General features: G+C 38.4%; 3 protein-coding genes and 2 non-coding genes across 5 annotated transcripts; 2 read left to right on the top strand and 3 right to left on the bottom strand.

The window, feature by feature from the left end:
• Nucleotides 1-16,102: 16,102 nt before the first annotated feature.
• On the bottom strand, nucleotides 16,103-16,210 carry LOC148553664 (small nucleolar RNA R71). Its single transcript, XR_015892903.1, has one exon. It is a non-coding gene; the product is annotated as a small nucleolar RNA R71 (small nucleolar RNA).
• Nucleotides 16,211-22,192: 5,982 nt separating this feature from the next.
• On the bottom strand, nucleotides 22,193-22,924 carry LOC148553663 (uncharacterized). The gene is made up of 2 exons (XM_088494851.1): nucleotides 22,776-22,924; nucleotides 22,193-22,637 (listed from the first exon to the last, which is right to left on the bottom strand). The coding sequence occupies exons 1-2, from the start codon at nucleotides 22,922-22,924 to the stop codon at nucleotides 22,193-22,195; spliced, it is 594 nt and encodes a 197-aa protein (XP_088350977.1).
• An 8,117-nt stretch (nucleotides 22,925-31,041) lies between these two features.
• On the top strand, nucleotides 31,042-33,322 carry LOC107609536 (polyol transporter 5-like). Its single transcript, XM_016311538.3, has 2 exons — nucleotides 31,042-31,251; nucleotides 31,434-33,322. Exons 1-2 carry the CDS (start codon nucleotides 31,116-31,118, stop codon nucleotides 32,825-32,827), a joined length of 1,530 nt encoding a protein of 509 aa, XP_016167024.1. The 5' UTR covers nucleotides 31,042-31,115; the 3' UTR covers nucleotides 32,828-33,322.
• Nucleotides 33,323-33,742: 420 nt separating this feature from the next.
• LOC107609535 (Phosphatidylinositol 3- and 4-kinase family protein) lies at nucleotides 33,743-47,453 on the bottom strand. The gene is made up of 26 exons (XM_016311537.2): nucleotides 46,242-47,453; nucleotides 45,733-46,074; nucleotides 45,441-45,602; nucleotides 44,925-45,095; nucleotides 44,633-44,791; nucleotides 44,407-44,534; nucleotides 43,831-44,137; nucleotides 43,552-43,720; nucleotides 43,068-43,285; nucleotides 42,330-42,488; nucleotides 42,050-42,232; nucleotides 40,938-41,480; nucleotides 40,470-40,829; nucleotides 39,481-39,695; nucleotides 38,553-38,718; nucleotides 38,247-38,383; nucleotides 37,994-38,144; nucleotides 37,388-37,654; nucleotides 36,941-37,018; nucleotides 36,689-36,733; nucleotides 36,269-36,441; nucleotides 35,986-36,181; nucleotides 35,462-35,602; nucleotides 34,782-34,990; nucleotides 34,373-34,534; nucleotides 33,743-34,277 (listed from the first exon to the last, which is right to left on the bottom strand). Exons 1-26 carry the CDS (start codon nucleotides 47,139-47,141, stop codon nucleotides 34,019-34,021), a joined length of 6,000 nt encoding a protein of 1,999 aa, XP_016167023.1. The 5' UTR covers nucleotides 47,142-47,453; the 3' UTR covers nucleotides 33,743-34,018.
• A 14,793-nt stretch (nucleotides 47,454-62,246) lies between these two features.
• LOC148553662 (small nucleolar RNA R71) lies at nucleotides 62,247-62,350 on the top strand. The gene has a single exon (XR_015892872.1). It is a non-coding gene; the product is annotated as a small nucleolar RNA R71 (small nucleolar RNA).
• Nucleotides 62,351-72,089: the final 9,739 nt, after the last annotated feature.

Here is a 72,089-nt window from a genome sequence, read left to right as displayed (position 1 = left end):
CGGCAGTGAAGACGGGGCGGCGGCGGAGGGCTTGGTCACGGCGCGGTTGAGAGGGGTGAGAGGGAGAGAGAGAGAACGGGTAGTGGTGAGAAGGGAAGAGGGGTTGAGGGTGAGTGAGGGCGAGTCGCCGGCGGTGAAGGTGGCGCGGCGGCGGAGGCGGTGCTGCTGCTGCGATGGTAGATGGGGCGAGGGGAAGAAGATGGAGGTTGAGAGGGATGGGTTGCGCGACTGCGCAGTGGGCTTCGCGAGGTAGGGTTATCCCGATTTTTGAATTGGCGCGTGCGCGCACCTTGCGCGTCCGCGCCCATTGAGAAAAATGGGCTCTTACGCGTGCGCGTACAACGCGCTTAGGCGAGGGTGAGCGAAATAGGGAAGGGCGCGTGCGCGTACCGTGCGCGCACGCGTGCATGGAGTTGGGCTAGGGGCTTAGAGTTGGCCCAACCCAGGCCTAACTCTCTGGAGAATGGCCTGGAGGTTGCGCTACTAGACCTGCGCGCACGCGGCAAGTACGCGTCCGCGGGCATTGAGGGGAATGGAGAACTACGCGTGAGCGTACAGTGCGCGCACGCGTACATGAGATTGGGCCTTAGGCTTAGAATGGGCTTGAGGCATGCCCAACTCTCTGGTCCATGGCCTAGTTTGGTGGCACCGCGCAAGGACGCGCGCGCGGCAAATGCGCGTCCGCGTGCATTGACGAATTCGTGAAATGGCGCGCTGGCGCGATGCGCGCGCTCGCGCAGATGGGGTTGGACCTGGGGCCTAGAGCCAGCCCAGAAATGGCTTAACTCTCTGGAATTTGGCCCAAGCAGTTGCAGCAGCAGATCGGCGCGGACGCGGCAGATGCGCGTCCGCGCGAACTTCCAGGATCTAATAGTTGGCGCGCCCGCATGTAGTGCGCGTCTGCGCCCCTTTTTTTTTTTTCTGGGTGTTCCCCTTAGTGTTCACAACTCCTATTCACTCAACCATCATAGAATTCACAAAAAAATGCAATTTTTGGTATTATTCATCTACTACTAAACACAACATGCATGTGACTAAGCTAACAATTAAATTGTACAAACAAATTTGTGTGAAACATCTACCTACAATGGTAACTCAAATCACTTATTAGGCAAATTTAAAAAGGAATGGAAAGAGTTTACCATGGTGGGGTGTCTCCCACCTAGCACTTTTAGTTTAAGTCCTTAAGTTGGACATTCTTAAGATGCTTATTGTCATGGTGGCTTATGTTTGTACTCATCCTTGAATCTCCAAGGATCCTTGCTTCTCAATTGGTTGACAGAATTTCCAACCATTTTCGTCAAGCTTGGGCAAAGTTCTACCCAAGATATGAGTCCCCATAGTTGATCTTCATATAGCGAACCGGGATCCCATATCTTGTCTTCACACCCATCCGTTAGTTGAGTTTCATGGTTTTGTCGGATGAGCGGTTGACATAAAGGTGATTGGCACATAGAATTCTCTTTACTCCACCAATGCTTTCTCCTAGATCCGTATAAAGTGATTCTTGTCCCAACATCATCCCTATACCTTGAAGATTTGACCTCAATGAGCCTAATTCCTAACTTGCAACCACTACACAACTCATTCTTGCTTTTAATTCCACAAAGAGCTCTAAGTTGTCCATCCGTTTCAATCAAACCATATTCAAGCGAGAAAGTGAAGCTTATGGATAAGAATGTTACCCACTTGAAAGTTGTGTTGGATGGTAATTTGGGAAGAGGGGCTTCCCCACACTTAGACCATGCAAAGTCTAATTCCTTGTGCTCTTCTTTGTGTATTTCCACCTCTTTACGGGCTTCCTTGATTTCAACCCTTCCCTTTTTGTTACGCGGCTTGGTGTTATCTTCAAAAACTTTATCTTGTTTAATGAGAGGCGATTCAATTTTGGATAGAAATTCATTGATGAACGAGGTCATCTCTTGATCAACCTCTTCATATTCTTCAATTTCAATATACACCATGCCCTTCTCATCTTCCTTGGGAGGTTGTGCATACTCTTCTCTAATTTCAACTCCATGTCCAACGGGTGAGGATTCCATTGTAGAGAGCAATTCATCTATGATTGAATCCATTTCTCGATAAACTTCTTCCAAGTCTCCAATGATGCTACATTCCCTTGGACTTTCAACATCTCCTAAATCTTCAACCACTTCTTCCTTTTCTTCAATGATTATAGGGTTCTCTAGTTGCTCCAATACAAAATTTGACTCCTCTTTTTCCACCGAATTTTCCAATTTCTCCTTCATGCTTTGCTCTTCTTTTGACTTTTCACATGTGGTCACAGAAGTACCTTGAGTATTCAAGCATTGGTGGGCTAAAGTGTGCACCACCTTGGTCAAATTGGTCACAAACTCAAGTGTATCCCGCTTCATGGCTTCTTGTCCTTGGAGTAACAAAGTGAGAGGATCGTCTATTGGGGCTTGGGGTGAGTAGGAAGGTTCATTATTTTGGAGAGAGGGTTCATAGTAGGAAGGTGGTTCTTCTTGGTAAGGGTATGGAAATGATGAGTATTGAGGTGGTTCTTGGGAGTAATCTTGATATGGTTGTGGTGATTCTAGAGGTTCTTGCTCATAATGACCATAAAAATATGGTATGGATGATTGGTTATACGATGGATATGGATCATAGGGTGGTGCTTGGTGATGAAAGGCTTGTGAGAATGGTTGAGGTTCATGTTGAGGATGAGATTCATAGGCATATGGTGGTGGTGCTTGGAAGTCACAAGGTGATTCACCATAGCCATTGAATTGACATGCATTAGGATGAGGGTTATACCTATAAGTGTCCGGAGGTTGATGCCAATAGGAGTGATCAATTTCTTGAGGCTCCTCCCATCTTGGAGTGTTCCATCCTTGGTGCATGTTGCCATTAAAGTCCACATTTCCTACAACACACTTAGAACCAAACTCAAAGCCAAAGTGAGAATTCATTATGGAAAAACAAAATAAAACTAACAAAATCTAGTAAACAAGCAAAAGACAAACTATTTACACTATTCACATATGTACAATAACCAATAACATAACACCATTGCAAGTCCCCGGCAACGGCGCCATTTTTGACGAATGGATTTTTGACGGTTTAGAATTTCACTAATGAAATCTCGTTGTAAAGTATAGTTTCTAAACCAATCACCAATCCTTTCATACAAAAAGTTGTTTGTCACAACTACAAACCCCTAAAATTTATAAACCGAAGTATTTAAACCTCGGGTCGTTCTCCCTAGGACTTACAATGAAGTGTCTTGTTATCGGTTATGAGTTATTTTGGGGTTTCGGATAAGAAGCATGAAAAGTAAATGGCAATGAAAATAAACTAACAACTATAAAAGGCTCTTGGCAAGGTATGAAAATTAGAAGTCCTATCCTAGTTATCCTTTTCAATTGTGATGAGACTTGTTCATTGCTACCACTTAGTCAACCCTCACTAATTAAAGGAAAGTCAAGTGGATGAATCGATTTGATTTCTCAAGTCCTAATCAACTCCTAAAGGAATGACTAGCTTTAGAGGTTTTCAAATCAATTAGCAATCTATCCAATTATCAATCAACAAGGGAATTAGATAACTCAAGTGTCACTAATTACTCTACCTAAGCCAAGAGGAACAAAATCTACACTAAAATCCAACCAAGCATTTCATCAAACACTTGGAAGGCACAAAAGAAAAACATAGTAAATCAACAACAAGAATGAAATCTAACAACAATTATTGAAAGGAATTAACAACAACAATCAAAAGGAACACAATTATCATGAATTACCTCAAATTGCATTATTGAAAGAAAACCAAGGAACAACAATATATCCAAAACAAAATGAAGAATTACAATTATTAAAGCACACATCTAGAAAGAGGAAGAGGAGAAGATTAAGAATTGGTAAATGAAAAGTGAATCAAAGCATGAGTTAAACCTAGATCTAAGAAGGGAGATTAACCTAAACCTAATCCTAATCCTAGAGAGAAGAGAGAGCTTCTCTCTCTAAAAACTAACTACAAAGCTCAAAACTAAACTCATTGGTAACTAACTTCTAAAGTGATCAATGATCCTAAGTGATGAATGATGCCTTCTCCTTAATCCTTCATCCTTTTATTCCTTTCCCTTAGCAATTTGGCGCCAAAATGGGTTCAGAAAACCTCTCAAATCGTCAGGCACGTGTTGCATTAATGAGGTCATGTGCCATCATCGGCGCGTGCGCGCATGGTACGCGTGCGCGTCCCTGGTCGATTCTGCAATGTGCGCGCGAGCGCCTTGTGCGCGCGAGCGCCTTGTGCGCGTGCGCGTGCATGACTGACTTTGCTTCTTTGACTTTTTATGCTTCTCTCCACTTGTATGCTTCCTTCCTTGCTTCCTTTGATCCATGCCTAGTTTCAACCTGAGGTTACTAGCAAACACATCAAGGCATCGTATGGAATCAAACAGAAACTAGAATTCACCAAGATAAGGCTTAAAAAGCATGTTTTTACACTTTAGCACAATCATGGGAGAGATAACAAAACCATGCTAACTCTTAGGCTAAATGTGACAAAAGGTTATCAAAATGTTCTAAATTCAAGGCAAAACAAACCGTCAAATTGGGGTTTGTCAACCTCCCCACACTTAAGCCTTAGGAGATAAGAGGGTTAGAGAGGAGTGGGAGGCGAGAGGGTTAGAGTGAAAGAGAGACAAATTCAAATGAGGGGAAGAGGGTTCGTACTTCTTTTCTACGTCACAGTTACGTCGGATTTACCATCAGAAACATCTGATAGTAAGCCATTGCAAATCACCAAAACGCAACGTTTTACTAAGTAGATTTACCATCGGATTTATAACCCTAAAGGACGTGCCAATTTTTTTTTGTTTCTCTCAAATTATTACCGGTGAATTTACTGTTACGTAAATCCCCTAGTAATTATTTAACCTTACGAATTCGACGCGTTTGCCGCTGGTAAATCCGCCACTATTCGATGCTAAATTCAACGGTACTCAATATTTTTCTTGTAATATTCTCGCATACTATACAAAATGTTTAAATATGTGATATCAATTCCTACGAAATATCTTTTATTAAAAAAAACAAATCTCTCGTTCACTATGAGATGAGTTTTTAAAATAAAAAAATTGAAAAATCTCTTTTTCCCGTAAGTGAGATGCTTTTTTAAAGTTAAAAAAAAAAAAAAAACTATTCTCACCATATAAACAAGATGCTTTTAGAGTAATTAAAAAAAAAAAGTATCTCACCCACTGCAAGAAGGGTGAGCCCGCCAAAATTCAACACTTCACATTCTCATCCGCATTCTCATCCTCGAGAATAACACACAAAAAATTTAGATCCAAAAAAAAAAACAATTATTTAATTATTAATTAGATTATATTATTATAAAAATACCAATATTTAGACATATTCAGGAATATACCAAAGTTTATTTTAATAATGTTAGCAAATTAACTTTTGAGAAAAATTAAAGAATTAGTATTTTTATTTTATATTGGCTGATATATTTTGTCAGAATTCAATATCTTTAATCTAATTGTTTAATAATATATTTTTAATCATGTTTTTAAATATTAATAATAAAAAATTAAATTTTGATAATTCTTTATTATTATTTTTAATTTTTTTGTCAAAATTAATTATTTTATTTATTTTAAATTTTAAATCTTAAATTATAAATTCTTAATTTTATGTCGTAAATTACAAATCTATATGCTAAAGTTAATTAATATTAGTTAATTAAAAATTAGTTCCTTGTATTTTTTTTTATTTTTATTGTCTCCATACTTTGTTTCCTAACCAATTTATTCCAAATGGAACCACACGAGTCATGGCCATTAGTTTCTCCTTTTATCTAAACTGGTGAAGAAAAGAAGTGCCGGAAAAAACAACTGGTGATAAAAGCTTCCTATGAGTTTGTTTTGTCGATTTTTAGCAAATCGATGGTGGTTCGATATCTAGTGATTTGGGAGCGAAACTTATTCTTTTGTGCGAGTACCAGTTTTCTATAAGTGCATCAAAGTGTCTTTGATTAGACTAAACTTAAAAGATTAAAATAAAGTAAATTTATGAATTGATAAATAAAGTTCAGAAATTAAAGTTTTGCAAACTGTTCATACCCTAGGTCGAGCTGTCTGACCCAGAATGTTTAGCAGCAAAGCAACCGACCTCTTCAGGTCGTACTATCCGACCTCTTCTCAAAGAGCTCGACTAAATTGCCAGGAAAGCCCAATAAAAGGCCCAAATAGAGGAATACGACCCCAATCCAAAGGCAGCCCAAGCCTGTAGAGATAAGGACGGTACCCTTGAAGATAAGATGACCTCACTCAAAAATAAGATAAGATAAGATAACTAACTTATCTTATCTAAAAAGGTCACTCCACATCATTATAAATACACTGGAGCACCCAGGTATAACTCATACTCTGATTCTTCCAAAAACCTGCTTAATACCCTTGCTAACTTAAGCATCGGAGTCCCTTGCAGGTACCACCACCCTCTGGTGACAAAGAATCGGCAGCACTGTCAGCCCAACACGCCGGATACGTCATCTCCGACCAACACAAAAGATCTCGTCCGAGATCGACCTACAGTTTAAGGTAATCCTCGGAACACAAACTAAATCAACAATTTTTTAAAGAACTTAAAGGAAAACAATAAATTGTCTTTTGTTTTGAAACAAAGGACGTCTATATGTAAAATGATAGAATGCTGAAAGATAAATTTAACAAAGAATAATAAAAAATGTGAATAACACTTAATGAATAAGATTAAATAAAATATGAAGTATACAAACATAATTGAAATTAAAAAGAAGAAGAAGGTGGAAGGAACCCTACAGAAAAAGGAAACTCGATCGCAAACTCAGGGATACGCTGGGATGTGAGAGTGCTTAGAGTGTTTTTCTGAGTAAAAGTTCCAACCCCTTTCCACTGAAATTTCCTAGTATTTATAAGCTAACCTTACATAACGGTAAATTAAAATTACATTAATTACAATTAATTAAAAATAAATTACAATTTTGAAACACAACCGCCCTTGGTAACTGTTCCCACTATACGATTGTAGATATTCCCCATGTGATTAATTATCCGCTAACCTTTTCACTTCTTTGACCACTCAACTAAATCTTCGAAAATCCTCCTTTAAATCGAATCTCCCTCTCGACTTAGCTTCTTCGATTTCGACAAAGTAATCGAAAACAATTCCCACATCAGCAACTCCCAAACTTAGCCTCCTAAACACATTTCCTCGAAAACCAATACTTGATATTTTTTCGATTTGACTCTTTCCGATCGAAAATAATTTTTCGATCAACAAATTGTCCCCTTGGATTAATGTGGTTTCTTTTGATATCATTATCGAAAAGCAAAGCACTTAATCCAAAAACATCAGTTTTCAAATTAATAATAATTGTCATTTAAACCTTACATTATCACCAGTCCACTCGACACGTTTCCCAAGAGTCATGCCCTCTCTCTCCACCATTTCATCTTCCAAAAGAAGTTACCTCTTTTTGCATTTTCTCTACAGTAACGGTTACAATAACACTTTAAATCCACTGTTCTCACCTTCAGTCAATTTTCCTGAATTCTATCATTCTCTAAGCTTTCTTTACAACTTTGAATTTCTTTGCAAAACCTTCCAATCTGAGAATGGCTGGCTCTTCCTCACAAATTACTTCTTCTGACAAGGGCAAAGGCCATACATCAACACCACCACCTCCACCAGCTCTTTGCATTCTCAATCAAATCGATGATGAAATCATTGATGACCCTCACATTCAGTCTAGTGATAACAGGATTTTAATTCCTTTCACAATCGAAACTGACACACATTGCTTCCTCGGACCAATTGAATCCCTGGAAAAGGTGAACAAGAAGTCTCTTTCTTTTCCCAGTGCTGAAGGGGAAGACTTGCTAATCAACCAATCTTTTAACATTTCCCATTTTATCAATCAAAAGACGTTCAGGAACAATCCAAAAATTAACCCACGAGGGTATGACTTTACAGCCTGGTACCGATGTCTCGAACCTACCAAAAGTGCCAGTTGGGGAGCTCTAGGGATTCATGAACTACTGAGACTCTCTCATTTTTCTTTAACTACACATCCTTGGATGATCGAGGCTGTTACATGCTTCTGGAATAGAACCACCAATAATTTCCACCTTCCTTGTGGAATGATTGGAATGTCTCTTCTCGACGTAGCCGCAATCACTGGACTTCCCATCAATTTACCAGATTATACTTCTGAAATACAACCTGAACGTCAATACAACATCATTCTGAGCAGCTCTTACAGTGAGTTCATCGCCCACAACATGGGTAGAGAAGGTACTAGAATCACCAATAATGAACACGTAGCTTTCCTGTTCTATTGGTTAAATGCGATTCTGTTTTGTTTTCGTAGCGTCCAAATGTCAAAATTTTACCTCTGTTTGGCCATACTTCTCCACGAAGGTAAAATTTTCAACCTGGCTAAGCTTCTCTTGGGGAACATCTTCGAGGAACTTGGCCAATTTGTTTGTGACCTACGAGATAACAAATTAATAAGTGCAGGAGGCCCTTTATGGCTTCTTCAGTTATAGCTCAATACCATCTTTGAGAACTTCATGACCAAACATGAGAGTGGTCATACTAATAAGCAATATATTGAAGGGTTTCGATTATCTACATACATACCCAATTTCCCAAATACACAATCAGATGAAGATAGGTTTTGGGCTGTTTTCGCCCTTTTTCATTCTTGTAAAAATTTTGAGAATGAACAACTGAATTTCACTTCTTTTTTACGCCGCAACCGAGGCCCTGCCTGGTTAGACCATTTGCTCTTTCTAAACTCATATGAAGGAGGTGAACTTTCCAAACGAAGTTGGGCACACCTACTGGCTGTTCAAGTAATCCCCACAGGATTATCTTTACAGAAAAAAGAAAAATTCAAAATAACTTTGTATGCTCCTCACCTATCCGCCAAACAATTAGGATTTTCACAAGCCATTCCAAAACTTCAACCTCGAAACGATGACCCTTTCTGTCACTTCCTTCTGACTACCCAAGAAGATTTCGATTCTTGCCTTGCCATGAATCAACAGCGCAGGGATCATTTCAGTTTCATGGAGTATGAACGCAGTTCTTATATTACCAAATCATGTGTTGAATGGTGGGCCGCATATTATGCTAGGTACATTCGTACCTTAGAAGACATTCAACAAACTTCAATTCAAACTGCTCCTATTGCTGAGAGCTCTCCAAAAAGAACTCAGAAAAGGAAAGCCGAAACTGCTCGACCACCACCAACAAAAAGCAGGAAAACTCCCACCAAAACTTCTCGAAAGGTAACTTTATAATTCCTTTCTTTATTTAAAACATATTCCAACTTTTGTCTTTTACATCATACTCAATTCTGAATTTCTTATCAGTTGATACTGCTGTCATCAACTGAGAGTTCTGAGGAAACTAAACCGGCCAACAAAGATACTCCTGCTATTTCTTCCCAATCAGAAGCCGATTCTGATTCTAGCCCCCAATTAATCCGCAGGACCACAACTTCTCATGTAATACGATTGTCACTACAAAATTTGCTTATTTTAATGTAAACTTCAAATTCACAAATGTGTACCTTTTTTTTAGCCTGCCCATGTCACTCATTCAGTCACTTCTGCTGAAGAACTTAACCCATTAATTTTGCCACAGTAACACAGTCCAGCAGAGTAATTCCAACGACTTTTCCACCTTCTTCTCACACAACCCAAATAGTGGATCCAACAACCAATCCTTTGCAACATTCTCCAGCAGAAACTCAAAGGATTGAATCGACTTCATCTGACCATCAGGTTATTCTTTCCAAAAAGAATCTAACAGTTCCTGATTCTAATTCTGCTTCCAAAGCTGCTGATACTACCAATTCAGACTCTTCCAAATCCAAGGTTTTAGAAACTCCACCAGATTTGCAACCAACACCTTCAGACTTGGCACAACTTCAGACTCCTCCAGGAATAAAACCAAACACGTCAATTGTCCCAACAACTCCATCTATTGCTACCTTGGATGACTTGACTTCTATTTTGAACAAAATCATCCAGAAAACCAAAGTGCCAATACCTGTTCCAATTACCTCAAGTCCAGTTTCTACAAGACTTCCAATCGAATTGGATCCTGATACTCGGGAACAACTTCGATCACTCATAAAACTCTTGGATCATCCTCCTGCCACATGGGTTAATGACCCACTCCTTAATCAACTTTTGACTTCTCTTTTAAGCTCCTCTTTTGAAATCCCAAACAATATTCCTAATTCTGATTTAATTCAAGGATTTAAACAAATCATCGAAGAGAGTGTCGCATTCCATTTTCAATTTCAAGAAATTGAAAATCGAGAAGTCACAGCCGTATCCAAAATTGAAAATTACCAAGCAGCGGCTCAACCAATCAAAGCTGCCCGTGACGAGTTTGATTTAAAGATTGCCTGTGCTATTTCTGTCCAAGCCTTTCATGACCAAGAAGAAGCAAGGCTTGAAGCGGAATTGGCTCTAATTCAAGAACAACTCACTACTCTATGCCAAAATCGATCCACCTTGGCTAGACCTTTAGTTGCAGCTCAACAAGAACAACATCTCCTCATCCAACAACTTGTCTCGATTGACACTGAGCGAGAGAAAGTCGAACAACAACTTGAGGAGATCCAAATTGATAAATCCAAACAAACTGGGATTCTCACAACTCTGGAAAACAAAAGGACAAAACTGCGCTCTGTTCTAGCTAAATTATTGGCGCCTTAAACTTTTTCTTTATTTTATAATGACTTTTGTCTCTTTTGAACTTTATGCATGCTGAATTTTCTATGTTTGCCAACAATAGAAAAGTTTTAAATATTTTCTATTAATCAAGCTAATCACCTTTCCAGACTCGATGTCTTTAATTCGATAAGCATTTCCATAATATGTCCCTATTACTTGAAAGGGACCTTCCCAACTATGAGACCACTTACCAAGAAATCTCGATTTCTTTTCCATTGGTAAAATAACTTTCAAAACCAATTCGCCTGTTTGAAAAGATTTTCTAGAAATTCGACAATTATAACTTCGAGCAATACTCTCCTTCTGTCGAATTATATTCTCTAGTGCTAAAATTCGCTCTGAATCTAACTCATTTAACTCGTCAAACATCGCATTCCAATAATCATCAATTGGCAAATCGTTTTGTTTCGATACCCTCAAGGTATTCAAATTAATTTTTAATGGTAATACTGCATCATGGTCATACACCAATTTATAAGGTGAAGTTCCTGTCGAACCTCTTGGTGAATTTCGATAAGCCCATAATACATGACTTAAAGTCTCATGCCATGTTCGAGGCCTATTCCTAATATGATTTTTAATCAAACCTATCAATATCTTGTTTGTTGCTTCAACTTGGCCGTTAGCTTGTGCATAATAAGGAGTCGAAGTGACCATATTAATATTTCTCGAAGCTGCAAAGTTTTTAATTCTTTGACCAGTAAACATAGTTCCTTGGTCAGTACTTAATGTCTGAGGAATTCCAAATCGATGGATAATATTTTCCTCGACAAAATCAATTATCTCACTTTGACCAACCTCTACCAACGGAATAGCCTCAACCCATTTTGGGAAATAATCAATAGCCACTAAAATAAATTTATGTCGTTTCGAAGAAGGAGGATGAATCAACCCAATTAAATCCAAAGCCCAACCTCTGAACGGCCATGGCTTTATTATCGAATGTAATTCGGCCGCTGGAATTTGTTGTATCGAACCATGCTTCTGACATTCTTGACACCCCTTTGCATAATCAATATAATCTTTTATCATAGATGGCCAAAACACCTGATTACGATATAACACCCATCTCATTTTTTTCCTGCTTGATGAGCACCTGATGAGCGGATAATTTATACGCTTTTTGACATTGTTTTTAGTATGTTTTTAGTAGGATCTAGTTACTTTTAGGGATGTTTTTAATAGATTTTGTGTTAAATTCACATTTCTGGACTTTACTATGAGTTTGTGTGTTTTTCTGTGATTTCAGGTATTTTCTGGCTGAAATTGAGGGACTTGAGCAAAAATCAGATTCAGAGGTTGAAAAAGGACTGCTGATGTTGTTGGATTCTGACCTCCCTGCACTCAAAGTAGATTTTCTGGAGCTACAGAACTCGAAATGGCACGCTTCCAATTGCGTTGGAAAGTAGACATCCAGGGCTTTCCAGAAATATATAATAGTCCATACTTTGGCCAAGAATAAACGACGTAAACTGGCGTTCAACGCCAGCTTTCTACCCAAATCTGGCGTCCAGCGCCAGAAAAGGATCCAAAACCAGAGTTGAACGCCCAAACTGGCACAAAAACTGGCGTTCAACTCCACAAATGGCCTCTGCACGTGCAACACTTAAGCTCAGCCCAAACACACACCAAGTGGGCCCCGGAAGTGGATTTATACATCAAATACTTACTCATGTAAACCCTAGTAGCTAGTTTATTATAAATAGGACCTCTTACTATTGTATTAGGCATCTTTGGTCTCAGTTTTAATCCATTGTTCATCTTAGGAGACTATTGATCACGCTTTAGGGGGCTGGCCATCTCGGCCATGCCTGGACCTTCACTTATGTATTTTCAACGGTAGAGTTTCTACACTCCATAGATTAAGGTGTGGAGCTCTGCTGTTCCTCAAAGATTAATGAAAGTACTACTGTTTTCTATTCAATTCATCTTATTTCACTTCTAAGATATCCATTCGCACCCAAGAACGTGATGAAGGTGATGATTATGTGTGACGCTCATCACCATCTCCCCTACGAACACGTGCCTGACAAACACCTCCGTTCTACATGAAATAAAGCTAGAATGAATATCTCTTAGATCTCCTAACCAGAATCTTCGTGGCGTAAGCTACAATGATGGCGGCATTCAAGAGAATCCGGAAGGTCTAAACCTTGTCTGTGGTATTCTGAGTAGGATTCAATGATTGAATGACTGTGACGAGCTTCAAACTCGCGAGTGCTGGGCGTTAGTGACAGACGCAAAAGGAGGGTGAATCCTATTCCAGCATGATCGGGAACCGACAGATGAATAGCCGTGCCGTGACAGGGTGCGTGAGCATATTATTCACTGAGAGGAGGGGATGTAGCCACTGACAACGGTGATGCCCTTGCATAAAGCCAGCCATGGAAAGGAGTAAGAGTGATTGGATGAAGATAGCAGGAAAGCAGAGGTTCAAAGGAACGAAAAGCATCTCCATTCGCTTATCTGAAATTCCTACCAATGATTTACATAAGTATCTCTATCCCTATTTTATTATTCATTATTCGAAAACCACATAACTATTTTATATCTGCCTGACTGAGATCTACAAGGTGACCATAGCTTGCTTCATACCAACAATCTCCGTGGGATTCGACCCTTACTCACGTAAGGTATTACTTGGACGACCCAGTGCACTTGCTGGTTAGTTGTATTGAAGTTGTGACAATTATGAATTAAGATCAAAGCACCAAGCTTTGGAGCCATTACCAGGGATTGTTCGAGCCTGGACATCACAATTTCGTGCACCAAGTTTTTGGCGCCGTTGCCGGGGATTGTTTCAGTCTTCGGCAAGCTTTTGGTCCGGTAACATCAGTGCCAGATTCCCTTTTGATCCGGCAACAGCACCAAGTTTTTGGCGCCGTTGCCGGGGATTGTTCGAGTTTGGACAACTAACGGTTCATCTTGTTGCTCAGATTAGGTAATTTTCTTTTTGTTTTCTTTTCAAAAAAAAATTTTTCAAAAACCTTTCAAAAATTCCTCACTTGTTTTCGAAAAAAAAAATTTTACTAAAAATAATGTTTTCAAAAATAAATTATTCTATGGCTTCAAAATTTTTAAGAATGAATTCTAGTGTTTCATGAAGCATGTTGAAGCCTATCTGGCTGTAAAGCCATACCCAAACTGCTTTGGGATTGGCTAATCACTTCAGTGGAGTCATGCCCAATCCTTCTGGATAGGGTATGTCAGGCTTGTCATGTCTGAATTACACTCATATTTTTATTAAAGCTTGGCTGGCTATTAAGCCATGCCTGACCCTTTGATTGGAGCTTTAAGACTAACATGGCAAGATTCCTGGAATTCATATTAAAAATTTTGAAATCCTTATTTTTATTTTTCACAATAATTTTCGAAAAAAAAAATAATAAATAAAAATACAAAAAAATTAGAAAATCATAAAAATCGAAAATATTTTTGTGTTTCTTGTTTGAGTCTTGAGTCATGTTATAAGTTTGATGTCAATTGCATATGCATCTTGCATTTTTTCGAAAATATCATGCATTCATAGTGTTCTTCATGATCTTCAAGTTGTTCTTGGTAAGTCTTCTTGTTTGATCTTGATGATTTTTTGTTTTGTGTCTTTTCATGTTTATCATATGCATTCTTGAATTCTTAGTGCGTAAGCATTAAAGAATTCTAAGTTTGGTGTCTTGCATGTTTTCTTTGCATTAAAAATTTTTCAAAATTGTGTCTATGATGTTCATCTTGACATTCAAAGTGTTCTTGGTGTTCATCTTGACATTCATAGCATTCTTGCATGCATCACATGTTTTGATCTAAAAATTTCATGCATTGCATAATTTTCACGTTTTCATAAAAATTAAAAAAAAAATCAAAAAAATATCTTCCCCTTTTTTCTCTCATCAAATTTGAAAATTTGAGTTGACTTTTTCAAAAATTTTTAAAATCAAGTTGTTTCTTATGAGTCAAATCAAATTTTCAATTTGAAAATCTTATCTTTTTCAAAATCTTTTTCAAAATTCAAAATCTTTTTCAAAATTCATGATTATTTTCGAAAATTCCAAAAAAATAATTTTCAAAAACCTTTTTCTTATTTTATATCATAATTTTCGAAAATAACATAATCAATTAAAGCTTTGAATCAAAAATTTGAAGTTTGTTACTTGCTTGTTAAGAAAGATTCAAACTTTAAGTTCTAGAATCATATCTTGTGATTTCTTATGAATCAAGTCATTAATTGTGATTTTAAAAATCAAATCTTTTTCAAAAACTAATTTCTATCATATCTTTTCAAAAAAAATATCTTCTTATCTTATCTTTTTCAAAATTTGATTTCAAAATATCTTCTCTAACTTCCTAACTTCTTATCTTTTCAAAATTTGTTTCAACTAACTAACTAACTTTTTGTTTGTTTCTTAACTTTTTCAAAACTACCTAACTACTCTCTCTCTCTAATTTTCGAAAATATCTTCCTCTTTTTCAAAAATTTCTTTTTAATTAACTAATTATTTTTATTTTTATTTTTGATTTCAAAAATTTTCGAAAAAAAAATACTAAACATTTTTCAAAAACTATTTTCAAAAATCACTAACTCTTTTTCAAAATAATTTTCGAAAATTTTCCCTCCCCCATCTTATTCTATTTATTTATTCATCTACTAACATCTCTCCCTCACATCATCACCAAATTCGAACCCCCTCTTCTATCTGTGTTCGAATTTCCTCCTCTTTTCTTCTACTCACATAAGGGAACCTCTATACTGTGGTAAAGAGAATCTCTATTATTATTATTTTTCTGTGCCTTCTTCTTTGTCATATGAGCAGGAGCAAGGATAAGAACATTCTTGTGGAAGCAGATCCAGAACCTGAAAGGACTCTGAAGAGAAAATTAAGAGAAGCTAAAATACAACAATCCAGAAATAACCTTTCAGAAATTTTCGAACAGGAAGAGGAGATGGCAGCCGAAAATAATAATAATGTAAGGAAGATGCTTGGTGACTTTACTGCACCTAATTCCAATTTACATGGAAGAAGCATCTCCATTCCTGCCATTGGAGCAAACAACTTTGAGTTGAAACCTCAATTAGTTTCTCTGATGCAGCAGAACTGCAAGTTTCATGGACTTCCATCTGAAGATCCTTTTCAGTTCTTAACTGAATTCATGCAGATATGTGATACTGTTAAGACTAATGGAGTAGATCCTGAAGTCTACAGGCTCATGCTTTTCCCTTTTGCTGTAAGAGACAGAGCTAGATTATGGTTGGATTCTCAACCCAAAGACAGCCTGAACTCTTGGGATAAGCTGGTCACGGCTTTCTTAGCCAAGTACTTTCCTCCTCAAAAGCTGAGCAAGCTTAGAGCTGATGTTCAAACCTTCAGACAGAAAGAAGGTGAATCCTTCTATGAAGCTTGGGAAAGATACAAACAGTTGACCAAAAAGTGTCCTTCTGACATGCTTTCAGAATGGACCATCCTGGATATATTCTATGATGGTCTGTCTGAGTTATCTAAGATGTCATTGGATACTTCTGCAGGTGGATCCATTCACCTAAAGAAAACGCCTGTAGGAGCTCAAGAACTCATTGACATGGTTGCTAATAACCAGTTCATGTACACTTCTGAAAGGAATCCTGTGAGTAATGGGACGCCTATGAAGAAGGGAGTTCTTGAGGTTGATACTCTGAATGCCATATTGGCTCAGAATAAAATATTGACTCAGCAAGTCAATATGATTTCTCAGAGTCTGCATGGAATGCAAGCTGCATCCAACAGTACTCAAGAGGCATCTTCTGAAGAAGAAGCTTATGATCCTGAGAACCCTGCAATAGCAGCGGTAAATTACTTAGGTGAACCTTATGGAAACACCTATAACTCAACATGGAGAAATCATCCAAATTTCTCATGGAAGGATCAAAAGCCCCAACAAGGCTTTAATAATGGTGGAAGAAACAGGTTTAGCAATAGCAAGCCTTTTCCATCATCCACTCAGCAACAGACAGAGAACTCTGAACAAAATGCGTCTAATTTAGCAAATCTAGTCTCTGATCTATCTAAGGCCACTGTAAGTTTCATGAATGAAACAAGGTCTTCCATTAGAAATTTGGAAGCACAAGTGGGCCAGCTGAGTAAAAGGATCACTGAAATCCCTCCTAGTACTCTCCCAAGCAATACAGAAGAGAACCCAAAAGGAGAGTGCAAGGCCATTGACATAAGCACCATGGCCGAACCTGTAAGGGAAGGAGAGGACGTGAATCCCAAGGAGGAAGACCTCCTAGGACGTCCAGTGATCAATAAGGAGCTTCCCTCTGAGGAACCAAAGGACTCTGAGGCTCATCTAGAGACCATAGAGATTCCATTGAACCTCCTTATGCCCTTCATGAGCTCTGATGAATATTCCTCTTCTGAAGAGAATGAGAATGTTACTGAAGAGCAAACTACCAAGTTTCTTGGTGCAATCATGAAGCTAAATGCCAAATTATTTGGCATTGATACTTGGGAAGTTGAACCTCCCTTGTTCATCAATGAACTAAGTGATCTGGATCAACTGACATTGCCTCAGAAGAGACAGGATCCTGGAAAGTTCATAATACCCTGTACCATAGGCACCATGATCTTTAAGGCTCTGTGTGACCTTGGTTCAGGAATAAACCTCATGCCCCTCTCTGTAATAGAAAAACTGGGAATCTATGGGGTGCAAGCTGCTAAAATCTTATTAGAGATGGCAGACAGCTCTAGAAAACAGGCTTATGGACAAGTAGAGGACGCGTTAGTAAAGGTTGAAGGCCTTTACATCCCTGCTGATTTCATAATCCTGGATACTGGAAAGGAAGAGGATGAATCCATCATCCTAGGAAGACCTTTCCTGGCCACAGCAAGAGCTGTGATTGATGTTGACAGAGGTGAAATATTCCTTCAATGGAATGAGAACTCCCTTGTGTTTAAAACTCAAGGATCTCCCTCTGCAACCATGGGGAGGAAGCAGAAAAAGCTTCTCTCCAAGCAGAGTCAACCAGAGCCCCCACAGTCAAACTCTAAGTTTGGTGTTGAACTCCCATATCCAAACTCTAAGTTTGGTGTTGGAGAGTCTCAACAAAGCTCTGCACATCTGTGAGGCTCCATGAGAGCCCACTGTCAAGCTATTGACATTAAAGAAGTGCTTGTTGGGAGGCAACCCAATGTTTATCTAATTCTTATTTTTATTGTTTTTCATGTTTTCTTAGGTTCATGATCATGTGGAGTCACAAAATAAACAAAAAATTCAAAAACGGAATCAAAAACAGCAGAAGAAAAATCACACCCTGGAGGAGCATCTGTCTGGCGTTCAAACGCCAGAATAGAGCATAGTTCTGGCGCTGAACGCCCAGAATGGGAGCATCCTGGCGCTGAACGCCCAGAACAAGCATGGTTCTGGCGTTCAACGCCAGAAATGGCAGCAAATGGGCGTTGAACGCCCAAAATGGGCACCAACCTGGCGCTGAACGCCCAGAGTTGTGTGCAAGGGCATTTTGCATGCCTAAATTGGTGCAGGGATGTAAATGCCTTGACACCTCAAGATCTGTGGACCTCACAGGATCACCTCAGGATCTGTGGACCCCACAGGATCCCCACCCACCTCCACTCACTCTCTTCTCTCTTCTCAATCATCCTCTATTCCCAATAAACACTCTTCCCTTCTGTTTTCCATTTACCACTCACATCCATACACCCACTACCTTCAAAATTCAACATCTCTCTCCCACCCAATCCCACCTATATGGCCGAATACACACTCCCATCCATCTCCTCCATATCTTCTTCTTATTCTTCTATTCTTTCTTCTTTTGCTCGAGGGCGAGCAACATTCTAAGTTTGGTGTGATAAAATCATAGCTTTTTTTGTTTTTTCCATAACCATTGATGGCACCTAAGGCCAGAGAAACCTCTAGAAAAGAGGAAAGGGAAGACAAAAGCTTCCATCAAGGGTCTCTAGCTCAGTGGTAGAACATTTGACTGCAAATCAAGAGATCCCTGAGATACCTCAGGGGATACATTTTCTTCCACACAATTATTGGAAGGAACTAAGGGTGGAACATCAAGAGCACTCCATCATCCTTCATGAAATCAGATAAGATCTAAAAGCAATGAAGGAGGAGCAACAAAGACAAGGAAGAGACATAGAAGAGCTCAAGGACATCATTGGTTCCTCAAGAAGGAAACGCCACCATCACTAAGGTGGATTCATTCCTTGTTCTTATTTCTTCTGTTTTTCGTTTTCTATGTTATGTGCTTATCTATGTTTGTGTCTTCATTACATGATCATTAGTAGTTAGTAACTTTGTCTTAAAGTTATAAATGTCCTATGAATCCATCACCTCTCTTAAATGAAAAATGTTTTAATTCAAAAGAACAAGAAGTACATGAGTTTCGAATTTATCCTTGAACTTAGTATAATTATATTGATGTGGTGACAATACTTCTTGTTTTCTGAATGTATGCTTGAACAGTGCTTATGTCTTTTGAAGTTGTTGTTTAAGAATGTTAAATATGTTGGCTCTTGAAAGAATGATGACTAGGAGACATGTTATTTGATAATCTGAAAAATCATAAAAATGATTCTTGAAGCAAGAAAAAGCAGCAAAGAACAAAGCTTGCAGAAAAAAAAATAGAAAAAAAAAATAGGCGAAAAAAAAAATAGAAAGAAAAAGAAAAAGCAAGCAGAAAAAGCAAAAAGCTCTTAAAACCAAGAGGCAAGAGCAAAAAGCCAATAACCCTTAAAACCAAAAGGCAAGGGCAAATAAAAAGGATCCCAAGGCTTTGAGCATCAGTGGATAGGAGGGCCTAAAGGAATAAAATCCTGGTCTAAGCGGCTAAACCAAGTTGTCCCTAACCATGTGCTTGTGGCGTGTAGGTGTCAAGTGAAAACTTGAGACTGAGCGGTTAAAGTCAAGGTCCAAAGCAAAAAAAGAGTGTGCTTAAGAACCCTGGACACCTCTAATTGGGGACTTTAGCAAAGCTGAGTCACAATCTGAAAAGGTTCACCCAATTATGTGTCTGTGGCATTTATGTATCCGGTGGTAATACTGGAAAACAAAGTGCTTAGGGCCACGGCCAAGACTCATAAAATAGTTGTGTTCAAGAATCATCATACTGAACTAGGAGAATCAATAACACTATCTGAAATCTGAGTTCCTATAGATACCAATCATTCTGAACCTCAATGGATAAAGTGAGATGCCAAAACTATTCAAGAGGCAAAAAGCTATAAGTCCCGCTCATATGATTGAAGCTCTGTTTCATTGATAGTTTGGAATTTATAGTATATTCTATTCTTTTTATCCTATTTTGATTTTCAGTTGCTTGGGGACAAGCAATAATTTAAGTTTGGTGTTGTGATGAGCGGATAATTTATACGCTTTTTGACATTATTTTTAGTATGTTTTTAGTAGGATCTAGTTACTTTTAGGGATGTTTTTAATAGATTTTGTGTTAAATTCACATTTCTGGACTTTACTATGAGTTTGTGTGTTTTTTTGTGATTTCAGGTATTTTCTGGCTGAAATTGAGGGACTTGAGCAAAAATCAGATTCAGAGGTTGAAAAAGGACTGCTGATGCTGTTGGATTCTGACCTCCCTGCACTCAAAGTGGATTTTCTGGAGCTACAGAACTCGAAATGGCGCGCTTCCAATTGGGTTGGATAGTAGACATCCAGGGCTTTCCAGCAATATATAATAGTCCATACTTTGGCCAAGAATAGACGACGTAAACTGGCGTTCAACGCCAGCTTTCTACCCAAATCTGGCGTCCAGCGCCAGAAAAGGATCCAAAACCAGAGTTGAACGCCCAAACTGGCACAAAAACTGGCGTTCAACTCCACAAATGGCCTCTTCACGTGCAACACTTAAGCTCAGCCTAAACACACACCAAGTGGGCCCCGGAAGTGGATTTATACATCAAATACTTACTCATGTAAACCCTAGTAGCTAGTTTATTATAAATAGGACCACTTACTATTGTATTAGGCATCTTTGGTCTCAGTTTTAATCCATTGTTCATCTTAGGAGACTATTGATCACGCTTTAGGGGGCTGGCCATCTCGGCCATGCCTGGACCTTCACTTATGTATTTTCAACGGTAGAGTTTCTACACTCCATAGATTAAGGTGTGGAGCTCTGCTGTTCCTCAAAGATTAATGAAAGTACTACTGTTTTCTATTCAATTCATCTTATTTCGCTTCTAAGATATCCATTCGCACCCAAGAACGTGATGAAGGTGATGATTATGTGTGACGCTCATCACCATCTCCCCTACGAACACGTGCCTGACAAACACCTCCGTTCTACATGAAATAAAGCTAGAATGAATATCTCTTAGATCTCCTAACCAGAATCTTCGTGGCGTAAGCTAGAATGATGGCGGCATTCAAGAGAATCCGGAAGGTCTAAACCTTGTCTGTGGTATTCTGAGTAGGATTCAATGATTGAATGACTGTGACGAGCTTCAAACTCGCGAGTGCTGGGCGTTAGTGACAGACGCAAAAGGAGGGTGAATCCTATTCCAGCATGATCGGGAACCGACAGATGAATAGCCGTGCCGTGACAGGGTGCGTGAGCATATTATTCACTGAGAGGAGGGGATGTAGCCACTGACAACGGTGATGCCCTTGCATAAAGCCAGCCATGGAAAGGAGTAAGACTGATTGGATGAAGATAGCAGGAAAGCAGAGGTTCAGAGGAACGAAAAGCATCTCCATTCGCTTATCTGAAATTCCTACCAATGATTTACATAAGTATCTCTATCCCTATTTTATTATTCATTATTCGAAAACCACATAACTATTTTATATCTGCCTGACTGAGATCTACAAGGTGACCATAGCTTGCTTCATACCAACAATCTCCGTGGGATTCCACCCTTACTCACGTAAGGTATTACTTGGACGACCCAGTGCACTTGCTGGTTAGTTGTATTGAAGTTGGGACAATTATGAATTAAGATCAAAGCACCAAGCTTTGGAGCCATTACCAGGGATTGTTCGAGCCTGGACATCACAATTTCGTGCACCAGCACCACAAATTCCATTATGAACTTCACCCAAAGCAATTTTCTGATCTTCTCGTCCCAAACACCTCAGTAAACTTCCATCGACCCCTTTTTTATACAACTCATCAGCCAATAAAACAAAGTTCATTGCCTGTAACTTTATTTTTCTATCAACTACAGTATTGGGATCTTTCAAATACTGAGCAATAAGTTTTCTCCAATCAGAATCCTCCTATTCATCCATACACAACACTTCTCTTTCACTTGCTAGCACTAAAATTTGATGGATACTAGAAAATTTTCTAATAGTTTCTGGGCTAACCCGATATCTTGAAGAAATTTGAGCCAATTTATTAGCAATTTCATTATGAATTCTAGGGATATGTACCAAAGAAACCTTCTGAAAAGAAGTCAACATCTCTCAAGCAGTTACTAAATATTTCTGTAACGTTTCGTTGTTACATTTAAACTCCTTTGACAACTGCTTTAAAACCAATTGTGAGTCTCCAAGAATTTGAACTTCTAAAGCCCCTTTGTCGATTAAAATTTCGAGACCTAAAATTAAAGCCTCATATTCAGCGACATTATTAGAGCAAGGATACTTCAATTCAAACAAAAATTCTGATGGAACACCCTCAGGTGAAATAATAAGGATTCCAACCCCTGCACCATCTTTGTGCTTAGATCCATCAAAATACAATTTCCAATAGTTGACCTCTATATCTATAATATTTGTCCCCTGGTCATTCAGACCTTTTGAATTATCAACAAGAAAGTCTACAATGACCTGTCCTTTAACAGCTTTCGCTGGGACATATTGCAAGTCGAACTCTGTTAATGCTAACATCCATTTTCCCAAACGCCCCCTAAACATAGGGAAAATAAGCATATACTTAATAACATCAGTCTGTGCTATCACCTTCACCGATTTAGCCATCATATAACACTTTAATTTTATACAAGCATGATATAATGACAAACATAATTTTTCGGTCGGCGAGTACCTTGTTTTGATATCAGTTAAGACTCGACTAAGGTAATAAACTGCGCGTTCATGCCTATTTTCATCATTTTGGGCTAACATACATCCAATCGAATTCTCAGATGCTGCAATATATAATTTTAAAGGCTCAAATGGACGAACATTCGCCATAATCGTAGCTTTGGCCAAATAAGTTTTGATCGAGTCGAATGCTGACTGATGCTCTGTAGTCCATTCAAATTTCGAACCATTCTTTAATTTTACTAGGGGTGCAAACACCCTAGTTCGATCTGAAAGATTCGAAATGAACCTTCGAAGATAATTAATTTTTCCCAAAAACGATTGTACTTTTTCTTTTATTTGGGCGCAAACAAAGCTAATATTTTATCTGCTTTATTCTTATCAATAGCAATCCCCTTCTTATGAACGAAAAAGCCTAAGAAATTTCCTGTTGATACACCAAAAGCACACTTCAAAGGATTCATTTTCAATCATTTTTTCCTCATAGTCAAAAATGCTTTTCTTAAGTGGTCTATATGTTGATTTACAGAAATGGATTTAACCATTACATCATCAATATACACTTCCATAAATTTTCCAATAAACTCATAGAAAATGGCATTCATTGCTCGTTGATATGTCGCTCCAGCATTTTTTAAACCAAAAGGCATAACTACCCATTCATATGTACGTAATGCCCCAGGACAACGGAAAGCAGTTTTGGCCACATCATCCTCCGCAATAAAAATTTAGTTATATCCAGAATAACCATCCATGAAGCTTAGGATTTCATTTCCTGCTGCAGAATCGATCAACATATCTGCAATTGGCATGAAATACTCATCCTTTGGAGTAGCATTGTTCAAATCTCGAAAACCGATACACACCCTCAATTTTCCATTTTTCTTCATTACTGGAAATATATTCGACACCCACTCTACATAACGAGCGGTTCGAATAAATTTGGCTTTAATCAAGCGTTCTATCTCTTCCTTAATTTTCACATTAATTTCAGGAGCAAAACGCCTAGGGATTTGTTTCACAGGTCGAGCATTGGGTTTTAATGCTATTTTAATGCTAATCGATGTTCTACTAACGATCGATCAAGACCAGGCATTTCATGGTAGTCCCACGCAAAACAATCCTTAAACTCATGTAACAAATCGATAAGATTAGTTCGAAAAGGATCAACAATATCTTTACAAATATATGTAATTCGAACATCATCATGAGTACCCAAATTAACTTCTTCTAAAGGATCTTGAGATTTAAATCCCTTATAATGATCATCCTCAGTTGTACATTTTTCAAATCCCAAAGGTTCCAAATCATAAATACAATCGAAAGTAAAATCAATAACATCACGAGAAAGAGTAAAAACTTAATCTTTGATTGAATCATAACTTTTATTTTCTAAATAATGAGCCTCTGCTATTCAATCGGCAGTCCGACTCATGTTATTAACATCATTACAAGTAATAGGAAAATCATTACTACATTCGACTAGAGGTGTCAAATCAAACATATTACTACTAACAAATCTATCATCCCTATCTGATTCAACTTTATCAGAAGAATCATCTTTATTTTCTAAAGCTTGGAAATTATTTAAATAATTATGCAAAGTTACCAGGTAATCGGAAACTTCCTCAACCTGGTCCATGGTTCAATCTTCGAGGCCTTCAAGAATCACAATCCCAACCTGTTGGTTCGAAAGGTATGTCTAGGTAGCGCAACTTCACCGACAATCCCTCGAAGTCAAATAACAACATTCACAATTGTAAGGATTCAAAGATCGATCAACATTTAAAGGCTTCAATTTTCGATTATATATCCTAAAATCGACATGCATTTGTTCGACATATAAACTCGAATCTGCCTTGACAATTTCAGGTTTGCCCTCTTTAGTCCATAGAAGTACGCTCTGATGCACTGTAGATGGCACAACACCCACTCCATGGATCCAATCCCTTCCAAGTAAGGCATTATAACTAGCCTTCAACGGGACCACCACAAATACAGAGTGTCTTTCTGAAGACCCCACCTTCACTGTCAAAGTAACTAACCCTTTTGTTGGTGTGGAATTTCCACTAAAGTCAGTTACAGCGATATTTGTAGGGACCAACTCTTTAAAATGTTTCCCTACTTTTTCCAGCATCCTTTCAGGTAAGAGACTTATCGCTGCCCCACCATCAATCATCACCTTATTTGTTTTAAAACCATTCACAACTGCAACAATGTGAAGGGGACGCAAATGTGACATCTGCCTCTCAGTGGGACGAGCAAAGAAACCTGGCTCGTCTTCTATACGGATGAAAGAAAAAGCTTCTTCATCCTCTTGATCATAATCCTCATCCAGATTACCTTCACATTCCCCAAGATACTCGGTAGGGATTATCGAAATCGTCCCCACCATGTCATCATCTCCTTCGTCGAAGTATTCCTTATCGACATCAACATCTTTATGTTTATCTACTCCAGAAGACTGAGCGACTGCCTTTCCTTTGTCCATCTTAACTGGCGATAGAATCTCCTTGGGATAACTCTCTCCATCAGAAGGAAAGACAATTCGGGAATGTATCGAAGGAGTTGCCCCCTTGCTTGCTTCTTTCCTTGTATCAATCTGAAGTTTTTTATTTTGATTGAAACTTCTCCTTCCTCCTCTTCCTCTTGGGTATCCTCTGGCTCGCCCTCGAAAAGCTGCATGTTGATTTCGAGACGGCGCTATATGTCCCCATTGAGGATTGCGTCGATATAAGGGATCACGCCTTTGAAACTCTTGATAGTTTCTGATCCATTGAACACCAATAGCCTGAGATCGGCTCAAAGACGTATTCACATCATGTAGAGGAATTTTCGAACCAGAACCTTCTACACGTCGAATTGGTTGTCTCTGACGTGCTTGTTCCTCCCTGTGTGCTAATTCTTTCTTCATTCTTTCCTTTTCAAAGATTGTTGCTGCTTCAGCATCAAAGACAACGTTACACCGTGGACACAGCGATACGTCCCGGTCTTTGATTTTTTGTTGAACCAAGAAGTCCAACAAACCATCCACCATTCTGGGGTACACAGATCTTACTTGTGACTCGAAATCATCAAGAGCCACATCAAAATCATAAGACATCCCCACCATATTCACTTCAAAGCAGGGTTCCACATAACTGGCATCAGTTTCAAAAGGATCTACATCAACCTTCATTTCCTTTTTGCCATCATCAAATTTCAAACGTCCTTCGATTATTGCCTCCTGAATCAGATCCCTGAAACGAACACAACTGTTAGTTGAATGACTTGTTGCTTGATGGAATTTACAATAAGGCTTTCCTTTCAAATCCTTCAAGGAAAGTAAAGTTCTACCCTCAGGCAAAACCAATTGTTTATCTTTGAGCAACACATCAAAAATCTAATCAGATTTTGAGATATCGAAACTATATTTCTTTCCACTTTTAAATTTTGAATCATTCAACTTTTCACTACCAGGGAGTTTTTTCAACAAGGAACAAACATATGGAGGGCCCTTCTTAAGTTCAACCAAATCGACTTCTGTTTCAAAATCAATTTCCTCCTCTGAAGACTCCATGGTTACATAAGCAACCTTCTCCTTTTGAATAAACGGTTTACTTTTCGACCTCTGTTCGGTTCTATGCTTTTCTTTCTCCTTTTTCATTAACTCAATTTGCCGAACCTTTTCAGCCAAATGAGCCAAATCAGGAATATGCACAATAAGCAATTTTTTGCGCATATAGAATCCTAACCCCATAGTTGCTATTTTCACTATCTCATTCTCAGGTAATGTGACATAGCACCTACTTCTATCATTTTTGAAACGTATTAAATAATCATCAATAGTTTCACCATCTTCACATTTCAAAACTACTAAATCGGTAACTGCTACATTCATTTCCCTCGATAAAACTGAGCGTGAAAAGCAGTTTCCAACTGATTCCATGTTGTAATCAAATTTGGTCTAAGATTCAAAAACCATGTAAATGCATTCTTCGTCAATGACGACAGAAAAAATTTTATTTTCAAATTTTCATCATTTGCTAAATTTCCAATCTCGACCAAATATCGAGCAACATGTTCAATTGTTGATTCTCCAACTTCTCTAGCAAATTTTGTAGTTATCATCGGATTCTTTACTCCTCTTGGCACTTCAACCATTTGAACTACTTGGGAAAAAGCCGAAACAAAATGTGGCTGATTCATAAAATCAACATTCAATTCGACCCGATTTAACACTTCTTCTACAATTCGGGTGACCTGATAACGATCACTATGCAATCCATGTAAAACATTATCAGCATTCTCATGTCAATGAACTATGCGAGGATTTTCTTGATTTTGAACATGATTTTCATTTTGAAAAATATTCTCTATCCCCTCATTAGTTCCTCGAGCATTATGCCTTTCACCTTCATCATAATCGACAATTCGAGTAATCCTCTCGACTTGTCTAGCAAGACGCTCGAATCTCGATTCATGATCGGCCATTATAGGATTCAGAATTGTAGTCATTTGCTGAGTTAATAAATTAACCAAGTCATGATTACTTTCCTCCACTTGTTGTCGATATGCTGCCATTGAACTCGCACAATTTGAAGTGGAGCCCACATGATACTCACGAGAATACTCAGAGTGTTGTTGTGGGTTTTTCATAATGTTTACTCCATTTGTATTCCCAAATCGGATAGGTGGGACAAACCCACCCACCGGTGGGGTATAACCAGCAGGCAGGCCATAAGGGGGCCAACCAGCGGTTAATAGAGGTTGAAACGGTGGCGCAGGGCCACGTGGACGAATATTACGTCCAACATTTCCAGTTTGAATAGTCGTGACGACTATACTTTCAGTTCCGATTGCACCTTCCGTACGTGAAGACACGTCGGCCTGTTGTACGGATACTGGTATACTATCATTGGTGGAGGAACCACGATTCACATTTGACAATTTATCAGCCATGTGAATGATCTTCCCACTTCGTAATCGCATACACTGGAAAGTAATAACTTTTGACACACTTCGATTTAAAACTGTCCCACCGGGCGTGCCAATTTGTTTTGTCGATTTTTAGCAAATCGATGGTGGTTCGATATCTAGTGATCTGGGAGCGAAACCTACTCCTCAGTACGAGTACCAGTTTTCTATAAGTGCATCAAAGTGTCCTCGATTAGACTAAATTTAAAAGATTAAAATAAACTAAATTCATGAATTGATAAATAAAGTTCAGAAATTAAAGTTTTGCAAACTAAATCAACAATTTTTTAAAAAACTTAAAGGAAAACAATAAATTGTCTTTTGTTTTGAAACAAAGGACTTCTACATGTAAAATGATAGAATGCTGAAAGATAAATTTAACAAAGAATAATAGAAAATGTGAATAACACTTAATGAATAAGATTAAATAAAATATGATGTATACAAATATAATTGAAATTAAAAAGAAGAAGAAGGTGGAAGGAACCCTATAGAAAAAGGAAACTCGATCACAAACTCAGGGATATGCTGGGACGTGAGAGTTTAGAGTGTTTTTCTGAGTAAAAGTTCCAACCCCTTTCCACTGAAATTTCCTAGCATTTATAAGCTAACCTTGCATAACGGTAAATTAAAATTACATTAATTACAATTAATTAAAAATAAATTACAATTTTAAAACACAACCGCCCTTAGTAACTATTCCCGCTACACGATTGTAGATATTCCCTATGTGATTAATTATCCACCAACATTTTCACTTCTTTGACCACTCAACTAAATCTTCGAAAATCCTCCTTTAAATAGAATCTCCCTGTCGACTTAGCTTCTTCGATTTCGATAAAACAATCGAAAACAATTCCCACATCAGCAACTCCCAAACTTAACCTCCTAAATACATTTCTTCAAAAATCAATACTTGATATTTTATTGATTTGGCTCTTTCCAATCGAAAATAATTTTTCGATCAACAGAGTTATTATTCAATTATGTATGACTACTGATTACTGTTGAGAATGAGAATGCATAATGAACCAATTATTCTCTGATATTCGAGAGAGGGGACGGAGAAAACTAACGGTGAGAGTATCTTAATCAGGAGTACATAATTTTGAGGAACCGTAATAGGATTTTAACACGCACTTGTTAAGAGTTTTAGGAGCAAATATCATAAAGAAGGAAAAGTACGTGACGAAAATAAATTAATGGCATGTTAGTTATTAGAAATTAGGCTATTATTAGTGGTGTGGTTGATTGACTGAATCGACATTGAACCGGCCATGCTAAGAGCTCATGCATTTGAGAGGGTAATAGTCAATTCCATGACCACTAATCCATATCGACGATAGGGACAGCACTTGTATCTGTCATTTTAGGGCAATGGGAGCCACCACATGGCATGGATCCGATCATGAATAGGTGAATACCATAATTAACTGTATCAATGAGAGTTAAAATAAGGTAAAGTAATGGTTACCATAAAGATATCTCTACTTAAAGAAAGCATTGTAAATTTGTAGATATTTAATTAAATTCTAAATATATTAAATTATTTAATGATTTATAATATTTTTTATAAAGATATTTTATAATATTTTTATAAAAGTAAAAAAAAAAGAAAATTATAAAAAAAATATATATAATGAACATAAAAAATAATTTAAAAAAATAAATTTAAAATTTAAATTTAAATAATTATTCTCAAATTTTAAAATTTAAAAAAATTCGAATTAGCATGTAAATCACTATGTACGGTTATACATTCACATATTATACGTTTTGCATCTCACCACCTCCGCCAACAGCGTCGATCTCTCTCGCAACCGTCACCGCAAAGATCTTGACACCTCTGCATCAGGTTCTCCTCCAACTCTGTTAGTGACGCTGTTTTGCACCCTTTACTAGTGTTGATCTCTCCCGCAACGATCATTATCGTTGCCGCAAAGCTCTTGATGTCGTCGCCCCCTCACTGCCGCACCAGGTTCTCTTCCAACTCTATTAATGGCGCCGTTTTTGCACCACCCCGCCCCCCGCCCCTTATCCATGTCAACATGGTTCTTGTTAAATGGCTGCCGTTATGAGCTTGTTGCACTCAGGTTCTATCCACATCGTCACAAACGACGCTAGATTCAGTCTAGGATTTTCGTCTAGCATGAGTTCGTCGTTTATTATCTGGTACGCTGTCTCCTTGGGTTATTTTAGTAGATATGCGGATGATTATTTTAATTTTTAGTAGGATGGTTATTTTAGTAGGAATAAAGTATCGTTTTTGTCCCCAACGTTTGGGGTTAGTCTCAAAGTTGTCCCTTAACGTTTCAATCGTCCTATTTAAGTTCCCTAACGTTTCAAAATTACCTCAATGTTGTCCTGCCATTATGGATCCGTTAATAGAATTGACGACGGGACAAAATTGAGACGATTTTGAAACGTTAGAGACTTAAATAGGGCGAAAACGTTAGGGACAAAAAAGATACATAGAAATAAATTTTAATTTTATACTTTAATAATATCAATTTTTTACTGTACATAATATTCAATTATTTTTTAATCACATCTAAGCTTTCATTCTAAATAAATTTATTTTTTTATAGTTTTACACTTAAAGTTATAAGTTAATATAATAATATAAAAAAATTTATGTAGAATGAAAGTAATGTGATTAAGTGTAATTTACTTAGATGTGATTAAAAAATAATTGAATATTATGTACAGTTAAAAATTGATATTATTAAAGGATAAAACTAAAATTTATTTTTATGTATCGTTTTTGTCCCAACGTTTTCGTCCCATTTAAATTCCTAACGTTTTTGTCTCAATTTTGTCCCGCTGTCAATTCTATTAACGGATCTCTAACGGCAGGACAACATTGAGTCAATTTTGAAACGTTAGGAACTTAAATAAGACTATTGAAACGTTAGGAACAACTTTAGAACTTACCCTAAACGTTAAGGACAAAAATAATTCTTTACTCTTTGATTATTTTAATTCTTATATAGATGATTATTTGATTGAAATGTGTTTAGCTAGATACAATTAAAATATATTAAATATTCAATTTACTAGATATACGGAATAATTAAACTTTTGAATTACTGAATGGAATTTTTTAATTGAATAATTTAGACAGTATTTTTTTTAATTTCATTTGACCAAATTTTCAGCTCTTGTTTACGTTATTCAGACTCTCTGTCGTCTACCTAACGGGCCGACAAATAAAACATAATGAAAGAGATCACATATGATACGCGTACGTAGGGACGACGGTGATGTAATCTAAGACTTTAACTTGGTCTATATAAGGCATGCATGGATGCTTTAGCTTATTATAAGCTCATACTCACTCAAACTCACACCGCTATTAGCTTCTCTAATCTAATTGAAGATATATATGGAGGCAAAGGGCATAGCAGAAACGCAGAAAGCGGTGGAGGATTTCGATCCTGTGAAGAAGCCAATAAAGAGGAACAAGTATGCTTTCGCCTGTGCAATATTGGCTTCCATGACTTCCATCTTACTTGGTTATGGTAAGTGATGACTGATGAGTGCAGGTGTACTCATGAATCTCCTAGTATTTGACATCTGATGATAGTTAAAAACCGTCAGTAAATTAATATCTAACGGTCTTCATTTATCAAAATCAATTTCGTGCCAGTAATCCAATCTTTAAGACTAAACTAATATCTGATCGTGTATGTGATGGTTGCAGACGTAGGGGTGATGAGTGGAGCAGTGATATACATAAAGAGAGACCTCAAAATCTCAGACGTGCAAATAGAGATACTGATGGGAATAATAAACCTCTACTCTCTAGTAGGATCATGCCTTGCTGGCAGAACCTCTGACTGGCTCGGAAGGCGATACACCATTGTGCTAGCCGGAGCCATCTTCTTCACTGGAGCCCTACTCATGGGATTCTCCCCCAACTATCCCTTTCTCATGTTCAGCCGCTTTGTCGCCGGAATCGGCATCGGCTACGCCCTCATGATTGCTCCTGTCTACGCTGCCGAAGTTGCCCCCGCGTCCTCTCGTGGCTTCCTCACCTCCTTCCCTGAGGTGTTCATCAACGGAGGGATATTACTAGGCTACATTTCAAACTATGCATTTTCCAAGCTGCCACTGCACTTGGGATGGCGACTCATGTTGGGAATCGGTTCTATTCCATCCGTGATCCTGGCCGTCGGAGTCTTAGCCATGCCGGAATCACCTCGGTGGCTCATCATCAGAGGCCGAATCGCCGACGCACGCAACGTTCTCAACAGAACCTCCGACTCCCCTGAAGAGGCTCAGCTCAGGTTAGCCGAGATCAAAGCCGCAGCCGGAATACCCGAATCATGCGACGACGACGTCGTTCACGTCACCAAGAAAAGCGACGGTGGAGGCGTCTGGAAAGAGCTATTCCTATATCCTACGCCGGCGGTGCGCCACATCCTCATCGCGGCGCTCGGGATTCACTTCTTTCAACAAGCTTCGGGAATAGACGCAGTCGTTTTGTACGGACCAACCATTTTTCAGAAGGCTGGGATCGATTCAGATACGGAGAAGCTTCTTGCAACGGTGGCCGTTGGATTCACGAAGACAGTATTCATCTTAGTTGCTACGTTCTTGTTGGATCGGGTGGGGCGTCGGCCGTTATTGCTGACCAGTTCGGGCGGTATGATAATCTCGCTTTTCACGCTCGCCACAAGCCTCACCATCGATGACCGGTCCAACAAAAAGCAAATGTGGGCCGTTGGATTGAGCATCGCAAGCACCTTGTCCTACGTGGCAGTGTTCTCTATCGGAGCGGGGCCCATTGCATGGGTTTATAGCTCTGAGATCTTCCCACTGAGGCTGCGCGCTCAGGGTTCGGCCATGGGAGTTGTGGTGAACAGGGTCACAAGTGGCATTATCTCAATGACCTTTTTGTCCCTCTCTAAGGGAATAACCATTGGTGGGGCCTTCTTCCTCTTTGCTGCACTTGCAACAATTGGATGGATCTTCTTCTATACAATGCTACCCGAAACACAGGGCAAGACCCTTGAAGAAATGGAAGGCTCTTTTGGTCATTTCTGGGCAAAGTCCAAGCACAACGATAGTGACCAAATTCAATTGGCCAATTAGGAGCCAGTGACCGAATCGAACTGTTGGAAGCAATATGATAAGATCCAACAAGGCATACGCACCTTATTCCTTTGTCTTAGATTGGCTTTTCAAATGATAAACGACGATTGAGCCACATCAGTTAGCAGCGCATGTTATGTATGCGAAGGAATACGATATACCTTTCTAGTTTCTAGTTTCTGAGATAAAGAATAAACGATGATTGAGCCACATCAGTTAACAACGCATGTTATGTATGCGAAGGAATACGATATACCTTTCTAGTTTCTAGTTTCCGAGATAAAGAAACGGTATGTGTTTTGAGTTTTAACCTCTTATGTGAAAGGTGAAAACTTAATGCAGTTGATTTCACGTGAAGTTGATAACGGAGATCCATTAGATGATTTGATTGATTTGACTAAATTTTCATCTAACGATTCTCAACTATCAACTTCACGTGAAATCAATTGCACTTGAGTTTTCACCTATGTGAAAATAGTCAATGATGCCAACACTGCTTTTGCTTGCATTTTCGATATATTATGGCTCACTAAACCACCAAAGTGATCTAATTAGAGACTTGAATAATATGCATGTGATTATAACTTCAATTCTCAATGTATTAATGCCACTCATGCGAATACATAAATACATATAAAAATTATTCGTATATTAAAATCACTCACTAATGTATTTGTTAAAATCACTCACTAATGTATTTGTGTATAAAAATATATATAATTTAATTTATTTTTAATATATATTTATATTCTAACATATATTTTATCTTAATAACTAATTTTGATTGTTGATTTTAGTGTTCACCTAGCATGGTCTATACTCAATATACATATAAAAAAAAGAGTAACTAAGCTTTCATTTCTTTGTTTTTTCCCCCAGACGTTGGAACAAGAGGGTGCGGGGGAGCATGTATTCGCCAATACAATGAATCGTATTTACCATTAATAAACAAGATTACAAAGCTGTATTTTACATCACAACAAAACCGGCAAAAAAAAAAAGAAACAAGAAACAAGGAGAAAAACGAAAACAAGAAACCTTCACCTGCCATTTTATACTATTCCTTCTGAATACTATAACCATGAAAATTCCTCAAAAAGGAAAAATAAAAGCACAAGACAACAATGAATGTAAAATAAATTACAAGCAAGCATGTACACGTTAGGTCAATTCTATATTGTTATGTTATCATCACTTCTCAATGCCTTGCTGGAGGTACTGTATCAAGTCATAGCCAGCAGTAGTCCACTTGTTATAAGCATCTTTACAGACATGGGTCATGAAATTGGCTGCCTCACGCTCACTCATCTCTGGATGAAATCTCTTTCGCAGATTGCCAATCGGGTCACCCCTGCTGAAGCAGGGTAACCCGCTGTCTAGCATCAATGCCACCGTAGTAATGATCCCCTCCATATGACGACGTGCAGCTAGGTATCCCTTTACACATAGACTAGATACATGTACAATAATGGGTGAAACAATGATCAATGATTAGTTTTTGATATATAGAATGAGTTTTAAAGGATTAGAGAGAACCATCACTACCTTAAAAACTGGGTCCACGTATCACTCTTCATAACACCTGATGGGTCTAGTAATTGTGTCATCTCATGGCTCAGCTTAAAATGTGCACTCTCGAAGCGCATATTCCCACCGGGGGAAGTTTCCAGGATGAAACCAAAGTCGATATGGACTAGCCTACCAACACTGCATCATACATATTAGCAACGGACTTAGCTACCAATTTATAAAACCAGGAATATATGATACATGCAGTAACAGAAGAACGCAAAGGAGGCAAGAACTGAGAAAGTAAGTAAAGGAATGAAATGTGAGGTTAAACAAAGACAACATTCAAAGTTTCAAGGTGATTAAGCTTAATTCAAATCAATCAGCAACAACTACCAGATTTGCTGATAGTGTTGGTAATTGACAAAACACAAATCTATCTTACTTGTCGAAGAGAAGATTCCCATTGTGCCTATCCTTTGGTTGAAGCAAAAGACTAGCAACAGCATAACCAGCACTGCTAATGATAAAGTTCTGGCGTGCAGCCTCAAAACTGGCAGATCCAACAGGCCCATAATCTTGCTGAAATATCTCAAGCAAACCCCCATCGGTTGTTTCTCCCATCTGACTTCTACTGCGTGTATTAGGCACAACCTGACAATAATAAAAAAACAGAATTAGGACTTCAGTGAGTCTACAGTCCAGAAAATATTTCTTTTGTGACATGAGAAATAACTAACATTGCCTTCATTCCTAATTCTTGATTGGTAACCCATTTGGTTGGTTTGACTAATGATAATGATTTGAAGTTGAAATTTGTAGGAAAAACAAGCAGTATTTATTTTTTTCTAAGACAAACAAACTTAACCTTAGGAATCTCTTAAATGATTGATCTAAACGCCAAACAATATGTAGATGATTTGTCTACAGCAATCGAGAACAAATCACTCAACAAATGTTTCATTTATCTCAAATCATCTCTAGTGTGTGAGTACACATCTCTCTACTACAGTATATTTTGTGTTAGTCTCGGTCAATATTAACTCCTGATCTAGAAAAACACTCACTGAATACCAGATGTCACTGAATTCTCAGGATCATCAACAAAATTATGAATAAACTCACCTCTATTATACCTCTCTCTGGACCAGTAGGGAGAACACCATAAGGAAACAGATAAAGATTTAATCCAACAGCTTGAAATATATCTCTAAGAAGCGCTATTACTTGAAGGGCAAGAACATCTTGTCTGCAATCATCTCCAACCTTCAATAAAGAGAACTCAGTCAGCCCAGATGCAATTAAAGCACTGCTGACAAGAAATGCTTGAGAAAATATAGTAGACATGCAAATATAGTTGTCGGGTAATAAATAATTGTCGAAGGCACAGAGTGATTATTTTACAGAAGCATTTTGCTTTGATAACTTATAAACGTATCATAGGGCAAAAATAACTTTAGTGTTTGATTATTCCATCATCAAAATATAACCAATATTATACACACATACAGACGAGACAATGTTTTGCAGTTGTGTTGGCAAGATAACAAAGTAAAAACATAATACTTGAAACTTTAAGAATATAGAGTTCATAATAGGACCAAAGAAGAAATGGTGTTATTGTCTGGAGTATCATCAGACCAGCTAACCTTAAAAATGCAAGCTTGTGGCTTTACATCATTTCTGTCCCCATCTCGATCAACTACATTAAATGTTATCATGATTGGGACTTTTGCAGCCGACTGTAATGGGATACCACTATCTACTCGAATACCCACAACAAGCTTGTTAGGAGCTGTTGGTAGATAAAGGTCTTCACCGTTCAATTCAATTTTCTCCAATTCCCTAAACAGAAGCATTAACTTCAATCAAACAGTAAAATTGAACTTAAGAATTCACAAAAAAAATTATGCTTTCAGGTTCTGTCCATACCTTCGGATACCAGCTCGGCGTTCTTCCTTAGGGAGTGGAAATAGTACACCGGATATGGATGTAACCTTGTCAAAGAAATCAAACTCTCTTGTAAAAATGTCTAGAGCCTTTGGACTGAAACCATCAATTATACGTTGCCTTACGGCAGGCAGCAGCTCTAGGAATGATCCATTCTGAAATAAAAAAACAGATACAGACTATTAAGGATGATTTGCAAACACACAATAGACTCTCAAATAAAAAATAAGCATTCTTGCAAAACTTTGAGCCAATCGAGAAAGAATAAATCTGGTTTAAATATTCAGTGCTCGGGAAATATCTAGTACTTTACATGGATCTGTGTTATAAATTAATGCCATTTTTAAGCAGAATATTATAGCAATAACTATACTGGAGATAATGGAATTTGCTTTAATATACCTTCCCACTGGTAGGATTATTTCCTGGCTCAGGCACAGTCTCACCCTGCCCAAAAAGAAGTCTTATGTGCTTAGCTATTTATTTAAATAAAAAAAAAAACTTGTAATTAAATCATCCATCAACGGAAAAGGAACTATAATTCAAAGTAAGGAACACAAAATTAACAACAGTAATGTGCACAACAAAATTGAAGTTAAAATAAATAATAGCCACTTTCATCAAACCAAAATACATAACAATCATATATTATACCTGTAAATGCCAAATAAGAATATGGGCGAAAATGTCACTTCTTTGAGCAGCTCTAAGCAAATACCCTTCTACTAATTTCTGCATATAAGAATTATTCAACCAGTTACCAAGTAACCATACACTGAAATTCACCATTAAAAAGGTCACTTTTGGCAAAAATTATTTACACTTAATACAGAATAAACTTGAGAAAAAGTTAATAAATCTTCACTTTAAAAAAAGTATGAGAAGAAGCTTCACTCAAAATGGAACTTTGATTTGAGCAAATGAATTGAAATAATACACCAAAATATTTAGTCACAAATACAGAATTGAGGAAAGGCATAAGGTGCACATTTGAAATGGAGAAAGAAGAAATAGATGTGTGGGGTTTAAGTGGCACATAGTACAACAGAAGCACATCTTTAGGGAATAAATCATGAAATTAAGCTTTGGAAAATATCTAACCCCATCATCATGTCGCAAAGACTGCACCAGCTGCGGCATAAAAAAGGTTACTCGTTCAGGAGGATAGGATTCTAGAACCCTTAGAACATATGCCATGACCCGAGGATGTCCCTTATATGCTGGAGAAAGGAACTCTAGAGCTTGCGTAATAGAACAAGGAGCCCAATGAGGCAATTGTTGCAAAAGCACTGAATTATCATCCACAGCCTTGGGGGTGATGAAGTAAGGTAGTGCTTCAGGCATGCTGCGCACGTCCAGTATATGTGCCTGCAAAGAGAGGCATGTCATAACTTGCAGGATGATGAACATAGAATAACCATGACAGTAGCTGGGATCAAAATACCTTCAACATGAGAAATTAAGAATTACATAACACATCATATTACTAGCAGAAAACTCTTGCAGTTATGTAGTTAGAATAACCCTTCAATCAAACACTTTCTACCATAAATCCAATGCTAAAATTCCACTTCCCAACATCAAGAAAATATAGGTAATGATCAACCCTGAGAATATTTAAATTTTGGCCAATGAAATCAATTTCCATTAGGCACACACTCAACTGTGAGGACTTCAAACTCCCAATTCTCATGATAAGAAACATACCTGAACCAGCTGAGTTACTTCAGTCTTCACAGATGAATTGGTCGGAAACCTCAAGGCCAATGATAAAGCAATCTTAGGATCCACAGAAAAGGCAGTTCTGGTATGTTCTATCCATTTATCTGAGCTAATTTTGGGTCGCAAAATAATTTCCCTGAAAGTACATGACAGGTATTCATAAACTCAGGGAAGGAGAAAAACAAAAGACGTGATGAAGTTCATGTAGTAAAAAAGGATACATAAGTGTGTTATATACTTTGTGTTTGTCGGCTGTGCCCAGACCTCAAGCCTATCAGCCTCGTGTTGACATAGCATTAACAGTAATTGTCTCCTTTTTTCTCTGCCAACAGCATAGTTCTCCATTTGGCCCCAAACAGGATGATATTGGTCACTCTACACACATGTAAATATCAGACTAAATGCTGAAAAAATTTTTGCAAGTCACTAGAGAAGGTTAAGACCAACTTGAGAGAAGATCAATAACAAAAAAGACAGGATTTTGAAGTCAGAAGTGAACAATAAATGCATAAGTAGATGCCAATACTAAGTGAAGAACTATTACCACATTTTCTTGGCCATTTCCTTTTGAACTAAATTGAACAGCATCGGCTTTCATATTTGAAAGGTACTGAACAAATAGAGAAACAGACAGAGCCTCACACTGAGCAAAATTTGTATAGTTTGTCTCGTACCACTCAGGCTCCTGAGAAAACCAACCCAAAGAGGCCCTGCATGCACCAGATGGAAATTTCAATTTGTCCAAAGAAACTGAACATATTGTAATTCAGCTAATGCTAACTTTAAACACCAAATATGGAGCTAATTGCAGATTTAACAATAATAAGATATAAAGATTTTCTGTGTGACTTCGGTGAAGCTTGTTTCTTGTTATTCTACAGTATAAAAGAGTAAAGTAAAGAAATACTGCAAAAGAATTGACTATTTATATTGTTCATCTTACTTAGTTCCTGGAAATAAATAAATAAATAGCAGGGCCAAGTACTCAGCAGAATAGTGTCAACTGACAATAAATTAAGCACACAATGAGTTCCAAATAACATTCATGAATTGAATTAATACATAACATGAGTGGAAACTTTAATGCTTATTGATTCATTAACATAAAACTTAGAACATGGCAACGTTTGGCATAAAAATTTTAAGTGGCAGATTCAGACTGTGGTGAGTAAAGCAGATGTGGTCTGTGACTTCACTTGTTTCAACTCATCCAGCTAAGTCCTCAGAAGCATATTAGCACGCTAAAAATTTTTATCATCTAAATAAGTAGCCCAAAGAATGTGTTTTGGGGTAAAAGATGGGAAAGATATTGGTTTAGATGATCACTATGTAACTTACATGTAGTTCCCATGGAAAATAATGAACAAATAAAACTAAGCACAAAGGTAAAGGGAACTTTCAGCTTAGGTAAAGAAAAAGAATAAGGATAAACGTAGCAAGAGTGACAAAGATAAATTACAAAAGACCCTTACCGATAAATCCTATCTTCAAGCAGCTGAAGCCCTATTTGAAATTTTTGCAGATTGCCTTGAAACTGACATGAGCAATATTTAAGCCCTAGAAGCATGAGAGTGAAAAATGCACCAGTGGCAGCAGGATGCCGTGAAAAATTCCACGGAAGCTTTGTTGTCCCCTGCAACATCCTACCAAAAAGTAAGAGTTGCTCCACACTTTGGTGCCGAACTGCCTATAATAGACAACACAAATAGTGATTCAGGGAAATGAAAATATAAAATTAGTAACATATTTGCAACTTTTAGAGCTAAAAATAGATTCAATGTTTAAAATAGTAAAGAATAACGCTACTCAAGTTAATAGGTGATTAGCCAATCAGAACAAAAACAATGGCAGCTTAACAATTATGAGCAATTTAATACCAATAAAATTATAATAATAAGAATAAGAAGAACAATAATATTATACCATAGACGGCCTACTGATCAAGAACTGAATACCTTCATATAATGGGTCATTCACAAATGGATTCTGGAATTCAATGTACATATCGAACAAGCAGAACATAATCTTTTACTCAAAAAATCCAGTAGCTTATAGAAGAACCAAAGATCCAACCTAGCAAAATTTCATGTTTAATTACATCCATTTAAATATAGTTTCGATCAAAACATAACTTAATACAATCCAGACAGCTTCTTCAACTAATGGTTTTTGATTATTATCACCTAGCAATCATGTGAAAAGCAATACCCAAGGCAAATACTACAGTACTCAAACCAGACCATTCACCGATAACAATTTAAACAAGCATAGAAGATTTAGAAGGTGGTGGAAATAATGAAAAATTTTGTTATACAATATGAATATCGAAACATGGTACAATTACAATGACTTAAGATCATAGCAAACGAAAAAACAAACTATGAATCATAACGATACTTTGGACAATAAGCAGAAGGAAACAAAATGTAAGCTAACAAAAAATGATGAGCAACTTCCTAACCTCAAATCGATCAATTAGAAAGCCAAGCCACAATCGATGAGCGATTATCTGCTCAACAGGATCATTCCCTGGCGGCATTTCAGGCTCCCCAGGGGATAGATGAGGCTTCAGTTTTGCATAAGGCCCAGAATACCTTTCCCCAGCTGCAAAAAGGCCCCGCTTGGTGTCGATTGTCCATAACCATGCATCAACAAGCTCAGCAAGGACAAGAGGTCCAAGCTGAGGCGCAGCAGATACCAACCATGTCCAAATGAAAACACCAGTCTCCATTGCATCATGGGTGGAAATATAAGCAGGACACCAGCAAAGAAGACGAAGAAGTTGCGAGAAGCCCTCCATGTTTGATTTGGATCCAGAACTCTTGTCCATAAGAAAAAAACAAAACTCAGACAAGGGCACAAACGGTACACATGAACACAGACCCCAAAAAAATTACAATTACTACAATAAAGAGTGAAATGGGTTTACCAAATTTGACAAGAGCAGTACGGTAGCTTGTGAGCAAGTTTCACGAAATTCGGACCTAACCACCTCCCCCCCTTTCTCTGCTACATTGACAAACTGTTGTAGTAGGCGCACAAACTTACCAAGCAACATTCCATTGAATGTGTCATCCTCAGCTAGTGGTTGTTGAGGAAATGCGCCAGATATAATTCTTTGAAGTCCAAGGCCAAAACCAGAACCAGTAGGAGGAGGAGTGTTGGTTTGAAACCCACCCATGCTGTTATACAGCCTTCTCATACCAGCTATTTCTCCAGCATGGTTGCACTTAACTGTTGCTGCAGCCTGGTTGCACTGACCTGAATTAATAACCTCTAAATTGAAAGACTCAGATGCTCTTAAGTTTGCACCTGAAGCTGCAGCAGCTGCAGCCACGACTGCAGGAATAGTTGCTATTTGTATTGGCCAGCTGTCACTTTTCCCCGTGCCAATTCGTACCTCAGACAAAAGTAAAACAACATCAATTGTTGGTTGTGCTCTTTGCCATGTGTTTGCTTTACAAAGTTTATCCTGGTGTGGAATATACACAGAGATGGGGGAAAAACTGTGAGGCATTTAAGGAGGAAAAAAGATAGGGCAACAATGCCACCAATATATAATGCAAACAGAAAGATATATTGAGTAGCAAGTAGTAACAATCAAACAGGAATACATATAAGGATCAAAAGAACCTTTGCACCCACAAATTTTGGGACAAATTTCAGAATTCAAGTTAACTAGAACTGGAAGCACAGCCATATTTGAACCATATGTGAAGTGCCAAAAAAACCGAAGATACAATGGAAAACAAGGGTAATAAACAGAGTTATGAAGGAGAAGTTTATACAATTATACCTAGAATGATTTAAAATATTTATTTTCTTGTTTAGATTAGTCGAAGATGCTCATCCCAGAGAAATATCCAGTGGCACATGCAAACAGAAATTGAATATTTATGCAAAAACAAAAAACATCAAATGCAAGAAGCAACATATTATCCCCTTACGAGCAAGTACCTAAATGTTGAGACAAAAGGTGAAGGGAAAAAAATACACTAGAAAAATAAAATAAATTTTTTCAATGGAACAGAGCATGTCAACCTGAAGAAGGCCCTGACTAGTGCACGGAGCATTTGCAAGTGATTTAATTATCCACTCGCGAACAATTCTCTGATATAAGGAACGGACTGTTGTTGTCCAAGCAGGATCATTGATGACAGTAGAAGAAGAGTCCTCTTGAAATGAAAATAGCATCGAGTCTAAGCAGGTTGCATCCCACAAAACCTGGAAGATGTAGTTCTAATCTTAAATATGCTGGACACCACAAGAAAGTGCAAAGAACCAAATTTTAGACAAACACCACATATAGTGTTAAATTCACCTGTGGAAATTTATCACTAATTTGAGTTAACAAGTTCTCTGCAATCTCTCTTATATGATCCTCCCTCTGGGACAGACTTTTGACTAGAAAGCAGGTATGCACTGTAAGTATTGAGTCTCGGGCATCAGCCTCATGGCCTATTTCAGACACTCGATCTTCCTGAAGCATACCAATCAACATCACAACATATAGTGCAGAAACACAAATGACACCACATATGTCCCGATAAATGTAAATGTTTAGAACAGATTAAATTTTGGAGAAAAATCACTTCTTAAGTCACAAGTCCTCTCAATGAGAGTATGATTTTACGCTGATGAGTACATAAAACAAGTTAACCAGACAGACCTTTGTTGATTTTTTTTCCATTAAACGAGCTAAAGGAAATACCCTGAATATATATACTAATACAACAAGAAGGAACCTAAATGATAGTCTCTCCATATTAATGCTACGAAAGCAACATAATCCACATGCGAAAACCATAGACCTCAAAACTTGTAGATAGAAACATAGTACCAGTTTATACATAGGTATATATTAGGATAACAATAGCTACTATCTATGAGAAAATGCTTCCTTGCTATGTCCTTGGGTTGAGGCCAAGTGGCCCGCCCATTAGTGTACACAAAGGGGAATATTAGATGGTTAAACACAATTTAGTTGAACCTATTTCCAATCAGCAAATCTATTTGCAAAAGTTTGATCAACTAAACTGTCAAAGAAAGTAAAACCTACTAGCCATGAGACAGCTGTTTCAAAGGCCCTGTGAACAATTGCAGTTAAACACTGGAAAACAGCAGGCATTAGGTTTGGAGTCTTGAGATATTCAAAGACACAGGTAAAGGCACTTCTAGCAGCATCCATTGTGGTACCACCATTTAGAATTCCACCATTGCTACTGAAGCGAATGATCTCAAGAGAAGCTACAGCGAGAAGATAAGTAGCCTTCACACCTGCAAAATAATTGAAGTAAAGTAAATTAACAGAGTAATCAGGATAGGCTGAAGTGGTGTACAGTGAGCACAAGAGTCACGAAGGAGCAAGGGCATAAATTCCAACCAAAACAAAAAAATCAGAAACCACATTATATATTTCAATTTACATAATATCAAGCCAAAAAAGGGCATAAATTTTACCCAAGAAGCAGCAATTGTCTACGAATGTGAGCAAGTTAGCAATTCAAGATTTAGGATATTAACATAAATTAAATTCAATCCACCTGAGATTGTGGTCATTGCTGGGAGATCAACCCTCCCTCCTAAAGCTGCAGAAAGAGCAGCTCTCTGCACAAGAGCAGCTTTTTCATTACCACTTCCCCGACGACTGCCTGGGTTATGCAGAGCATTTAGTTCCAGCTCATCCTCAAGCCATTTCACTGAGCTAACAACCTGGGCAGAAATAGAAAAATATAAAAGTAAAACTACAAGCAAATACATGTACTGTTTGGTAAATGAAGTTGTTTGCCCAAAATCTTAAAAGATCTTTCAGGAAAACTTACTAGTGGAGGAGTACCCTGAGCAATACGCTGCACAGCAGAAGACCACTCTTCATTCCACATATATGGTCCATTTATGGCTTGAAGAGCAGTTGTACCCATGCTTCCCACACTATTCATGGTACTGGAAACTGCCTTTGTGACTTGCGGAGTCTTTTGTATTGGAGGTGCTAGACCAAAGAGAGCAACATAGAACCAGAGGTTACGAAACAGTTTTAAAAGTGATGGCTCCACATTTAGTGTGGGATCAAAATCAGAACACATCACAGCAACTGCAGGGAGCAGAGGACCCAGGAAATCTGGTCCACTCCTGTAGCATATACACTGAAAATAATCAGATTTAAAATCTTGAGAAATCATAATTCATTAATAACAAACAGCAAACAAAGCCTTATCCCACTAGGGGGGATTGGCAACATGGATCAAACGGCACCATTGCACCCTATCATGTATCACATCTGCAATGAGATCGTTGACACAGATCTAGCTTGACCACCTCAAAATTCATCAAATAAACCAAATTATCAACAAAATTCTGCATTATTGTATACGTTGTGCCCTGCATAGAAAAAGGCATACCTTCCACTTTTGGACTCAGCGGCTAAACCAACATCAGAGCAGAGGGAGAGCAACCGATGGCGGAAATCTGAACGCAATTTATCGCTAGTAAGTCCATTAGCAATGCGAAGAAATCCTGCAGGTAAAGTCTAGAATGTAATTCAACTAGTGAGCATCCTTTGATATTGAATTTCAATGAGTAAATCAAATTTAACATGTCTTGTTAATATCTAGAAAGATTACTTACTTCAACTCGTTCAGTGGTAGATTCAGATGCCTCTGTTTTGCTTTCAACTGATCCCACACTGGTAAGTTTACTCAAGTAGCTTCTTGTCATCAAAACTACCGTCTCACGGTAAGACTTCTCAAAACCTAAACTGGCCATTTGAGATACAGCATCTAGAAGCTGAAAGGGTGACAACAAAGCACAACATAAGATTTGTAGAGTAAAAGTGAAGGGATTCACAGATAATGTGTGATAACAGATGGTCACAATATATTGACAAAATTCATATTGCTCCGACGACAAAGATCCATACTCGGAGTCTCAATAAACTTGGAGTTGAAGCATCACCCTCTTCTAAGCTTTCGATAAAAAGAGGTAATATCACGTCTACCAGCTCAGACTTGTTGACTACAACACTTAGTTCAGCAAACAGGCGTATAACATTAAGCTGTACAACAGGAACTCCAGGTTTCTCTCTGTTGTCCTGATAGCAACAAGATTCCATAAGCAAGCAAATGATTTAACACATAAGAAATTTACATGCTTGAACTTAGACGGATGTCAATAGTTTTGGAACACAAGATACAATATCCAAAAAAAAACAGTAAACTTAATGTATCAATGGAAATTATTTGAATACAGTCTATGAAAGAAACATGATTTAACACAGAACAATTAGGTATCAAAAAGCACAAATACTGAAATACATTTAACTCCATAAAATATGAAAATGTATGAAATGCCAAATCAACTTGTCCTTGTACATCAATATATCGACAAAGCATTTAGTTTCTAAAAGATACGTAAACATGCATAATAATATAAGAACCTGTTCGTCATAATCATTGCGTTCGCGTATGCTTGCAGCTAACCCCATGATGTATGTGTCCACCGGAGCCCGCTCATTATTCCAGCAGGATTCAATAATCTGACAGCTAGCCTTCGTGACACTCTCAAACATGACCCCTTGGGTGTTACTCCATGTATCAGCCTGTGACAGTCATATTTCGGGAGAGAAAGAGAAAAAAAAAAGGAGGGGGGGGGGGGGGGGGCGGCATTAAAACAAACTTTTTGAAATCAATTGGAATGCGAGTTTGATAGGATAAAAGATGGAACAGCACCTGAGCACAAACATTGAGAACAATCGGTTTTAGGCGAATAAGCAAGATTCGCAGGGGCTGACCTCCTCTGGCAATAGCAATTTGTGTTACCCCCATAAGCAAGGAACTGAAGAGGTCCTCACATGTTCTCAACTTCCGCCATCCAGACAGTAAGCATGCCTCAGCAGCATCTATCAATATCGCAACAGCTTCGTAAACCAATCTCTTGACAGACCTTGCATCCGAATCCAATACAGAGAGGCACTTTATTTGCAGCCGCACTGCTGCTTTATATACTAATAATTTTGTATTGATTCTAGCTTTTAGGAGTGAACCCTGTTCATGCCACTCCCTCTTCCTTATCTGCAAGAACCAGCAAATTACAAAACAAGGTTCCCTCTACAGACCAATCTAAATTTTAAGGCCTTGCCAAACCCATTGAAGTATTGAACTTAAACATACCAAGTAAACCAAGTAACTCAAAAAAGAAAACAATGTTTTAAACATAATCAAGCACAGAAAGAGTATACCTTCAGAAACACAGACATAGATTGTATCTGCTTCTTCCCAATTAACCTAACCTGCTCCAAAAGGCCAGCATCAACGCGAAGCTTCTCCAACAAGAGAGCAATCACTTTAAAAGCAATTTCTTGTCTTTCCAAGCTTTCCACAGACTCCTCCTCAAAGGAAGCAACTTGTTGCCCACTCGAACCACCTCCACCATCATTCAAACCCAAATTCAATGCTAATTGATCAGCATTACTCCTCCAAATATGGTTTCCACCGTTCGACACACCATTGTTGCTCCCGGGACTACCACCGTGACTTTTGTGGTTCACATTCATCGGAGAGCTCTGAGCCGAGGAACTCTCGGAGTTTCCAGAAACACCCTCCATGGAGGCCGTAAACCGCTCGATCAAACAAGTCGCCAATGCATTAGCATCGGATTCGGATATCGGAATGAAGTTCTGTGACACCGCGACCAAGAAGGCCCTAGCAATGGCAGAGTGGTGTTCGCCGGAATCATCGATCGCCGAGAGGATCACCTCCCCGAAGAATTCAGCAACCTCGTCGGCGAAACCAGGGGACAATTCCGCGGCCTTGGAGACATAGGCGATGAAATCGAGGTAGAAGGAGGCAACGGCATCTTGGGAGAAGGGTTGGGGCCAAAAGGATTGAGTGAAGGAACATGAAATGGAGCGAAGGAACTCGAGAGTGACGGATTTAGGGCGCAGATCGGAGCAATTGGGACATTTTGAGAGGAAGCGTGCGACGGCGAGGACGGCATTGAGGTGGGAGCGCGAAACCCTAGGAGATCCCGTCGACAGGTAGTCCGGCGGCGGGCATTTGTCGCATATCCACGATAGCTTGTCGGAGAATTGCACCGGGTTCTGCGCAATCAGGTCGCACAGCTCGATCAGGGCCTCCATTACCGCAACAAGAACGATGATTGAAGGGGCAGGTGCAATTTCGGGAGATAGGGGAAAATGTGGTTGACAAGCACGCGAGGCTTGTTGCTGCGCATTCGCTTCGTGCCTGTTTCTTTGTCTGTGTCGGTGACTCAGCTCTAAGGAGGTGGTTGCAGCATCGTAACGTTAGTCCGTTGCTGTTGTTCCGCTCATTTCGAATGCAATGCCATCGCCTTTCTTTATTTCTTTCTCTGTATGTACTATGTAGGCGCTCTACTCTTTGTTTGTTTTTTTTTTTTTTTTTTTTTTTTATCTTTTTTAGATTCGGGTTTTGGCTTCTTCTACCATTTTTTATTATTATTTTTATGATGACTAGGACTAGAAATAAATGTTGGGACCACAACCAGTGTCTTCTTGCGCGTGCTCATTTTTTCCTTTGTTTAAAATAAAAAATTTTGATGTGTTTGACAAATTTTTAATAATTAAAATAAAATTATTAAAAAAATAAAAAAATTGTTTTTTTTAAATTATAATTTATAATTTTTTAAAAATTTGTTTTAAAAAAATATATTTTTTACAAAATAAATAAATAAATTATTTTTTTATTTTATTTTATCTAAATATAATTAATAGATAAAATAATTTTTTACATAAAATAATTAAAAATAAAATTATTTTTATTTTTGAAAAAAATCTTTTAAAAAAATATGTTAAGGTCTAATTTAATTTAATTAAACTTATTTCATTTAACAATCATGTTAAGGTCTAATTTCAAAAAATAACTTATTTAAGATTTTTTAAAAAAATTTTAAAATATAAGTATTTATATTAAAAAAATTTATAAATAAATTATTTTGTATTTAAATTTTTAGTTATAAAAATATTTTTTTAATAAATAGAAATGATAAACGAACTTTTAAGAATAAGAGAAATCATATTTTTTATTTTTTAAAAAAATTCTTAAATAATTTTTTAGAAATTTAAAAGCATCTTTTAAAAATTACACCAAATAACATTAATACGACTTTTTATAATTTAAAAGTCTAAAAAAATAGATTTTATCATATCTCAAATTAAACTGGCTTTAAGTATACACTAAAATTAGATACTAAAATTAATTATTATTATAAAATATATATTAAAATAAAAAATATATATTAAAAATAAATTAAATTATATATTTATATATACATAATAATTAATTTTAATGATTAATTTTAATATATAAATAATATTTTATTTATTTAATTGTCATATTTGACTGAATGTAGTGGCTAAAAAATATTATTTTTTAATAATATTTATTTTAAAATATCTTTATTTAAATTTTATTTTAAAAGTTATATACTATTTTCTAAAAGAGAATTTAAGTTAGTAGAATTTCATAATGTGTTACGAAGGAGAATAAATTTAGCATAATAACATTATACATAATGACAAAAAAAACATTATACACTGATTTTTTTTATTTATTCACATGGCATGACAAACTAAAAATCATAAAACATAAAGCAAACAAGATTTAGGTGCCATGGTAGAGAGAAATTATTTTTAAAATTCAAATTTTTATAAATAAATAGTATTATTATGATGTATTATATTATATTATCTGTAAAAACCGAAAAATTAATTAGACGTTTGATTAAAATAAAATAATAATTTAATTATCTAAAATAAGATAAAAAAAATTAGAAATGTTAATTTGAAAATTTAAAAGTAAGATTTGGATTCAGTTGAATTTTTCGAGAGGAAAAATGTAATTTTTTGAGAAAAATTACGTAAAAACGGATACCAGAAATTTAGTCAGCAATACCGGCTTAAGTCTATCCGGTACAGCGTATGAGAAAATAAAACTACCGAAATACTTAGAAAAATATTTAAAATAGAAAGTCGGACATTTATTCTAAAGGTTTTGGTTCAAGATTAGGCTAAACGAACCAAAAATTCAAATTGGTTGGACCAGATTCAAGTTGAGCCCAAACCCAATATATATAAATTCACTAAAGAGGCAACTCAACCTTATTTTATCACTTTGAGAAGGAAGAGTGCAACTGAGATTTGAAAGAGGGTTTCACTAACTTCAACACTAAATCGGTTATAACTTGCATTTCGGAGCTCCGATTGGCGTGCCGTTTATGGTCACGCGAAGCTCTCGTCAAACTCTTTGATTTCATCTGAACAAAATAGTAAAAGACTTTCAACTTTTTTTCAGTTCTCTGTTTCCTATATTTTCGTATTTTTTGCTATGGTGATTGAATAGATTTTGTGATTTTGGTTATTTAGGTGGTATTTTAACATTGGGTAATTGTTAGATTTTACCCTAATCCACAGTGGGTAAGGTAAGAAAGCTTTATACCCTTGTAGTTTGTCTATTTTATGAACCTTAGTATTGATTGTGATGAATTATATAATATTAGATTGAGAATTGGTGTTTATTGGTGTTGATTTGGCTATTTGGAGTATTTAGATCAAGTTTGGAGGCTGAATTTTGGTGTTTCAAGCTTGGAAAAAATTGGCCAAGGTATGATTTCAGTTTTCTTTAGTTAATATATAATGTTGTGTGAGACTTAGGCTAATTGCCTTAAGATAGGTTGAATTTGCATCAATGATTGAATTGTTATTGAGAATTGCAAATATGTATGATGTGTGAATATTAATGAGGATTGAATGTGGAATGAATTTGTATGATGGAGGTTGTGGTGATGATATAGAATGAATGGTAATGTATGCTTTCGATGATGATAAAGATTGATGATGAGTATTGATGAGTATTGAATGATAAATATTGGTGTTGATGAGGATTAATGGAAATTGAGGATTTTAATGTGATATTAAGTTGGAATTGGAATTGTTGAATGAATTGCTAAGGTGAGGAATGAAAGACTTAGGTGTTAGAATGCTTGAGTAATGATTGAGGATTGCTTAGGTATTAATTTGGGTATGGTTGGTTTAGTTTTGGTTTGAGTGTTTTGAAAACTAGAGAATTTTGCAAGTTTTTGGTAAAAATATGTTTTTGACGAAGTTCAACAGGCCATAACTTAGTTTATAGACCCCCAATTTTTATGGAATTTATTTTGATTGAAAATTTGGTCTGTGTGGTTTATGTTGTTCAAAGAACAGATAAAAAAGTATTTTTAACGCAGAAGTTATGCGCGTTTGAAGTTTAGTGTAAAAAACTAAATTCTGCAGCAAAACAACTTTTTCTGAAATTTTGAAGGTATGCATATGCAACACTGGCATGTGTGTGCGAAAATGTCCACTTTACACTCATGCGTACGTAGCCAATGGCATGCTACGCGGAACCCTTTTCTATTTCGAGTGCTCGCGTATGCGGATGATGCACGTATACGCGACATTACCAATTTGACACTCATGCTACGCGGAAACAGACATGAGTACGCATGACCCCTGTGTTGCTGAAAATGTGATTTTTGAGTTTTAAAGTGTTCCTCTAACTTTCTAAATCTCTTCACTTCTGTTTAGGATCCCCTAGCTAGAACTTAGGCTTTGGGACAAGGGAGAGTATGATGAGTGGACTTAGTTGAATAGTTTTTTGTTATGAGATTAGAGACGGTGACTTAGGCTTGGAAAGTTCTATGGATGGAATAACTAGAGTGAATTGGCAGAGTGTTGCGTTGATACTAAGTTGACAAGAATGAAAGATTAAGGTTGTTGAAACTGATGAGAATGAGAGGTGATCACTGAACTGGATATATATTCTGATATACTATGATTGGTAAGTCGCTATGCGCCTGGCAAGGACGGTGGTTAATCCCACTTGTCGAGGTTGCGGCGCCAGCATAAGGATGGTGGTTAATCTCGCTTACGTTGAGATGTGAGGTCTAAGGCAGTGTTTCCTTTCATATCCTTTCTGGTCACAAGAGTGTGTTAGGGCACTATATCCCAAGGCGCAATTATATATTTGTGACAAAAGGGCGACATCCCAAGGGGATATGTCGGGTTGGCAGTTGAACAGACAAGTGATATCACGGCCAATAGGACATGCATTCATCATGTGCATTCTTATGTGTTTGTTTGCTTTGTTTACTAGCATTGTGCCAACTTGTATAATATGTTTAATTGCTAATTGAATTATTTGTGCTTTACTTGCTTGCACCTATTTGTGTTTTCTGCCAGGATTGAGGAGGCTCGGTAGGCGGTGGCGAGGGGATCGCAGGGAGGATAGGTTGGTAAAGGTTGTGGACAATGATGTTCTGTAGATTAGAAAATCCTTAAATTAGATAACCTTTTATAGTTTAGGATTTTATTATAAGTGGAATTACTTTATATCGGTTTGAAATTCTAGGATTGCCTTTGGCTTTCTGAAATCGTACATCTTATCTATTGGGCACTATTATCATACTGAAAAACCCCGGTTCTCATACCATATGTTGTTATTTTTCAGATGCCAGTCGCAACCCACCTCCGTGAGTTTGCGGATGGTGATAGAGCGGAGGATGATTCGAGTGTTATATTTTGTTTATTTTGTTATAGTACCTCTCACTTTTTTATTATTGTACTTTGATGCCTTAGAGACTTAAACTTTGAGAGCCAGGATGTATCTATTTTTATCAAAAACTCTGTTGTATCTTTTGTTAAACTAGTCGGCTTAAGTTCCGTGGGCTACGGCTATTTTTTCTGTTGAATATTGTGTATATATATATATATATATAACTTGTTGATCTTATGTTAATTACCTTGTATATCCTAGAGCTGTTTATAAGATTTTATATATTATTATGTGTTCCTTTCGTGCCAACGTGCTTGAGTTATCGTGTGTGAACGTTTTGCACTTTGCATCTCTATTTTATACATCTTTAGTCTTCTTTTCCTTCATCGGGCTTCTAGTTTAAATATTCCTTGATTATATACTATTGTATGGAGTTTTAAAACTGTCGTGACGCTTTGCTGTCCTTTGCTTTATGGTGAGAAGTAAAGCTTAGGGTGATAGTGTGTTATGTTTAGTGGTATCAGAGCGGTTTGTCCTCGTGAGCCTGAGGAATGGACCGATTGTGCTTCATTGCATACTCTGGGTTATTTTTCTTTCGTACTAATTAGGATATCTGCTTAATATGCATAACATGCTTATCTGTGAGTGCCTTTTTGGGATAATTGAAGCATTGAGCTTGAGGCATTGAGAGTGATCATCTTGATATCGATTGTTTGGTATAGATAGGACCCCAAATGGCAACTCGTAGATGAGATCGATCACGTGCTCGAAGAGTGGGAAGGATAACCCACCAACTGACCCGAGTTTATGGCGGCAATGACTAACCTAGCTAATTCAATGCAAGTGAGTGTTGCTGCGATGACTCAAGCTATGGAGAGGATAGGGCAACCAGCTGGAAATGGAAACGGAAACGGAGAAGGGGCTGAGAATAACTTAGGTGGTGTTCCAATGATGTTAGCTTCTTTCCTGAAAGTGAACCCACCGAGTTTCAAAGGAACAACACTGAAGTAGACAACTAATTCCAAGCTATGGAGCATGCCTTGCAAACTCAGCATGTTCTGGATAATCAGTTCATAGAGTTTGTGTCTTATCAACAAATGGAAGAAGCTCAGCACTGGTGGCAAGAAAAGTGCCGATTGCTGCAACTACAAAATGTGGACATTCCGTGGGAGCTGTTTCGAACTACCTTCTATAAGAAGCATTTTCCTGAGTCAGTGAGGGAGGCTAGGGAGTTAGAACTCATGCAACTGAAGCAAGGGTTCATGTTAGTGGCTGAGTACACCAGCATGTTCGATGAGGTCTGTAGGTTCTCGAGGGTTTGTTAGGGTTCCCGTGAGTCCTATGAGAGCTGAAAATGTATTAAGTATCAAGGATGGCTCAAGGAAAACATCATGAGTGTTGTGTCTCCATTGGAGATTCGGAGATTTTCTGAACTGGTAAACAAGGCGAGAGCTGTAGAAGATTGTGCCAAGAAAGTGGCTTTGGCGAGGGATACTCGTGGAGGTAACAACAACTGAGGTCGTGGGAAGTATTTTCTACATAGAGCCCAGAACTTCAAAAGGGGAGGACATGTCCCTCATCATCCTCAAGGTCAAGGGAACTTCAGAAGGACTAACTATGACCAATATCACCAGGAGAAAGGAAGAGGTAAATAAAGTAAAAATTCTCTGGATTTAACTTGTGACTGTTGTAGAGATTTTCATCCTTATGATTTGTGCAAGTTGGGTATAGCTGGATGCTTTACTTGTGGATTGCCTGGTCACATTGCCAAGGATTGTCCTTGATAAGTTCACATTTGATGATAAATTTTGGTTGAAATTGAGTGAATTTCATCAGGTAAACCCATATTTATTCCCTTAAATAACATGCTTTTGTGTTTTCTTCCGAAATTGTGCCTAATTGTGAAAACATGCTCTTTAATGCTTAAATTAATCAATTTTTTCATTTGTATTCCATTCGATGCCTTGATATTTTTTATAAGTGATTTCAGGTGTAATAGGTAGGAATGGCTTGATAAGAATGGAAGAGAAGAATACAAGAGGGAGGAAACATAAAGAAACAAACGAGAAAAGCATTTAGAAGTGTGCGTGCGCACAACCTCTTGTGCGTACGCACAAGTACCAGTGCGTGACTTCATTAAAAAGTCACGTGGCTTGCAAATTGGAGACTTTAGAGGCCCAAATCTGATGGCCTAGAGCTCATATGGAGGGGGCAACACTTGAGGAAATATACCATATCATTAGGAGTAGTATTAGATAGTTTTAGGAGGCTTTAGGTTTTAGTTTTCTCTTAGTTTTTCTCTCAAATTTCTTAGGGTTTTATTAGGGTTTATATTGCAAAGTGTTATTTCTATTTTGATCTTGGATTCTTGATGACAAGTCATTTTGAGCATATTTTCTAAGCAATTTTTACTTGTTTTCATTAGGTTTCATGTATTTCTTAGGCAATAAGTAAGTGATTGGATTGGAATTTCATGCTTGTCTTGATTCAATCAAACATTATTATTTTTGTGTATTATCACGAGATTTATGCAAGAATTATGTGATTATTATGAGTGATGCAAAATTTTATGATTTTAGCAAGGCTTTGATTGCATGTTTGAATGATGACAGATGAAAAGATGCAAGGAAGAAACAGAGAAGAGAAGCAGGGCAGAGGAACGCTACGTTCGTTTGGAGAATGCTACGTTCTCTAGCTTCTAAGTTGCGACACGTACGCGAACAGGACACGCATGCGTAGAACAAGAAATTTGGAAGATCCACGCGTACGTGTGCATGACGCGTACGCGTGGGTGTGATTAACGTTCATTACAAAATAACGCTACGTTCGCTTTCAAAGAGCGCCTGCGACAATTTCAAAATCTGGATCTCAACTTTGGCCATTGACGCGTACGCGTGAGGGACGCGTACGCGTGGGAGTAGCATCTTTGAAGAAGCACGCATACGGGTGAAGGACGCGTACGCGTGGGGTAGCGTTCTTGGCAAGAACGCTACGTTCTCAAAGTGAATGCTACCAAGGGACGCGCAAGCATATATCACGTGTACGTGTGACAAGGTTTGCAGAGAGAAACGACGCGCACGCATAGGTGATGCGTACGCATCGCTAGAGCCAAAATGAAGAACGACGCGTACGCGTGGGAGGCGCGTACGCGTTGATGAATGAACGCTGTGTTCTCTTTGAGAACGCTACGTTCTCCTGAAGCTGCATGGAAGTACCAATACAGACCTATTTTGACTTGCTTCAATAAAGGCCAAAAAGCCCAATCCAAGCACTTGAAGACTGAATTGGAAAGTGTATAAATGGAGGAGAATTTGATTTCATTAAGAGGTTGGCTAGTAGATCGGGAAACTCTGCACCAAATTTTCATATTTTCATTTTAATTTCCTTCTGTTCTTCATCTTCTGCACCTTTTCTCTTTCTATTTTGTATTAGAGCAATGACGAACTAACTCCCAAATTCATTAGGGAGAGGAGCTCTATTCTAATTTGATGCGCGGAAAACTTGTCTCTCAACAAATCTCCCTTCGGCAAGTGTACCGAATTTGTCGTCAAGTAAAAACTCACAATAGAGTGAGGTCGAATCCCACAGGGATTGATTGATCAAGCAACTTTAATTAGAAGAATGTTCTAGTTGAGCGAATCCAGAATTTGGGTTGAGAGTTGCAGAAAATAAAATGGCGGAAATGTAAATAACAAAAAAGTAAATGCTAGAATTAAAGGACTGGAAGTAAATGACTGAAAATAAATTGCAGAATTGTAAATGGGAATGGGGGATTTGCTCATAAAAGTAAATGGCAGTAATTAAAGAGAATGGGTAAGATCAGAGATGGGGAGTTCATTGGGCTTAGGAGATGTTGCAATTCTCCGGATCAAGTTCATTTTCATCTCTTCCTCAATCAATGCACTCATTGATCTCCTTGGCAATCTTAAGTGATTGAATTACAATTTCTTGCAATTCAATCTCTCAAATCTTGATCAATAGCCAATTCCTTGGTCAATTGCTCATGAGAAGAGATGAAGTATGGTCACTGATTATACCACATGCATTTCCCAAATCAAGTATTGAGAGGGTTATAGTCACATACCCATCCAAACCCAATTTGGTCCAGCATGAGAAAGCAATTCTAGCTTGATCTCTTCATTCCTCTTTCAAGGTTCAAAAGAGATCCAAGTTTAAATAGCTTCTCTTCCAAGATAACTACTCAATTGGATGAAGATCGAAAGCTTTCAAGTAAAATCAAGAGAAAAGATAGAAGAAGAATAATGAAAATTAGTATTGATCCATCAAATTACAACAGAGCTCCCTAACCCAATGAAAGGGGTTTAGTTGTTCATAGCTCTAGAAAATGAAAATAAAGATGGAGAATACATCATAGAACTAGAAATTGCAGAGAAAATAAAATACAGAGAGTAATTACCTTTTTTCCACTTTCAGAACTCCTTTAACAATTCAAAGCTACTCCTATATATACTACTCTTCTCAGCTTCTAGTTTGCTCTTCAAGTCTTGGGCCTTTGGATCTTGAGTTTGAAGCAGTTCTTTTCTTCATTTGGGCTTGGCTTTACTTGCAGAGAGAAAGTGCTAAGTGGGCAGAGACTTTAGCTCAGGGCGTTAGGGGTGTTAACATTTAGTGAAAGTAAAAGTTCGAGAACGTTAGTGACACTTAACATTTTCACTAACGTTCCAATGTACCCCTTTGCCTCACGTTAGAGCCCACGTTAACTAGGTTAACGTGGCTTCTAACGTGGCCTTGCCAACCTTCGAGAATGTTAGTGACACTCAACATTGTCACTAACGTTCCAGTGTGCCCATTTTTGCTTCACGTTAAAGCCCACGTTAACTAGGTTAACGTGGCTTCTAACGTGGCCTTTCCAAACTTCGAGAATATTAGTGACACTCAACATTGTCACTAACGTTCTAATGTGCCCCTAGATCTCACGTTAGAGTCCACGTTAACTAGGTTAACGTGGCTTCTAACGTGGCCATTCTTAGCCATCCCAACGTTAGTGACAATGTTGAGTGTCACTAATGTTGGCTCATCATTCATTCCTCATCGTTAGCTTCCACGTTAACTAAGTTAACGTGGAAGTTAACGTGGCTCCTTGGGGGTTGTGTGGTTGCTTCCAACGTTAGTGACGATGTTGAGTGTCACTAACGTTGTCGACAACTCTCACTTCTTACGTTAGCTCCCACGTTAACCAAGTTAACATGGAAGTTAACGTTGTGTGTTGCATCCTTAGGCCAACGTTAGTGACAATGTTGAATGTCACTAACGTTGGCTTCTCTTCCCCCTTAAACGTTAGAGGCCACGTTAACTAGGTTAACGTGGGCTCTAACGTGGCCACTCATGAGTGTTTGCCAACGTTAGTGACAATGTTAAGTGTCACTAACGTTGGCTCAACTTCCCTTCTCCACGTTAGAGTGCACGTTAACTTAGTTAACGTGACTCTTAACGTGGGCAATGATGGCTTTGAGAGTGTTATTGGCAATCACTTTTCTCATTAACCTTGCAAGTTACCTCCCTTTCCTTGCTTCCTTTGGTCTTGAAATCAAGCAACAGAGTGCATCAAAGTTCTAGTCCAAGTCATGGGTAATGCAGCATACAATTTGTCACTAAATTCATGCAAAATCCTCATGAAATAATGTAAAATGCACAATGTATGCTTGAATCAAGGTGTAGGTGAATATCTACCCAAAACTAGCTTATTTCCTAAAGAAATGCATGAAACTACCCTAAAAATAGTAAAGAAAAGGTCAGTGAAACTGGCTAAGATGCCCTGGCATCACAACACCAAACTTAAAGCTTGCTTGTCCCTAAGCAAGTACTGGATCAAGAGAATGATGAATGGAATATCCAGAAGAATGAGTCATTCTTGTGGAAGTCATGTTACTGATTTTATGGTGGTTTCATACATAGCAACTTAGGTTCATTCCAGTACTGGCTTTCAGACTTTTATCATGTCCCTAAACACTTACTTTGTTTATATCCCATGAGACTTTTATCTATTGATCCTTTTATTGTTATTTCAAGGGTTATTTGTGTTATTTAGGCTAAGTGCTCTGTAAGGGGGCAACTCTTTAAGATAAGCTTTCAGCCAACACTCCCGAACCAGTTGGTTCAAGGTGCTAGGTGTTGAAGCACCCCTAAGGACTTACTCCCTCAAGTCTCTCCCCCATACATACACACCACAGGCATATAGTTTATTTTTTTTTTCTTGAGACCTTGGTGTCCAGCACCTCTTTGGGTTACTAAATGCTCTGTAGTGATGGTTACTCTTGATAGTGGATTTTCAGCTGATAATCCCGGGTTAGTTAACCCAAGTTACCAAGTGATAAAGCACCCCTGAGAGCTTATTCATCCAAGTAGATCCCTCACACAGGAGCACCACAGACACTTGTCTCAAGGTCCAAATCATTGGTGCCTAACCTTATTGCTTACTCTTTTTCTTTTGTTTTTCACTTCCATTGTTCTTTCCCTTTTCTCTTATTAGGATCTTGTTATTAACTTAGTCTCATGGGTATATCCAAAGTCAAGTATTCAGGATAGATAGTTGTCCTCCTAGCCTTGTGGTTGAACCAACTTAGCTAACTTATGACTACCCCAAAGATTCATGAATGCACTTCCACATTATGAACTCTACTCTGGTCTTTTAAAAAACATAAACATTCTCTTCTTCATTTGATTTAAAATGGACAAGCTTACAAGTAAATAAGGAAAAGATGCAGTGACATTTAAACCAGAAATCATGGACCTATTCAGAAAGAAAACTTAAAAGACAGAATTTAAAAAGTTTAAACATAACATGGAAGCAGGTTCTATTTCATACAAGATCTTCCTTATTTAAAGCATAGAAAACGATGGACTAAAAAGAACTCCACCACCTTTCATTCATGTGGATGCCCATGCTCCCATCCTTGCTTGTCCTCATTGTGTCTCTCTTGAGTGCTTGTGCTCCCACTTCCTTTGCCTTTTCCAAGCAGCTTCTTCCAGAAACCACCATCTTCTATCTTCTTCTTAAGTGTCTCCTTTTGCTGTTTTACTTTCCTCTCTTCTTGTTCTACAAAATCTTTTTGGACCTCATCATATGTAGGGATGGCATAGTGTAGCTGATGCATATTACTAGTCATGTAGTTCAACTTGGCCTGAGTGTTCACATAGAACTCCTCCCTATGTAGTTGCCTTCCTTCATTGAGTACACTGAACTCATTGAAAGTTTTTATTTGGGCTATCTGCCGCTGGTTGAGTTCTTGCAAGTGCTTTTCTTGAAGCTCTTGCCTCTCATTCACTTGGTTGATTGCTTGAGTGAGCCTGGAGTAGTGTTCCTGCTGTTGCTCTATTTGTTGTTTTTGCCATGCTTCCTGTTGGCTCAGCCAGTTGGTTTGAAGGTTCAGTATTTGCTCTTGTCCTTCCATATGTCTCATCCTCAAATCCTCAATGGCTCTTAGAAGGTGACTCATGTTCAAGTTGGCTGGATCAGAATACTCTCCTTGTTGATATTCTTCCTGATGAGGTTCCTCTTGGTGAACTCTTTCTTTTGCTTTTGGTTTTCCTATTTGTGGTCTTCTTTGTTGTTGAGCAGGTGTAGTATAAACCAATCGCTCGAGTGTAACTGGCCTCCCTGGGTTTACCCAGTCTGGATTGCTGTCCTCAAATACTACCTTGGCCTTATTGCATAAGCGGAGAATGGTGCTGGGGTACCAAAGCCTGGCACCTGAATCAACCTTCTCAGCCGAATCTTGAATCCCCTCGGCGATGAGCTCATTCACATTGATTTTCCCACCCTGTATTAAGCAATGCACCATAGTAGCTCGATTGATGTTTAAGGAAGTTTTGAATTTCTTCTCATCGAAAGGAACACTTTCCATGGGTTCCTTCCTCTTTTGCCTCTTTGAGCTTGATGATGCCATGAATTGAATTGCTGTTTTGAGGTGGAGGTTGGAGGATACGAAGAGATGAGGAATAGGTTGGCTAGGACAGAGTGTGATGAAGGGGTTTGAGCAAGCCGAAAGTATGAAGTGTGGAGAGTGGGAATTTGAGTGTGAGGAATGATCATGCACTAAGGTTCACTTATATAGGGAGGTCATGAGTGGATGGAAGGTGTGGATTGCAAGGATTGTTGCTTGATGGACGGTGGGGGTTGTGTATGAAGGAAGGACAAGGATCATCACTTAATGAGAGTAATTGGTTTGGTCTTCAAGGGTATTCTTTCTCCAATGTTGCATGGCAGCGTTTCCCCATGCGTTCCCTCTTGAGACATGTGTGTAGTGCTCTTCATTAAGTGGCGAAATCTCCCCCATTTAATTGTCCAATCAATCCCTTTTTATGCTTCTTTTCCTTTCCTATAAAGATTTAAAATAAGGAAATTAATATCATAAAAATCAAACTCTACGGTTAGAATAATAAATAGAAGAAAAAGAGTTTGTTTATTTATGAATTTCAACTAACTAACTACTTGTGTATCCTTATGCATTTTGGTGGCACCATGGGGTGACACCAAACTTAGTTTGAAGCAATGTGATGAAAAGTTTTGTTCAAAGCTCCCAAGACTAGCATGCATCTTGGTTTGCTTTGAACACCAAACTTGTTCTTCACTATATACTGCATCATAAAGATTGCACCAAGTGTTTGTCAAGTTTGGGTTGAAATTCATAAACATTGATTTATTCATTATTTTAAAAACATATAAAACATGGGTTGCCTCCCATGAAGTGCTTCTTTAGCGTCACTAGCTTGACGTTTTTCCCTCATTAGGGTGGTTGGTAGTGCTTAAAGTCCTCCCCTCTTGCTGTGGACTTATATCCATTGGTTGGATCAATGATCTCCACATGTTCCAGGGAAAGAACTCTGTTGATAGTGAAGACCTTGGGTAACTGAAATGGTACAGTGGGGAGATTAGGGGGAATATCTGGGAAGTAAGCTGAGACAACTCTATCCCCTGGAGAGAAGTCTTCCGTAGGGATTTTCTTGTTCCTCCATCTCCTTGGTACCTTCTTCTTTGTTTCTTTTGAGGTTGCCTTCCCCTTGGTGACCTCTTTTTTCCAATGAGTTGTGATGCTGTCTTCACCTACCTCTAGAGGTTTAGGTTCCTCCAACTTTTCCTTGAGCTGTGGCAATTGCTGTTTTCCTTGTTTATCTATTAAGGGGATCTCAGAATGAAATGGCTGTACTTCAGTGCTTGTTTCCTTGTCCTCTTGATCCGTTTCTTGTGAGAGTTTGAAAATATTGAAGCTGAGTCGTTCATCATGGATTCTCAATATTAGCTCCCCTTTCTCTACATCGATAAGTGCTCTGGCCGTAGCTAGGAATGGTCTTCCCAATATGATTGGATGAATGTGACTCTCTTCCATGTCTAGGATGACAAAGTCCGTTGGGAGAAAGTATTTCCCAACCTTTAGCAATACATTTTCCACCACTCCTATTGCTTGCTTTTGAGTTTTGTCAGCCAGTCTGATGATTACATCTGTGGGTATTATCTCATTGATCTGCAGCCTCTTCGCTAGGGATAAGGGCAGTAAGTTGATGCTGGCCCCCAAATCACATAGTGCTCTATCGAACATAGTTTCACCTATGGCACAAGGGATGTGAAAACTCCCTGGGTCTCTTCTTTTTGTAGGCAGCTCAGGTTGAATAAGGGCACTACATTCCTTGTTCATCACTATAGTCTGGCCTCCTTTGAGTGAGCTTTTCCTGGGAAGAAGTTCCTTCATATACTTGATGAATGCAGGCATTTGTTGAATTGCCTTGATGAATGGTATGTTTACATGCAGAGATGCAAACAAGTCTAGGAACCTTGAGTATAATCTTTTTCCCACAGCACCATTGAGCAGTTGAGGGAAGGGTGCATAGAGCTTCAGCAGCTTTTGTTGTGAGATTTCTGGTTCTTGGCGATCTCTATCCTCCTCCTTTGTTGAGTTGTCTTCAGGTTGTTTGCAAAGTTTGCCTTGCTTGTCTTCAGTCTCTTGATCACTCGCAGTGACCATTTTGCAATCTTTCCATCTTACTTTCTTTGCTTCTCCTTTGGGGTTTTCTCCGTATCACTTGGGAAGCTATCAGTAGGTTTGGGAATCTTCTCAGTTAAATATCCCACCTGGAATTCCAGCTTTCTGATGGTCTCTCCCTGGTTCTTAATATTGGCTCGCACCTCCTCTTTGAACACCTTATTTTCTTGAATCTCTTGGCATATTCCTTCAAGTAAGGCTTCAATCTTAGAGAGCTTGTCATCAATTGATGAGTGATTCAGAGCAGATGTGCTGTTTTGGTTTTGATAGGCGTGTGGAGAAGTGTTGTTGTGGGGGGTTGGTGAATTCCCAATGTAGTTGGCTTGCTCCTGACTCCCCTCTGCTTCTTCATTCACTCCTTCTTGGGTTGTTGATGAAGTGGAGATTGCTGCTACTTGGTTCATCTCCATCTTCTTGGTGAGGTCAGCCAGCTGCTGGGTAATGAGCTTGTTTTGGGCCAACAGAGCATCTACATTGTTTAGCTCCATTACTCCTTTTGTGTTCCCTCTTTCGGAAGTATAGAAGTAGTCGTTCTCTGCTACTATTTCAATAACATCTATGGCTTCCTCAATAGTCTTCTTCTTGTTCAAAGATCCTCCAGATGAATGGTCTACGGCCTTCTTTGACTCATAAGAGAGTCCTTCATAGAAAATGTGCAGCTGCACCCATTCGTTGAATATGTCAGGTGGACACCTCCTTGTTAAGTCCTTGAACCTCTCCCATACTTCATATAGAGTCTCACCATCTTGTTGCCTGAAAGTTTGGACCTCAGCTCTCAGCCTATTGATTCGTTGAGGAGGGTAAAATCTTGCTAAGAATTTGTTCACCACGTCTTCCCAAGTTATCAAGCTTTCCCTTGGGAAAGATTCCAGCCACTTGGCTGCTTTGTCCCTAAGTGAGAATGGAAATAGGAGTAGTCTATAGGCGTCAGGGTGAACACCATTAGACTTCACTGTGTCACATATTCTCAGGAAGGTGGTCAAATGTTGATTGGGGTCTTCTTGAACACCTCCTCCAAACGAACAGTTGTTCTGAACAAGGGTGATGAGTTGTGGTTTAAGTTCAAAGTTGTTGGCATGGATTGTTGGCTTTTGGATGCTACTTCCACAATTGCCTGGGTTTGGATTGATGTAAGAGCCCAAAACTCTTCTATCCTCCCCAGCATGATTTGCTCTACCTCCTCCCCCATGGTTGTGATCCTCTTCTTCATGATGGTTTTCCATGTTGTCTTCCATGTTTGTTTCAAAGAATTCCTCTTCTTCCTCAGCACCAACAACTTTCTTTCCTCTTGCCTCCCTCCTTAATCTAAGGAAGGTCCTCTCAGGTTCAGAATCGAAGGAAGTTGAAGCCCCCCTTCTTCTCCCTGTCATATAACCGTCAAGTGCAAGCAAGAAAAGATAGGTGCAGAAAGTATTTGTGTCAGAATTACTGTTAGTTGTGGGTGATGCAATATATCAAATAGTTATTGGGTTAGCAAACAGAATTGAAAATAACAAAGAAAAACAAAAGAGTAGAGGGGGAAGGGAAGGAGTTTAACTAAAATAAAAAGTAAATCACTCAAACAGAAAATGAAATTCACAAAAATAAAAATGCTCAATCTAGTGATCTTCCAATTTAATCATTGTTGATGCACAATCAATTCCCCGGCAACGGCGCCATAAACTTGATGCACGAAAAACTTGTCTTTCAACAAATCTCCCTTCGGCAAGTGTACCGAATATGTCGTCAAGTAAAAACTCACAATAGAGTGAGGTCGAATCCCACAGGGATTGATTGATCAAGCAACTTTAATTAGAAGAATGTTCTAGTTGAGCGAATCCAGAATTTGGGTTGAGAGTTGCAGAAAATAAAATGGCGGGAATGTAAATAACAGAAAAGTAAATGCTAGAATTAAAGGACTGGAAGTAAATGACTGAAAATAAATTGCAGAATTGTAAATGGGAATGGGGGATTTGCTCATAAAAGTAAATGGCAGAAATTAAAGAGAATGGGTAAGATCAGAGATGGGGAGTCGGTGCACGAATTGTGAATCACACTTTTCACAACTCGCACCACTAACCAGCAAGTGCACTGGGTCGTCCAAGTAATACCTTACGTGAGTAAGGGTCGAATCCCACGGAGATTGTTGGTTTGAAGCAATCTATGGTTATCTTGCAATTCTTAGTCAGGAAGTCAATTGTATTTATCAGTTGAATTGCGAATAAACAAGAGAGCATGGGTTAAAGGTTACTTGTTATGCAGTAATGGAGAATATGTTGGAGTTTTGGAGATGCTTTGTCTTCTGAATCTCTGCTTTCCTTTGTCCTCTGATTCACGCACGCACGTCCTTCTATGGCAAGCTGTGTGTTGGGGCATCACCGTTGTCAATGGTTACATCCCCTCCTCTTGTGAAAATGATCCAAATGCTCTGTCACAGCACGGCTAATCATCTGAGGTTCCCGATCATGCTGGAATAGGATTCACCCTCCTTTTGCGTCTGTCACTACGCCCAGCACTCGCGAGTTTGAAGCTTGTCACAGTCATTCAATCCCTGAATCCTACTCGGAATACCACAGACAAGGTTTAGACTTTCCGGATTCTCATGAATGCTGCCATCAATCTAGCTTATACCACGGAGATTCTGATTAAGGAATCTAAGAGATATTCATTCAATCTGATGTAGAACAGAGGTGATAGTCAGACACACGTTCATGGATTGAGGAAGGTGATGAGTGTCACTGATCATCACCTTCTCCATAGTTAGGCGCGAATGGATATCTTAGATAGGAACACGCATGTTTAAATAGAAAACAGAAATACTTGCATTAATTCATTGAGACACAGCAGAGCTCCTCACCCCCAACAATGGAGTTTAGAGACTCATGCCATCAAAGAGTACAAAGTTTTGATCTAAAATGTCATGAGATACAAAATAAGTCTCTAAAAGTTGTTTAAATACTAAACTAGTAGCCTAGGTTTACAGGAAATGAGTAAACTATAGCAGATGGTATAGAGATCCACTTCTGGGGCCCACTTGGTGTGTGCTGGGGCTGAGACTTAAGCAATTCACGTGCATAAGGCCATTTTGGGCGTTCAACGCCAGGTTTGGATCCATTTCTGGCGTTGAACTCCAACTTTTGATCCTTTTCTGGCGCTGGACGCCAGAATTGGGCAGAGAACTGGCATTGAACACCAGTTTACGTCCTCTATCCTTAAGCAAAGTATGAACTATTATATATTTCTGGAAAGCCCTGGATGTCTACTTTCCAACACAATTAGAAGCGCACCATTTCGAGTTCTATAGCTCCAGAAAATCCACTTTGAGTGCAGGGAGGTCAGAATCCAACAGCATCAGTAGTCCTTTTTCAGCCTGAATCAGATTTTTGCTCAGCTCCCTCAATTTCAGCCAGAAAAATACCTGAAATTACAGAAAAACACACAACTCATAGTAAAGTCTAGAAATATGAATTTTTCCTAAAAACTAATGAAAATAAACTAAAAACTAACTAAAACAGACTAAAAACTATATGAAATTAACCCCAAAAAGCGTATAAAATATCCGCTCATCACAACACCAAACTTAAAATGTTGCTTGTCCTCAAGCAACTTAGACAAATAAAATAGAAGACTAATAGGTTGAGAAGCAATAATATCTCAGAGTTTTTGAGTGAAGCTCAGATTCTAATCAGATGAGCGGGACTAGTAGCTTTTTGTTTCCGAACAGTTTTGGCATCTCACTTTATCCATTGAAGCTCAGAGTGATTGGCATCTATACGAACTTAGAATTCAGATAGTGTTATTGATTCTCCTATTTTAGTATGATGATTCTTGAACACAGCTATTTCATGAGTCTTGGTCGTGGCCCTAAGCACTTTGTTTTCCAATATTACCACCGGATACATAAATGCCACAGACACATAATTGGGTGAACCCTTTGGATTGTGACTCAGCTTTGCTAAAGTCCCCAATTAGAGGTGTCTAGAGTTCTTAAGCACACTCTTCTTTCTGCTTTGGACCTTGACTTTAACCGCTCAGTCTCAAGTATTCACTTGACACCTTCACGCCACAAGCACATGGTTAGGGACAGCTTGATTTAGCCGCTTAGGCCAGGATTTTATTCCCTTAGGCCCTCCTATCCACTGATGCTCAAAGCCTTGGGATCCTTTTTATTACCCTTGCCTTTTGATTTTAAGGGCTATTGGCTTTTTCTGCTTTTCTTTTTCTTCTTTTTTTTGCTGCTTTTTCTTGCTTCAAGAATCATTTTTTTTTTATTTTTCAGATTATCAATAACATGTTTCATGTTCACCATTCTTTCAAGAGCCAACATATTTAACAGTCTTAAACAACAAATTCAAAAGACATATGCACTATTCAAGCATTCATTCAGAAGACAGAAAGTATTGCCACCACATGTAACTAATTAGAATTTCTCTTATTAAAACTCGAAATTTTATTGCCTCTTATTCAAAAGATCTACTATTTTATTCATGTTTGTTGATGATGAGAAAAATAAACTATGGCTTAATTGGAGATAAAATCAAAATACATACTAATTACTACTATATGACTCCTAAGGTGAACTTCTCTAATGACACTATCACAGAGTTAAAGCAGAAATTGGAATTTAACAACCTTTGTTCTGGGAAATGGGTGTTCCTCTGATCCGTGGGGTGCTTGATTCTTCAAGAGATAACTTCTGGCGCTTCAATTCCCTTAAGTCACGCCCTTGCTCCTCTTGTTCTTTAAACATATAGGTCAGCATTTGACTGTGTTCCTTCTGTTCTTTTATTATTTGCTCCATAGCTTCCCGTATCTTGGTGATAGACGTCTCAAGATACTCCCAGTATTCAGATTGAGGGATTTCTGGGAGAAATTCCTGTGTTTTCTTCTTGGTGGGATCATCCTGCGCTTGTTGTTTTTCCATTGATGCTTTGGTGATTGGTTTCTCAACTGAGATATACTCAGTTATTCCCATTCTTACCCCGGCGTCCTTGCAGAGCAGAGAAATCACGCTTGGATAAGCCAACCTGGCCTCTTTAGAATTTTTGTTAGCAATTTTGTAGAATTCAGCTGAGATCAGCTGATGAACTTCCACTTCCTTTCCCATCATGATGCAATGGATCATCACTGCTCTTTTAACTGTGACTTCAGAACGGTTGCTAGTAGGCAACAGAGAATGCCCAATGAAGTCCAGCCATCCTCTGGCAACTGGTTTGAGATCCTCTCTCTTGAGTTGATTTGGGACACCCTTTGTGTTGGTGGTCCACCTGGCTCCAGGGATACATATGTCCTCCAGAATCTTATCCAGGCCCTTGTCTGTTCTCATCATTCTCCTGTTGAAGGAGTCTGGATCATCTTTCAGCTGAGGTAGCTTTAAGATCTCTCTGATCTTATCAGGGATGGTATGAACAATCTTTCCTTTGACCATGGTCCGATATTCATAGAATGCAGTTCCAGATAGTTTTTGCTTGTCAGTCTGCCACATATTAGCATAGAACTCCTGGACCATATTCCTTCCCACTTTCGTTTTAGGATTAGCTAGGACTTCCCAGTTCTTGATTCGAATTTGCTCCTGGATCTCCGGATATTCATCTTCTTTCAGATCGAATCTAACTTCCGAGATCACTGATCTCAGACCCATTATTTTGTTATAATGGTCTGAATGTTCTTTAGATAAGAACTTCCCTTGATTCCAAAGTGGTTTTGGAACGCTCTCTTTCTTACCTCTTGGAGTGGGTTATTTTCCTTTAGGAGCCATGATCTTAGTGATCGCGGATAAACACACCAAACTTAGAGGTTTGCTTGTCCTCAAGCAAAAGAAAAGAAAGGAGAGGGAAAGAAGGAGAGCTAGGTGCAATTGTTGATGGGAGGGGAGGGAGGCCGAACTCAAATTTAAAGGGAGGGAGGGTGGGTTTTCGAAAAAAGAGATAAAGATATGATAAAAAGATTGATTTGGAAAAGATAAGATAGAAGATATGATAAGAGAGGATATAGTTTAAAATTGAAAAGATATGAAACATTTTTGAAAAAGATAAATCTAGATTTTGAAAAAGATAATGTGGAGATTTGAAAAAGATATTAGTTGGAAAAAATTAGATTTATTTTGAAAATAGGATTTGAAAAGAGTTGGATTGGATTTGCAAAGAGGCTTGGTGCTTATGGATTAAGATACATTTGATATTTTTAAAGTAGGATTTTTAGAAATTATGGATTTTAGAAATCAGGGTTCTTAACATGTTTATGCAAGAAATCATGAATTGAAGTATGAAAATCAAGATTAGAATGAAAAAATATGAAGAAAAATGAGTTTGCCTCTTCCTTGCCATCCTGGCGTTTGAACGCCCAAACACTGCCTGTTTTGGGCGTTCAACGCCCAAATGCTGATCTCCTGGGTGTTCAACGCCCAGTTGTTGCCTTTTTCTGGCGTTGAACGCCAGATTGCTACCCTTACTGGCGTTCAGCGCCCACTGGCTGCCCCTTTTGGGCGCTGAACGCCCAAAATAGGCTCTTACTGGCGTTTTCTTGCCAGTGAGCTCTTTTTCTCTGTTTTGTGTGCAGATTCCTTCTGTAACCCTGTGAACTTATGTACTTGATTCTTTACCTTGTCATCAATGAACTCTATATAAACAAATAAAAATAAAAATAGAAATAGGGTAAAATTCTTAGAGGATTGATGCCCCATGGCTGGGTTGCCTCCCAGCAAGCGCTTCTTTATTGTCTTTAGCTGGACCTTGCTGAGCTTTTAGTCTAGCTTCAGCCTTGAGCACTCTTGCTCAATGTTGCCTTCAAGATAGTGTTTGATTCTCTGTCCATTGACAATGAACCTCTTATCAGAATCAATATCTTGAAGCTCCACATAACCATATGGTGATACACTTGTAATCACGTATGGTCCCCTCCACCGGGATTTCAATTTCCCGGGGAATAGCTTGAGTCTAGAGTTGAACAGCAGAACCTTCTGTCCTGGCTCAAAGATTCTAGATGACAGCTTTCTGTCATGCCACTTCTTCGATTTCTCTTTATAAAGCTTGGCATTTTCGAAAGCTGTGAATCTGAATTCCTCTAGCTCATTTAGCTGGAGCAATCTTTTTTTCTCCTGCTAATTTGGCATCAAAGTTTAGGAATCTGGTTGCCCAGTAGGCTTTATGTTCCAGTTCCACGGGCAGGTGACATGCCTTACCATACACAAGTTGGTATGGAGAGGTCCCTATAGGGGTCTTGAATGCTGTTTTGTAAGCCCACAGAGCATCATCCAAGCTCCGTGCCCAATCCTTTCTACGGGTACTTACTGTCCATTCTAGGATTCTCTTTAATTTTCTGTTAGAGACTTCAGCTTGCCCATTAGTTTGTGGATGATATGGAGTAGCCACCTTATGGCGAATTCCATACCGAACCATGGCAGAGTAAAGCTGTTTATTACAGAAGTGAGTGCCCCCATCACTGATGAGTACTCTAGGGACACCAAACCTGCTAAAGATATGTTTCTGGAGGAACTTCAACACTGTTTTAGTATCATTAGTGGGTGTGGCAATGGCCTCAACCCATTTTGATACATAGTCAACTGCCACCAGAATATAAGTGTTTGAGTATGATGGTGGGAAAGGTCCCATGAAGTCAATTCCCCATACGTCGAACAACTCAATTTCCAAGATTCCTTGTTGAGGCATGGCGTAACCATGAGGCAGATTACCAGCTCTTTGGCAACTGTCACAGTTACGTACAAACTCTCGGGAATCTTTATAGAGTGTGGGCCAATAGAAGCCACATTGGAGGACCTTGGTGGCTGTTCGCTCACCTCCGAAATGGCCTCCATATTGAGATCCGTGGCAATGCCACAGGATCCTCTGTGCTTCTTCTCTAGGCACACACCTACGGATTATTCCGTCTGCACATCTCTTAAAGAGATAAGGTTCATCCCACAAGTAGTACTTTGCATCAGTAATTAATTTTTTCTTTTGTATCCTGTTGTACTCCTTGGGTATGAACCTTGCAGCTTTATAGTTTGCAATATCGGCAAACCATGGTGTTTCCTAAATGGCAAATAAATGCTCATCCGAAAAAGTCTCAGAGATTTCAAGAAAGGGGAGGGGCGTCCCTTCTACTGGCTCTATCCAGGACAGATGATCAGCCACTTGGTTCTCTGTCCCTTTTCTGTCTCTTATTTCTATATCAAACTCTTGCAGAAGCAACACCCATCTGATGAGCCTGGGTTTTGAATCCTGCTTTGTGAGTAGATATTTAAGAGCAGCATGATCAGTATACACAATCACTTTTGATCCTACTAAGTATGATCTGAACTTGTCAATGGCGTAAACCACTGCAAGTAATTCTTTTTCTGTGGTTGTGTAATTTTTCTGGGCATCGTTTAGAACGCGACTAGTGTAATAAATGACGTGCTGAAGCTTGTCATGCCTCTGTCCCAACACTGCACCAATGGCGTGATCACTGGCATCACACATTAGCTCAAATGGTAATGTCCAGTCTGGTGCAGAAATAACTGGTGCTATGACCAGCTTAGCTTTCAGCATTTCAAACGCCTGCAGGCACTCTGTGTCAAACACAAATGGCGTGTCAGCAGCTAGCAGATTGCTTAGAGATTTTGCGATTTTTGAAAAATCCTTTATAAACCTCCTATAGAATCCTGCATGCCCCAGAAAGCTTCTGATTGCCTTAACATTGGCAGGTGGTGGTAATTTTTCAATTACCTCTATTTTTGCTTGATCCACCTCTATTCCCTTATTTGAGATTTTATGCCCAAGAACAATCCCTTCAGTCACCATGAAGTGACATTTTTCCCAGTTTAAAACTAGGTTGGTCTCTTGGCATCTTTTCAGAACAAGTTTCAGGTGGTCAAGACAGGAGCTGAATGAGTCTCCATATACTGAGAAGTCATCCATGAAGACTTCCAGAAATTTTTCCACCATATCAGAGAAAATAGAGAGCATGCATCTCTGGAAGGTTGCAGGCGCATTACACAACCCAAATGGCATCCTTCTATAAGCAAACACTCCAGATGGACATGTGAATGCTGTTTTATCTTGATCCTGAGGATCTACTGCAATCTGATTATAGCCTGAGTAGCCGTCCAAGAAGCAGTAATAATCATGACCTGCTAGTCTTTCTAGCATTTGGTCTATGAATGGTAAAGGAAAATGATCCTTTCTGGTGGCTGTATTGAGTCTTCTGTAGTCAATACACATGCGCCACCCTGTAACTGTTCTTGTAGGAACCAGTTCATTTTTTCATTATGAATCACTGTCATGCCTCCCTTTTTTAGGACGACTTGGACAGGGCTCACCCAGGGGCTATCAGAAATAGGATAAATAATCCCAGCCTCTAGTAGTTTGGTGACCTCTTTCTGCACCACTTCTTTCATGGCTGGATTTAGCCGCCTCTGTGGTTAAACCACTGGTTTAGCATTATCCTCCAATAAGATTTTGTGCATGCATCTAGCTAGGCTTATGCCCTTAAGGTCACCTATGGACCACCCAAGAGCTGTCTTGTGTGTCCTTAGCACTTGAATAAGTGCTTCCTCTTCCTGTGAATTTAAGGCAGAGCTTATGATCACTGGAAAAGTGTCACTTTCTCCCAGAAATGCATATTTCAAGGATGGTGGTAATGGCTTAAGCTCAGGTTTAGGAGGTTTTTCTTCTTCCAGAAGAATTTTCAGAGGCTCTTTCATGTCCTCTAAATCCTCTAAATCAGGCTGAACATCTTTAAAGATGTTTTTCAACTCTGATTCGAGACTCTCAGCCATGTTGATCTCTTCTACCAAAGAGTCAATAAGATCAACTTTCATGCAGTCTTTTGATGTGTCAGGATGCTGTATGGCTTTGACAGCGTTCAACTTAAACTCATCATCATTGACTCTCAGGGTTATTTCCCCCTGTTGGACGTCAATGAGGGATCGTCCAGTTGCTAGGAAGGGTCTTCCTAGAATGAGAGTAGCACTCTTGTGCTCCTCCATTTCCAGCACAACAAAGTCAGTGGGAAAGGCGAATGGCCCAACTCTGACAATCATGTCTTCAATCACACCTGATGGGTATTTAGTGGAGCCATCAGCAAGTTGGAGACATATCCGGGTTGGTTTAACTTCTTCAGTTAAGCCAAGCTTTCTGATAGTGGATGCAGGTATTAGGTTGATGCTTGCCCCAAGATCACATAAAGCTGTCTTGGTGCATTGACCTTTTAATATGCATGGTATCAGAAAACTCCCAGGGTCTTTAAGCTTCTCAGGAAAGCTTTTCAGAATGACTGCACTGCATTCTTCAGTGAGGAGAACTCTTTTTGTTTCTCTCCAATCCTTTTTATGACTCAAGATCTCTTTCATGAACTTGGCATAAGAAGGTATTTGCTCAAGTGCTTCTGCAAATGGAATCTTTATTTCAAGAGTCCTGAGATAATCTACAAAGCGAGCAAATTGCTTATCCTGCTCCTCTTTCCGGAGTTTTTGAGGATAAGGTATCTTGGCTTTATATTCTTCAACCTTAGTTGCTGTAGGTTTATTGCCTACAGAAGTGGTTGAAGAAGCCTTTTTAGAGG

Source organism: Arachis ipaensis, chromosome B7 (genome assembly GCF_059453495.1).
Source record: "Arachis ipaensis isolate K30076 ecotype BB chromosome B7, ASM5945349v1, whole genome shotgun sequence".
NCBI lineage: Eukaryota > Viridiplantae > Streptophyta > Magnoliopsida > Fabales > Fabaceae > Arachis > Arachis ipaensis.
This window is presented reverse-complemented; position numbering and strand designations above follow the sequence as displayed.

Excerpts from the sequence above, each read along its gene's own strand:
- LOC107609536 (XM_016311538.3), top strand. The coding sequence starts at position 31,116 with ATGGAGGCAAAGGGCATAGCAGAAACGCAGAAAGCGGTGGAGGATTTC. Across the intron at positions 31,252-31,433 it reads TTCCATCTTACTTGGTTATG|ACGTAGGGGTGATGAGTGGA; the intron begins GTAAGTGATGAC and ends TGATGGTTGCAG.
- LOC148553663 (XM_088494851.1), bottom strand. The coding sequence starts at position 22,924 with ATGGCGAATGTTCGTCCATTTGAGCCTTTAAAATTATATATTGCAGCA. Across the intron at positions 22,638-22,775 it reads TTAACTGATATCAAAACAAG|GGGGCGTTTGGGAAAATGGA; the intron begins GTACTCGCCGAC and ends CCCTATGTTTAG.
- LOC107609535 (XM_016311537.2), bottom strand. The coding sequence starts at position 47,141 with ATGGAGGCCCTGATCGAGCTGTGCGACCTGATTGCGCAGAACCCGGTG. Across the intron at positions 41,481-42,049 it reads CTAGTCAGGGCCTTCTTCAG|GATAAACTTTGTAAAGCAAA; the intron begins GTTGACATGCTC and ends ATTCCACACCAG. Across the intron at positions 36,182-36,268 it reads CGCCGAGCTGGTATCCGAAG|GGAATTGGAGAAAATTGAAT; the intron begins GTATGGACAGAA and ends GCTTCTGTTTAG.